Source organism: Chroicocephalus ridibundus, chromosome 1 (genome assembly GCF_963924245.1).
Source record: "Chroicocephalus ridibundus chromosome 1, bChrRid1.1, whole genome shotgun sequence".
Lineage (NCBI taxonomy): Eukaryota > Metazoa > Chordata > Aves > Charadriiformes > Laridae > Chroicocephalus > Chroicocephalus ridibundus.
The window spans coordinates 189,337,545-189,409,633 of record NC_086284.1 but is presented as its reverse complement, the minus strand read 5'-3'; the positions used below and the strand labels follow the sequence as shown (position 1 = coordinate 189,409,633).

At 40.0% G+C, this 72,089-nt stretch overlaps 2 protein-coding genes across 2 annotated transcripts; one reads left to right on the top strand and one right to left on the bottom strand.

The window, feature by feature from the left end:
- Positions 1–52,298: 52,298 nt before the first annotated feature.
- DNAJB9 (DnaJ heat shock protein family (Hsp40) member B9) lies at positions 52,299–61,990 on the bottom strand. Its single transcript, XM_063323172.1, has 3 exons — positions 61,888–61,990; positions 57,778–58,005; positions 52,299–56,024 (listed from the first exon to the last, which is right to left on the bottom strand). The coding sequence occupies exons 2-3, from the start codon at positions 57,992–57,994 to the stop codon at positions 55,594–55,596; spliced, it is 648 nt and encodes a 215-aa protein (XP_063179242.1). The 5' UTR covers positions 57,995–58,005; positions 61,888–61,990; the 3' UTR covers positions 52,299–55,593.
- A 170-nt stretch (positions 61,991–62,160) lies between these two features.
- On the top strand, positions 62,161–71,259 carry THAP5 (THAP domain containing 5). Its single transcript, XM_063323171.1, has 3 exons — positions 62,161–62,303; positions 66,126–66,315; positions 69,761–71,259. The coding sequence occupies exons 1-3, from the start codon at positions 62,221–62,223 to the stop codon at positions 70,730–70,732; spliced, it is 1,245 nt and encodes a 414-aa protein (XP_063179241.1). The 5' UTR covers positions 62,161–62,220; the 3' UTR covers positions 70,733–71,259.
- The last annotated feature ends 830 nt before the right edge of the window (positions 71,260–72,089 follow it).

The following is a 72,089-nucleotide window of genomic DNA, read 5'->3' as shown; positions in this document are numbered from 1 at the left end:
GATGTGTTAAATGTAGTCTTATCATATTTGCCTAAAAGAAACAGCTAATTGCTATCTAATTTACAGTTGCATGACAGGAAAGAGAACTCTACTATAGCCAAAACAAAGCCTCTCAAAATAAATCTGTAACATCTTTTTTAGACCAACATAATAGACATTTTTATAGACTATTTATAGACCAAAATAATTTTTTCTTTTCTTCTTTCTGTCAAGAAACAAAAATTTCACATCTGCAAAACTCTGTAGCAAGATAAATAAGATAGCTCTCTAAATTGAATTTGGTTTTAGACAGTGACAAAAATCCAGATTAAAACTTTTTTTTTTTTTTTCTAAAGAAGACAGAGCCTCTTAAAATAGAGGTTTTGTTATCTCTGGGTAAATACTAGTGATATTTCCCAAATTTTTCATATAATTTATACCCACATCTCCTGGATATGCTTGTGAATCTGTTCCTAGTTGCTATAAAGACCAACATAGACTTGAGAATGTAGCCCGTATGCACACACTAGTTCTGAAAATATTTCTAGTCCTTGTACTTTACCATAAAGCACTTCTCAGTTTTTCAGTAGTCAAAAAACCTTAAGCTTCTGAAGTTTTTCAAGAAAAAAAGTACTTTCAAATAACTGCTGGCTCAACAGTGCATTGATATTCATGAAAACACTTCTGTCATGTTTAATGTTGGGTTTGTTCTTAAAGCCAGATTATGTTAGTGGTATTGTAGCATTTTTATGAAATTTAAGCATTTTTTCTTCATGGTTTTCTGAACTGAGGTCAGAATCAGAGTTCCTTAAATACTACTAACAACTGCACTTTCTAAATATACCTTCAGTTGCTATTCTGCACGTAATTTGCAATCAGTTATTTCCATGAACATAACCTATCAGTAAATGTAACTTGAAGCATTATTTAGAATGCACGTAAAGGATTGAGAATATTACCACTATAAATCTCTGTTTACTAGAATTGCATTCATGCAGAAACAAAATAAAAACTATAGTCAATCACAAATGCATTGATTTCTATGAATGTAAGAGCATCAAGGAGCAGAGAAAAGCATGCCATCATGGCTTGATGAGCCCACACAGCAGGTTTTCTGAAACACAACATGATTTTCAACTCTACAGCTGTGTGATGACAAGAATTCAACAGTATAATGTTAACGAGGCCAATCATACTGGCATGGGAAGAGAACTTATAGATCAGTTGAAGTAATTTTGCACAGTGCTAAGTGCTTAGTCCTTTAAATTCAGACTATAGCTCTGCTGCTGAAAACTTCAACATTTAGATAAACAAGAAAAGTATGATATTTCTAAACTAGTATGCCCATTATTGCTGTTTGGGGAGAGTTGTAGGAATTATTTTTTTACATGCAAGTACATACATGCAAAATTAGAAGTAGTAATTATAAACATTGGTAGTATTGGCAATTTACCTACTAAAAGCTAGTTCTAATAGAAAATTTCCATCCAAATTACTCTTTGAATAAAAGTGCATTTTCGATTGAATTCAAATGTTCTCATTGGTTTCGTATGACCGACTGAATCCAATACTCGGTGTGAGAAATCCTGGTGATATAATTTGCATCAATTCTCATCTTGCATTAAAATGTTACATATTAAATTTCCGCTGTCTTGCTCACCTCTTTTCTGATCTGCTGTAGTGCTTCAGGGCAATAGCATTTGACTTTGCCATTATTTCATTCTCCCATAAAAGTAAAGATCTCCATCTAGATTTATACACTACTGGTGAATCTGCAGTGCAATTGCCACATCACTACCTATCACGGACAACAGAGATTTTCCTGAGAGCGCAGCCCACAGAGAAGAGCAAGATCATGAGATATTCAAAGAAAAACTCAAGGTAGCGCAATGCATCCATGTGAATTCTCCCAGAAATACGTGCCATAGATGACCACTCATGCCATGCTGGGTGCTAAGGTGTCTGTGCAACCACACATCAGAGTTCCTCTAAAGGCTAGCCTGGTGCCTCCAGAGAACACTGGCTTTCCATCTTTCATTGTCCTAACCCTCCATGGGGCTGGGGTGTCAATATTCCAGCAATGATCTGCATCAACCAATGTCCAATGTCTATGCAGACAAGGAGGAAAAAGGGATCGCTGAGCTATGTCTCACTGGAGCAAGCAGAATGTTTCTGGGAGATGACACTGGGTGGAAAAGTCTTGCTAAAAGTTCAGTACCTATTTAAATGATAATTAATTTTAATTTTTTTTATTTTTTAATTATTTTTATTTTCAATTGTATTTAATTTCATAGAATCATAAAATCGTCTAGGTTGGAAGGGACCTTTCAGATCATCGAGTCCAACCATCAACCTAACACTGCCAAAATCACCACTAAACCATGTCCCTAAGCACCACGTCTACACGTCTTTTAAAAACCTCCAGGGACAATGACTCAGCCACTTCCCCCGGCAGCCTGTTCCAATATTTGATAAACCTTTCAGTGAAGAAATTTTTCCAAACTTCCATCCTAAACCTCCCCTGGCACAACTTGAGGCTGTTTCCTCTTGTCCTATAGCTTGTTATTTTGGAGAAGAGACCGACCCCCACCTTTCTACAACCTCCCTTCAAGTAGTTGTAGAGAGCAATAAGGTCCTTTTCTCCCAACTAAACAATCCCAGCAGAATGATATATTCCCTTGCAGCTTTAAAATAATGAAGTATCTTTATCTCATTAGTTACAGTTTTTGAATTAATAAATCCTAATTTGCTATTACTAGCAAAAAAACTACTAGAAAGTAGTTAATCTGAAAGATAAGCTAAAGTAAGAATCAAGGGTATCAGAAAAGGTCAAAAAGCCGTCTGAATCTCTATTGATATTTTTAAACCACTTTGAACACTGAGAATTCTTATAAACATTAAAATGGCAATTTTTTAGTGATACTTCAGAAAAGTAAACTAGGCAGATAATAAATTAATCCCAAATTTGCCCACCTCATGACCAGTCATGAGTTCTAACAAAGGATGCCAGCAGCAGTGCATTCAGGGAATATGAGACAATTAATATCTATCTGCATGGTCATGTGGAAAACAGAGATTCTCAAACTTGGTTTGCACTGAAATATCTCAGATTTAATAGAAGAAAGTATCCATAACACAACTGACATCCGGAAGTTTCGGAACTATCAAAGGAGGATTTCTTTAGAAAGTGCTAAATTTGCATACATCTGACCCTGATTCAGGAGCAACCACCAGGTTCAGCTCTCTTTGCCACCTTCTTCTTCTTCTTCTTCAAAAAATGACAGCCATCATGTCACTGACTCCTTTCTCAACCTGCCCTTCCTCAACCCTGTGGTTTCACCATCACCTGCTGCCATGTCAGAAAAAGAACGAGGGGAATGTTCTCTGTGCCTTCAGAAGCTTTTTAGACAAATGCGTCCAATGAGGAAGGACTGAGGAAGTTTTGAGACATGTCCTTGGACAGGTAATCTCCAAAGCCATTTGGAGGCAAGAATCACTCAGCACCACTTGTCCAAGCTGGCTGTGGTTTGCTCCCTGCAGTGAGTGCATTGAGCAGCATAAAAAAGCCAAATAACTGTCAAGTGGCTTGCACAGCTTCTGGATAACAACAAGGCACTGAGGTCATGAGAGTGCTTTGAGTAAGGACTTTGGTTTGTCTCAATTGTTTACCCAAATTGTTTGCCGAATTTGCTCTGCAAACGAGAAGAGCAAAGACAATTGGTTTGTAAAGGCAAAACAAATTGAATGACAGCTATTCTCTTGCTTGCTGACTGACTGTCCTAGCAAATGGCCTTACCTAATTCTATTCATCTTTAGCTCAGGAAGGGTCCTCTTGTCCTCTTCCAGATGTGTTGACTTGTGCTGCACAGCTGGGTACTTTTTGGCCAGGCATATGGGATTCTTCAAGGGAGAGAGTGTGTCAGACTGCTCTCACCGCCCACCAAGAACACGGCAGAGAGATGCTTCTAGGTCTGATCTAGCCACGTAGCCTTGAATGCAAGGGGTCGGTTGTCTCCGCAGACATTCACATATGCTGAGCATGCATCATGCAGGCCTGCAGGGCCAGTGGGGAATACCAAAATCCACGTAGTCAGTATCTGACCCCTGGGCTCTTTGCGTAGATTTTGGGCTAGGATCAGAGAGGGCAGGGCAGTTCAGGGATATGGCAAGTGCTGGAAGGGTCTGGTAAGGTGTCACCAGCCCTGCAACCACTTCTCCATCCCAAGAGACTCAGCTGTCAGTGCTCATGGTCAGCTCTGACCACTGACTTGGCTTTTCCTCGAGGATTCTGGTGAAACAAAGGTGACAGCAAGAGCAACTAAACAGTTCACAAAGTATTTAAGGGATGCAAAACAATTTGTGTGTGTTACAGATCTAATACAACTATGCAAACTGTATGTCACAAAAACATCTCATGCTGTCAGTTTTTATTACTGAAATTACAGTTATTGCATTTGAGCAGATTAATACGGACATTTTCTCTTTTCATTCTAATTTTTATTAAGAAAAATAAGATGTCAGATGTTCTTCAAAATATTAATGCTTCACTAGATAATAGTCAAAATGAAGTTTACAAAGACTTTTCCTATTATCTTTTTAATTATATGGCTTATGATTGGTTGCATATTCCCACAGTTAAACTTCATACTATACATCAAGAAACAAAAAAAGTCAATTATAATGAAAAGCATATAAAGAAAATTACTAAAACCATTACTACTTTACATCAATAAAATCCAATTAAAAATGCTCTTGAAAGCTGCTTTTTACAGAAAATTGCATTTTAGCTAATAGTTTTTCTTTTATTTTATTCCAAGAAGTATCCAGAAAGAGTGTTTCCATGATTCAGGGAAAAGAAATTGGTATGGAAGACCATTGCACAAAGGCTAGTTAGAAAAGGTGAGGGCAGCAGGGTAGCTGAAGTCTTTTCTCTGCGCAACTGAATACCAATCAGAAGACATATAAGAAATATACAGGCACTCTTAAAGGCTGAAGTTACAACATTTTTAAGATGGAAGAAAAACCCCACTGTTTATCAGGAGTGGCATCCACTATCTACCTGAAGACTAAAATTTTCTAAAGGAAAATCTTGAAGTTGTGTAAGGTTATTGATTAAAATAGCCACAGACACCTCCTAGAGTCTCAGTGTTACTGTGTGTTGAAATTTTGCCTGCCTTATATATCAGGACTCAGTACCCTAGGTAATTAAATCACTGTGTCCACTGCTTCTCTGTACCAAAGTGTCCTAATTTGTAATATAACATACTCTTCCAGCAAGAAGCATATACTGGGTGTGAGGGAAAACAGTTCCTTTCATATTCGAGCACTTCAGAGTCTAGCAGCTAAAAATTGAAGTCTATTAGTATTGCACAGCAAAAAAATCTCTTTATAGGCAAGGCTTGTGGGGAGAAGTTATCTTTTATTAGACCAACCAATACGAAGAGGAATATAATATCAGTACAAGATACTGCCTTTCATCTCAGACCTTGACTTGTTTATGTACTTTGACAGTCACAGCTACCATAAGAATATTTTTGCTTTAGAAAAGCACTTAGCAGTCATGTCTGTGGCTGAACGCTGAAGGCTCTAAAAGGACATTGCCACACACGGTAGTGCTCGCACCCACCCGGTATATTTGGATCCACAGCACAGTAGCAAGAGCTACCATATAGGAGGGCACTAAAAATAAATAAAATTGGAAGATTAAAAACCGTTGCGCTATGTATCACTTCACCCCAACAGCTGGAGTTTCGCTGTTTGTTTTAGTTTGTCTCAAATCAAGCATACAATACTACTCTTAGCACAAATTTCTTGTTAAGGTGGCAAGTATTTCTTCTCTCCAAAAAGTTGATCAAATTGGGTGGTTTGTCCAGTTAGCCATTCAGAAATAAATATTGGAGGGTGTTTTAGGAGGAGTTCCTTATTTTAAACTTCTTTATTTTTAAACTTATTTTAAATTTCCTTATTTTTAAACCCCTTTAAAAAGAGGGTTGCAATTTTTCATATTGATCTAGGAATCTTAAGATAGCCTCGATAAAGGGACTTCTTGGTGTGAATTTCTCTCTTATTCAGAAGCCATTTGAGAAATCCATTTCCTCACACTATTTTTTCCTCATTTTAACCCATAGTTCTGAATAAGCTTTCACACTGTTTTGTAACGTTCTTCACCTGAATTGCATGATAACACACCACTGTGTTGCAAGTTGCAAGACCGCCTACCTTGGAAAACCTATTTAATACTGATATGCAAATCCTTGTACTATGTTTTCAGAGGAGCACCGTGCTGAGTCTTTATAGTGTTGTCTGTGATAAAAATGCATGCTAACATGGAGATAGAAGATTAAATTTGAGGAGTGTATACATTTTAATAATAACCTTTCTACTACTTAAAAGTCTCCATACTGGCTACTTTAAGAGGTTTTGTTTTTTTACACTAGACTAATATATAATTTGCTTTGAAGCCCATCATATTCTGTGGTATTAATGTCCTTTTTTATCATTTATTTCAATTTTAACCCATTTAAACTAATAGCATGTTTCAGACACCAACTGGACTTTTACAGAAATTAGGATTCCCAACAACTGAGATTTAGCTATTAATTTCCCAGGACAGCACAAAGCCTCCATGATTGGAATACTGTTCTTTTTAAGAGGGGAAGTGTACAAAAAACAGTTTGTCAGAGAGTTTTCAAATGGTCTGTGCCTGCTTTGACCTTTATTCCTGTGATTTGAGTGCTCCTGGGTGGCCAGAGATTTCTTGGCCATAGCCGGCAGTGGCTGTGACAAGGAACGTCCCTCCCTGGATCCCCTCTCTAACATACAGAAACACGGGAAAGCACCTTTCCAGTGTGCCAAAAGCTAAATTGGTTTGTAAAGAGTAGGAATGCGACAGCTCAGCTTCTACCAGAGGCTTCTGATCAATCCTTGCTCTGTTTTAGGCACTGGCTACATCAAAAGGTTGTTAGACCGCAAGAATATCTTAGGAGTGCCATGCATTTTAGGATCTTCTTTGTTAGTCTAGAATAAATCTTGATTAATTTGGATGTTCTCATCTAAACAGACTCCCTAGTCCACCAGCACTTCGGTAAGGACCCCTGCATCAATGCTCATCACTGAAATGGGTCCCTATAATCAGGAGTTCATTCAGTCTCCTTAGGTGCAATAGCCTTTGTCTCCTTCCAAGAAAAGGAATTTTCTCCTTCTCGCATGATCTTATTGTATAAGTCTCTTATGTGTAATATGTAATGCTCTATAAAATTGTCTGAAACTCTCATATTTCTTCTGGACTAGCTATCATTTGTCATTTTCTATTCATGACTCCGGATTGCTAAAATACCTATTTTCTCTCAAGCTTTTCAGCTGGAGGTGTATCTGCCTTGGTGCCTTTCGGAGTACTTTGTTATATTTATCTTAGAGTTTGTTCTGCTTTACTGACTTGTCATAAATCCAGCTAATCTCAAACCTTCTAAACTGTTGTGTAATTTATTTCTATTTTTTAATTTATCAATTTATGTTTGAATACCAGTCGTGAAAAGAAAAGATACTGTTAGACACTGTTCATCCATGGATCCTAGGTTGTTTTCTTTTTTGTGGGCAGTTTAGTTTTTTACAGCTGGGAAACTTTTCTAAAACAATAACTTTTATCAAAGCTTTGTCTGAATAGCATTTATCCTTTGATACATTATATTTTCTTTAATACACTTTTAAAAAATCTTTTATTCTTAAGAAAACCTAAACCACCATTTCAGTTTGTCTCTGGAAGGTCTGTATGTTTTCATTCCCAGTGTTTTAACACTAAATACGCTATCAGGTATTCAGACTAACTGAATTCTCCTATGGATAGAGGTAACATGATTTCCCTAAATATTGGATTTATAGGGTAAACCAGTCCTAGAATAAGTCATGATAAATAAGTCATGATAAATCAGCTATTGAAGTTGAATCGTATGACACAGAATCATATGACACAGACTAGTAAATATAGTCCATAACTTTCAAATACAATTTGGATAGTTCCCTGCACTTGAACCAAGAGTAATTTCTTGTTTCACACTTTCCCAAGAATTCTGAAAAGCTACACAACATTAAACAAAACAAAAAAAAGAAAGACAATTGTGAAGGTACAAGAAAAGATTAGGGTAGCTATGGCTATTAATTTTCACTGTGAATGATTCTGGGTTTGGATACAGCTGCTCTCTTCATCTGTCTTTTAAAACAAAGTAAATATGTTTAACTAATAATGCTGCTATTTGACTGGCTTGGAGAACATTATGGTGCCTGACTGTGTTATGTTCAGACATTTTTCATCACCATCCCACAAGTAGGTTTTTTGCAACAGTTCAGTGCAACATTTATCTTTCTTTACTGCTTGTAAAAAACTTTATTTTGACAGAGACACCCAAGCCTTTTAATAGTTATAGAATATTTTTTATCGGTTCACTGATTCCAATCTAGTTTACCAGCTCATAATCTTTCATTCTTTTTATTTTGGGAATATAATTCCATTCCTCTCACATAGTCCCAGCCAATATTTTCATCGACTACTAAGTACTTAGCATTAGTTGCAATAACATGTATTTATTAACACTTTCTTCACCTCTTTTTCAGACTATACACCTGTTTCCCGACTTTATTTTTTAAATTGTGAAAATCATGAGCCTTCTCATGCACACTTGACTCTGCCTATATCTCACCAGTGTAATACACCACAGAACTAAGGGCTAGCAGTATCCAGAAGAGAAAGATTTTGCTTAATAAGGAGCTTTTTATATATAGGAGCTTTCCCAATAAGGAGCAGACACATCTCCACTGTGAACCAGAAACATCACTGTTTCCTCCTATGTTTACATGGAGACTTCAGCTTTGTCTATCCCGAATTTCAAGAAAATGAATCACCACATCTTAGAATCATAGAATCTTCATGGTTGTAAAGGACCTTTGAGATTATCGAGTCCAACCATACACACATAGAAAAAACAAACATAAAAAAAAAAAACAACCCCTACAATCTCTGTCTAGAACATGCCCTGAAGTGCCAAATCTACACGTCTCTTAAGTACCTCGAGGGATGGTGACTCAACCACCTCCCTGGGCAGGCTGTTCCAGTGCCTGACCACTCTTTCAGTAAAGTAATTCTTCCTAATATCTAATCTAAACCTCCCCTGCTGCAACTTCAGACCATTTCCTCTGGTCCTGTCATTATTCACCTGGAAGAAGAGGCCAACACCCACCTCCCTCCAACCTCCTTTCAGGTAGCTGTAGAGGGCAATGAGGTCTCCCCTCAGCCTCCTCTTCTCCAAGCTAAACATGCCCAGCTCCCTCAGCCTCTCCTCATATGACCTGGTCTCCAGACCCCTCACCAGCCTGGTAGCTCTCCTCTGGACACGCTCCAGCACTTCCATGTCCCTCTTGTACAGAGGGGCCCAGAACTGCACACAGTACTCGAGGTGAGGCCTCACTGCGGCCGAGAACAGAGGCACCATCACTTCCCTGCTCCTGCTGGCCACGCTATTCCTGATACATGCCAGAATGCTATTTGCCTTCTTGGCCACCTGGGCACACTGCTGGCTCATGTTAAGCTGGCCGTCCACCAGCACCCCCAGGTCCTTTTCCGCTGGGCAGCTTTCCAGCCACTCCTCCCCAAGCCTGTAGTGTTTCTTGGGGTTGTTGTGACCAAAACGCAGGACCAGACACTTGGCCTTATTAAACCTCCTACAGTTGGCCTTGGCCCATCAATCCAGCCTGTCCAGGTCCCTCTGTAGAGCCTTCCTACCCTCAAACAGATCAACACTCCCACCTAGTTTGGTGTCATCTGCAAACTTACTGAGGGTGCACTCAATTCCCTCATCCAGATCATTGATAAAGATATTAAACAAAATTGGCCCCAAAACTGAGCCCTGAGGGACACCACTGGTGACCGGCTGCCAAGAGGATTTCACCCCATCAATCACAACTCTCTGGGCACGTCCATCCAGCCAGTTTTTTACCCAGTGAAGAATACACTTGTCTATGCCATGATTCGCCAGCTTCTCCAGGAGAATGCTGTGGGGGACGGTGTCAAAGGCATTACCAAAGTCCAGACAGACAACATCCACAGCCTTCCCTGCATCCAGAAGGCAGGTCACATGGTCCTAGAAAGAGATCAGGTTGGTTAAGCAGGACCTCCCTTTCCTAAACCCATGCTGGCTGGCCCTGATCCCTTGGCCGCCCTGCACTTGCCGTGAGAGCTCACTCCAGATGATCCTCTCCATGATCTTTCCTGGTACCGAGGTCAGGCTGACAGGCCTGTAGTTCCCCAGATCCTCCTTCCAACCCTTCTTGTAGATGGAGCACCATTTTACCCATAAGCCATTACTATTTCCTGGTGTGTGTGTCAAGACACTAAACTCAAAGGCTGACTGCAAAACCCATCCCCAAACCACCCTTGGTTTATAAATACAACCTAGATAATCTACTGCAAGAGGACAGTTACATCTAGACCATCACCTGGTCCTTTTCTCTGAATCACAGAATCATAGAATCATAGAATGATAGGGTTGGAAGGGACCTCTGGAGATCATCTAGTCCAACCCCCTGCCAGAGCAGGGTCACCTACAGCAGGTTGCACAGGAACGCGTCCAGGCAGGTTTTGAATGTCTCCAGAGATGGCGACTCCACCACCTCTCTGGGCAGCCTGTGCCAGTGCTCTGCCACCCTCAAAGTAAAGAAGTTCCTCCTCATGTTTAGGTGGAACTTCCTATGTTCAAGTTTGTGCCTGTTACCTCTTGTCCTGTCCCCGGGCACCACTGAAAAGAGCCTGGCCCCATCTTCCAGACACCCACCCTTTAAGTATTTATAAGTGTTGATAAGATCCTCCCTCAGTCGTCTTTTTTTCCAGACTGAAAAGACCCAAATCCCTCAGCCTTTCTCTTATGAAGAGAGGTCTTTTGGTCCCCTAATCATCTTCATAGCCCTTTGCTGCACCCTCTCCAGCAGTTCCCTGTCCTTCTTGAACCGGGGAGCCCAGAACTGGACACAGTACTCCAGATGAGGGCTCACCAAGGCAGAGTAGAGGGGGAGGATGACCTCCCTCGACCTGCTGGCCACACTCTTCTTGATGCACCCCAGGATGCCATTGGCCTTCTTGGCCACAAGGGCACATTACTGGCTCATGGTCATCCTGTTGTCCACCAGGACTCCCAGGTCTCTTTCAGCTGAGCTGCTCTCCAGCAGGTCAGCCCCCAACCTGTACTGGTGCGTGGGGTTATTCCTCCCCAGGTGCAGCACCCTACACTTGCCCTTATTGAATTTCATACGGTTCCTCTCTGCCCAACTCTCCAGCCTGTCCAGGTCTCTCTGTATGGCAGCACAGCCTTCCAGTGTGTCAGCCACCACCCCCCAGCTTTGTGTCATCAGCAAACTTGCTGAGGGTGCACTCTGTCCCCTCATCCAGGTCATTGATGAATATATTGAAGAGGACTGGACCCAGCACTGACCCCTGGGGAACACCACTCGTCACTGACCTCCAACTAGACTCTGTGCCCCTAATCACTACCCTCTGAGCTCTGTCTTTCAACCAGATATCTATCCACCTTACTGTCCATTCATCAAGCCCACTCTTCCTAAGCTTCCCTATGAGGATGCTATGGGAGACCGTGTCGAACGCCTTGCTGAAGTCAAGGTAGACCACATCCACTGCCCTCCCCTCATCTATCCATCCAGTCATGCCATCATAGAAGGCTATCAGATTAGTCAGACATGATTTCCCCTTGGTGAATCCATGTTGAGTACTTCTGATAGCTTTCTTTACCTCCACATGCCTTGAGATGACGCCCAGAACAAGCCGTTCCATCATCTTTCCAGGGATGGAGGTGAGGCTGACCGGCCTGTAATTCCCCGGCTCCGCTCCTCCTTCTTGCCCTTTTTGAAGACTGGAGTGACGTTGGCTTTCCTCCAGTCCTCAGGCACCTCGCCTGTTCTCCAGGACCTTTCAAAGATGATGGAGAGTGACCATCATGAATGCTCGTGTCCATCCAGAACTGTCTGTCTCTTCCACCAGCTTTCCTTCTCCTGACATTTTTTTTCACAATCCCACTTGCTCGAGTGACTGAGATAGGTGATCTGCACTGACACAGAGGGTATTAAAATACTTTTGGCGGATGTCTTCTTTATACTAGTTTTCACATGTATCTTAAATAGTAATAACATAAAATTCCTCTCCTTTTTTTCAGAAAAATATTCATCATTCCTAGTAAATCTGAAAATCTTTTCTGACTAATTTTCAAAATCTAAATCTTAAAGTAACATGAAATAGAACTTAAAAGGGAATAGTCTTGCAATGGAACAAAAACAAGGACTTCATTAAAAAGCAATGGTAAAATGTATGTCATTGTAGTTCAAAATTACTGAGTGTGATGCCCTGATTTTCTTCAGAACTAAAGAACACATCTACTTTCACAACTCATTTGCTAACACATTTCCCTCTATTGCATTTTATTAAATTTGTTATTGTATTTTTGCATAGTGGGAGTACAGTACAAAGATACCACACAACACAGAACTGCGTGAAGCAGGTGTCAGGTTCAGTTTCTTTCTTGATAAATACCTTGTTTTTCCTTTTTTGAGGGAACTGAAACACATACTTTGCTGATGTAAAATTCTGCTCGTGTAGAAATAAGGCAGCATTAAGATGTTTGTTAACAACCTGCTTCCCTTTTACAAAAGAAAACTAATGAAAAACTAATAAAAACTAAAGAAAGTATCAAGAGGGAAAGGTTGGAGTGAATCTGCTTAAATAGCAGTTTGAGGAAAACTATGGAGTGGGGATTTTGTTAGATTTTAATTCTGTTCTCCAGTTTTTGATCTCACTGACACCAGTGTTACTTCATTGACTCCACTGTTTATCGAAAGGCCTATTTAGCCCAGCATAATTGTTCAGCATGCTCTATCTATTTAAGCATGCTGTTGTCCAACAGTCATTGGAATCTAAACATTAGCTTAAACTGCTCTGTTGAACAGACACACACATGTTTAGGTGTTCTCTGGAACTGAGGCTGGGGCAGGGGGGGAGGAGAGAGATGGAGGGAAGAGGGAGAGACGGAAAGAGAGAAAACATAAGTCCATGAATAGTGACATCAGTGTAAAAGAAAAGTCCTAAGCTTTTCTTCATAGTTTTTTCCCGTGGAAAAAAACAGCGTAATTTTTGCCAGCAGAGCAGTGAAAAAAATTTCTCATTTCTGTAACACAGTGCCACATCAAATGTCTCATCGGATAGATTGTCTCTTTTAGCTCCTTTCCTTCTGTGGATGTGCTAAGAACCTACCCACAGCTTTCAAACAGAGCTGTGGCAGCTGTCTCTTGGCAAGATACAACCGTTGCACCTGGGGGAGCAGGTGGCTTCTCTTTCAATGGGGATTTCAGGATTCAAAAAAAAAAAACATTCTCTGTAGAAGTTAGCAAAGCCAAAGCCTTTTGAAATGGGAGAGAAAACCAGCCTGCTCCTCACAGAAGAACTGCTTGCCAAACAAGTTGTCTGGAAAAGAGAAGACCAAGATGGAAGCCCAAACTCCGTGTAACTCACACCAAGGACATGAATATCAACACTAGATGAGTAGCTACGCTATCTCTTGTTGGCCTAATTAATATTGCTAACAAATGGACAGTGGTACTGAGATCAAGATACTAGCTGCATCGCCACAGCCAGTTCTCTCACTCAGGATACATGAGTTTGAGAAATCAGTCTGAATCTGAGAGGAAACAGCATCCTGTTTCCCTGCATCCTGCTTTCTTGTATCACACCCTGGAATTGCGTTAGTGGCCAGAGAGGTTATGCAAGTCCTTGGTGGGACCAGAAATCCTATCCATCTGCATTCTAAATTCTGCGTGTGATGACAACTAAAAGTCGTTTTTGGCTTTTGTTGATTTCTACCTAAGACCTCACAATTAGCAATATCTACTGTACCACATACATACTGCTTGCCTGATATCTCCAGCTTGAAAATTCAACCAGTGCCTATAAATTTCATAAATGTGGATATGGCACAGGCTAAACAACATACCTGTCACTTCTTTACACAATCATGTGCAAACGTGTATCTTACTTTCCACAGAAATGTTCAAGTGTTTTCAAAAGTGACACTTTCTACAGAAGCTTCTGTTTTCCCGTGAGCTATTTAGAAACGCTATCAATTGACTTTCAAAGTTAAGCAAACTATTACTGTCAGAGTCTTGAATGTCTCTAATTTCATTCTGCTTTGTCTTCCTTCCAGAAGTCATTAATTAAGGACATTATTCTGAAGCACTAGTGTCTGAATATGCCAATGAAAATTCATTTAAATGACTCAGCTTCTGAGAACAAATTTGTTTCTTTTTAAACAAAGAAGCACTAGGCCTTCATGAATGCAGAAAAGCAAAAGGTTTAGAACAATCTGTTCAAATTGTGTGAGCTACTTCCAAGCTTTGCTTGCTGCCAGTTAGTCTGTGGCTTTCTCAATCTGCTGAAAGCTAAGCATAAGTCAAACTCTTTTGCTTTTTATCCTGAGAATTTCATAAATCACAACTTTATCGATGAGTTTTGCCACTGTAACACGCTGACTTCCTACAACTCTATTGTCTGTCATCTTCCTATGGAATACTTACATTTTCAGAAAAAAAAACAAAACAAAAAAAAAAAACAGAAACTTTTAGTGGTGGAGTCATTTCCATGTAAGTAGAAAATATGGCTAAAACAAACCATTAGACAAGCTTTGTAACAACTGCTGCAATCCATAGCAGGGACATAAGGAAAACAGATTAGTTCCACAAAGCACATCTCTTGTCTCTGTCTGCAGAGCCTAGAGAGAATGGATTGTTTCATTTCCTGAATTCATGGATCCCTAATGAAGTGTAATTGTACCTCCATGATGTTTTCATGCTAATTGAAGGAGACTACAGTGGAAACCAGCTTCTGAAAGGCATTTTTTTAAATGAGCAGTTAGCATTAGTCTTCTTTCAAGGTAGTTACAGCTATTCTTCTCACCACCATTTCGATCATCAGTCTCATCTTTTCAGAGCACACAAAGACATAGGAATAACGAGCACATAATATAAATTTTATAATATATAAATAGTAATCTATTTATATCTTCTTGCAAACAAGTCATGTTTTTAGTTGGATTACAAATTTTCATTAGCTTCCCTACATTGGCATAAAGTCATCCCTGCATTCTCATGCTACACAATCCTAGCTCGTATTTTCTACACCCTCTCTCTTTCATTTTCTTCCTGCGCCCTAATACAGTAGGGAAGGTCCTGTGTTGATCCAGACGGGAGACCACGGCGTATCGAGGACCCAGTGACCCACATAACAGTTAACCTGAGCAGGCACAGGTCTGTGCTGCGCTGCGCTGTGTGTCCAGCACGGACTTCAGGTTGTGTTGTGCTGCACAAATCCTGGGCTGCAGGGTGACCTCAGCCAGCTCGCTGTAACGGAGGAGCCCGCAGGCAGCTCCCACTTTCTGCCAGAGATTACACACCACCGGCATGGCCCTACCTTTATCTAAAAGCGCAGCAAGAAGTTCTCATTGAAGCATCCTTTATGAATAGAGTAGTTTTCTTGCAAGAAAATTATATCAAAGCACGAATAACCAAAAAGGAGAGGCTTCCCTCCAGGGATGGGATCTGCACAACATGCAGTGGGAAAATCCATCCAGGGTCTGCCTGATGCTGCACAAACAGGGGGTTCCCAGTAGCTGAAGGGACAATACACTAGCCATCTATATTCCTATTCTTATTCTGTCTAAACAGTTATTTTATTAATCTGTTTGGTATTGAGCCTTTGCCATTGAGTTCCAGTTAGAACTTGCACTGTCTCTGTCCCTCTCCCTCCACACCCCACCCCTCAAGGTGCAGAGCAGGTCCATTTACTATTTCTGCTTCTGACTTCTTTTTTCACTTCAAAATTGTTAATTACAGATGCAGAGAAAAAAGCCAGGCCTTTTCTAATTATTTTTTTCCCATATCCTCAGACAAGATAATTATTCTGGCTTTGAGGCTACATAACAGAGATATTGGAATTTAAAAGAAGCAGCTGCAAGGCAGAGGTGGTATAAGCTAGGCTGCCTTCTTCATGAAAGTGGAGGGTTAAGATCTCACACACTCATTTCACTTACTCTGGCTCAGACATCGAGTGGTATCTTCTTATACTGTGACAACTTAGTCCATTTTCATTACATCACTGTAACCTCAGACCCCCTTTATACTGCTGAGGCAACATAAATTAGTCTTAATGTGGCTGTACATGTAATTCACAGGGCTTTTGAACTCCCCTTACTTGGCCACAAAGTACAAGCAGACCCTAATGTAAACCGAAGTCTATCTTGAAACCTCTTCTAACTGCATGCTTTGTTTTCCTCTGCTGATGAAGAGTTCTCAAAGTATCATGAATAACCACAGCCCTTCCTTTACTTTCCTTCCAGCCTGGAGAAGAGAAGGCTCAGGGAGAATCTCATCAATGTATACAAACATTTGAAGGAAGTGTGTAAAGAGGACGGAGCCAGGATCTTTTCAGTGGTGCCCACTGACAGGCCCAGAGGCAATGGGCACAAACTGAAACACACAAGCTTCCCTCTAAACATCAGGAAACAGGTTTTCACTGTGAGGGTGACCAAACACTGGCATAGGTTGCCCAGGGAGATTGTGGAGTCTCCTTCCTTGGAGATATTCAGAACCCCATCTGGTCATGGTCCTAGACAACCTGCTCTAGGAGGCCCTGTTTGAGCAGATGGGTTAAAGAATGTGACCTCCAGAGGTCCCTTCCAACTTCAACTATTCTGTGACTCCACACCCCTTGCAGAAAGCCAGGCTAGTCCCCGTCCCTGTTTCACCTCCCTTTTTTGAAACTGAACTGAGGAGCCTCAATAAGCCACATTCAGCAGCTTGTGAGAAACTATGAAAGTCTGAAATCTGATGACTGCCAGGTTATCACAGTAAACCACAAACACATGTAGAAAAACTCAGTCACAAACACATTTAGAAAAACTCTACATATTCTTTTTTTATTTGTATTATAATTGCTGCTAGTTACTGCACCCAAGTTTGCGATACCATCCGTCTTGTCATGAAAAACAGCTACCTACCCCCGTCACAGTAAGCATTTTCTCATTTATCACCTCCTAGGAGATAGACAAACCTGCTGGCCGTTTTAGGGTGATAAAACATTTTTAGGCTGTAGGAGATGATTCCTCACGTCACACATTCCAACATGTGCTTATCTAAATCTCATCTATACAAACCTCCCATACACCCACCACTCTTGCTGACAGTCTTCAGAGATATCCCAGGTTAAATGACCACAAGAAAAAGTATGCTCAGATCTCCCAACTATTTGTTTAGATTCTGCCTTGGAGTCATAGCCTTTGAGTACATAAAATTACTAATTAAAAAAGCATCATCAGTCTGTCAATTTACAGAAAATACATGCATTTGAGAAACAGACAGTGTTTAAGAAACTATTTCAAAATCTTTTTTTCCTACACAACTTTCACAGATGACCAGTTATACAGAAATTCTTGAGTGTACATGGAAAAAAAAATACTTTCAGACATCATTTTGCTATTTCAACTTTTACATTGACTTTTTCAAACTAATTATATTTTAGTTCTGTGGAAAAACTATGCACACTAACCATTCTGTTCTTTACAATACTTCTTTGGAAAGCATATCTTGCCTACGCTTCCCCAATTGACTCTGTAGCAAAGTTAAACTTTAGTCCTTTTCAAGCACTTTGGAGTTTTCTTTATTTTTGTAGACAATTATGGAGGTGGCTCTGACTGAATCAAATTATGCTCTAAGGCTTTTGAAGAGAAGTTCAGTCTCTCCAGGAATTCAGAATTCTCTTCTGTAGGCTGAAAAAGTTGACAGAAAGGTTTAATCAGGTTTGATCAAAGGATCTCTCTTCCAGGATCCAGATTTCCCTAAGTACAGTAGAACATTATACTTATATTCAATTATTATACTCAATAATGAACATTAACACAGTCAGTAATGTATATGTTTCAAAGGAAAATAATTCTAGGAATTTTTTTCATCTTAGAAAATGGGTGTATAATCTACATTTCTAAATCTGCAGACATAATTCACTGCCACTACACATCATCAAATTACTCAATGTTTCTATAAACGATTACGGTTTCAGTAAAATGTCACATTTAGAATTTACAATCCAAAGACATAAAATGGAAAATAAAAAAGTAGATACCATAACCAGTCATGACAGTAAAAATTAGAACAGGCATTGAGGGGAAAATAAACACCATAGCTGTTCCTCTATGGAGGGAATTTTATGTTTCAATTTTTGTTGGCTCGGATATTTTTAGCATCCCTGGAGATGCTGTTTCACTTCATCAGCTCCTGATTCTACGGTTTAGGTCCTACCACTGAGAGGCCAGAGCCCCACTGAAGACAACAGAGCTCTTCTTGGGCACCACAGCTCAGCTCTATATTATCAGCTTGAAGAGTTAATACCTTTTTATCCACCTAGCCATAAAAAGCAATTCCATTAATCTGAAGGAAAATGCTTCTTAGGACTGTGGTGGTTGGAATTATTACTAATGATATATTAACAAGCTGAAATTTTGTTTTGAAGGCTCCAGAAATGTCTGAAAAAAATGTTGCTGAAACTTTCCAATTACATATTTAATACATCCATTAATCAGATCAGAAACGTTAACATCTTAATGTTCAGGTTTTTTCTTCAAAAAATTGATATATTTTCAATTCGAGCTTCCACTGCAGTCCTACTCTCCCCACTGAAAGATCACCACAGCTAAGTCCAAATTGCATTTGTTCTTCCTCAAGCCTGCAACGCTATCAGTTCACCTCTATACCACTGCCAATTATTAGCACTGAGATATCCATTTTCAAAAAGCACATAAATTTAGGTCCTCAGACTCCCTGCTGCAACGAGATCTCCCTGGCTCTGTGTGGGAGATGCTTCCACATTTAGGTATCTGATTTTACAAATGTCTCAGCCTGAAGAGAGAACCAAAAGCTTTATTTTGAGTCACTGGAGACAGTAAGTTTGCAACAAATGCTGAAAATTAGTTTCAAGATAAAGCTCAAAATTAGCTACCAAAACTGGTGTCTCTTCTATTAGCCTATTATTGGCAGCCTATTATTAGCCTATCTTTTACAACCGGCTTTGAAATTGGACTGTAGTATCCGTTGTTATATTGATCTCCATTGCACACAAAAATTTGTGTGCCCTAATAAGCTGCTTTTTGGCATTTAACACTCCCATCCAAAATAAGTAACTTCACGTTCTCTAAATGATTATCAAATACAACATATTCTGTAAATTGGTAGGCCTTATTTATGGTCTTGATCTTTCCCTTTCAACTGAAACAATTGATTTCCGTTTTTCACGTTCTTATTCACCTGGCTAATTCACTCTTAATTATTTAATACCATGAATGCCAACAAATTACATGTGGCGGGGAAAAAGTTCACTTTTCCCATCACATTTCGTGCTGTAGTTCAATTAAATTTGTGTGAGCAGGGCTGGAGTGAGTCATGCACAAAACATAGCTGATCAATAGGGCTCCAATAATACCAGTTCTGTGGATGAATCGTTTTAGAGCTGGGACCTTAGTATTTCCCACGTGACCATTCATTGTTTGTTTGCTTAAGTAATGTTTCAGGGATTTTTTAACATCCATTTCTTCAATTCACTTGTTGTGGGGTTTTTTTGGTTTGGTTTTTGGGTTGTTTGGTTTGGTTTTTATATTCAAGATGCTTTGCAGGTGATACAGAATAACTTTATCTACTAGGCTACACATTTTCACTAATCAGCCAAGGAACTTGAGGCTTTTGAAGCAGCCACAGGAGGTTTCTCCTGTCATTTCTTTCTCACAATGGTAAAATATATGAACTACAGGAAATTTTAAAAAAACATTCCACATTTCCTATTTTTTCCTGCCAAAAACATTGTGCATACAAAGATGCACGCAAATGAAATGTAATCTTGTAAACAAAAAAGTTCTTATTTTCATTCTTCCAAGCTGTAGGTCTAACTTTGTGAAAGACTCTGCCTCACTCAAGTTTACACTCAACCCTGCCAATGGCGGCATTTCCAGAGAGGTGTCCATGGCTGTGAACTTACTCAAAGATGCTATGAGCCCAGAGCAAATACATCACTGACACAGCGGTGAACTAGTTACTCCTGGGAACATGACAGAGCCTACGCCAGCATATCCTTACCCAATATCTGATTGAATTAGTGAACTTAGCTGTTAATCATCTGTTACACTTTGTAAGAACACTGTTCATTCTAGAATCATAGAATCATAGAATCATCTAGGTTGGAATGGACCTTTAAGATCATCAATTCCAACCATATTATCTGATTACATATATCCAAATTATCTGATCATCTATATTCAAAAGACATGTTGTCTAATTACATTGTATTTACATATTGTTGTATAAGGATATTTTTATACACTGTACAAGTATAAACTAAGTCCTATTTGCCTATAAATTGCTAGCATTTCAGATGCACATAAAATATTTATAGATGCAATGGATGCTTCATGGAAGCTTTCTGCAACTGACAAATTCTTAACTACTGAATGCAACTTATTTCCGTATTTGGTTCAATTTACATTGCAGCTGAAATTTCACTGAGTCCTTAATATTAAATGTTAAACTAGCTGGATTTTTTTAAAGATTCTTTTTTGGTACTCAATTTTGTTTGCAATTAAGTTAGCATGAAAGGCTTAATAATTTCAACCGTCTTGTCCTCCAAATCACAAAAAATTAAGATTGATTTATTTATTTATTTTAGTAGAAATGTTACATTATGAACGACTAAAAGGTTTAGGATGTATTGAGCTCCTTTTCATGCACAGAACTTGCTCCTGGAACATCAGGTAAGGCACTTTCCAGTTAATACTGGAAATTCTGTGGGACTTTAAGTTATGTGAGACTTTTTTTTGGCTGAAACACAAGAAAGAAAGTGACAGTCATTGGAACTGCAAAAAGCAGAGCGCAATGACTTCCAAAAAATTCATGTATATTGTAGACTGGCTAGAACATAAAGTCTATCTAAAGGCCAGTGGAGATGAGATGCTTAGGTCTGGGAAAGTGGAGGCAAGTCTGTACAAAGATACCCTTGTCCAAATCCAACTGAATTGCTAAGTGTATCTCTTTATCTTCTAATATTGTTTATAAAAATGTGTTACTACATCTTTATGATTGCATAAATACATACCATAAGTGTGTTTTATAAGTGCTTAAATATATAAAAATTGGATTTTGAGTGTGTATATATATACACATATATATCTAGTAAATGTGTTGTGCCTTATCAGAGCCTAGATCTCGATTCTATTAATAGGATCTCTCTATTGTTACTACTAGTTTAGCTAAATAAAGAGAACCGAGGCAGGGAGGGGGGAATCTCTCATGATATAGGTCCAGAACCTAAATGTTTATACTTCTTTCAATCTAAGAAAACATGATATATTTGAGGAAAATCAGAGAACACAATAAGTAAGACAGGAAAGCTTTGGCATCAACTCTCTGAGGCAGAAGCCAGTCATTATATACACGTATTTCTATTTTATAAGTTCCTGTATTTACTGAAGAAGGAAATTTTCAAAAGAAGCTAGACATCTAAGTCCCACTGAAGCTGGATGCTCAGCTGTCTTAGACTCTATGGGAAATTCTGCTCACAAACAAAAATATTTTAATATAATTATTCTGACTTTATATTATGAAAGTAAGAGAATACATTACATTTTCACTGACAGTAGCTAGTAATATTATTCTTCTCTTTCTATAGTTTATCAATCTCATGATTATTATTAAAAATAAAAAATAATAAAAATTCATAGATTTAAAAAGACCTGTCATGACATAGAAAACAATCGATGAAGCAGGGGAATGAGCTGTTTACAAATGCAGTTGAAAATCCAGAAAAACAAAGATTCTGTTTGATAAAAACCAATCCTTGCATTTAATTTTTAAGCAAAACAAGTGAATCAGTGTGGCTGAACTGTCAGGCTTTAATTGCTCCAAAAGTCTAATGACAAAAGGGGAGAAGTGCCAGAAATTCACATGATTTATTACCTTCCCACACTTCAGTTTCAAGCAAATGTACAATCCCAGAGGGATTCTCAACCATTTCCTGACAGCCCCTCAGCACTGAATTAATACACAAGGTAAAAGAAAATTTAATGTAGAGTATCAGAACTGATTAATGGAAGTCATGTCAGCTGTCAGTCCTCTGCAAACTAATTAGGCAAAGCACTCAAGAAAACTCGGTGTTGCATATGAAGCTTGCCAGAAACTTTAAAGGGGATCATAAAAATAAGAGTATACTATTATTTTTTAAAAAATTAATAATAAAAAAATGGAAAAATTTTCCTTCAATGTTTAATGTGTATTTGTTTGGCAAACCGATTTCTGTAAAGAAACTAGGATATTAGTCCTACAAATTCATTCTAATCTCTCTTTTTACTTCGTGGCCTTTGTTTGTTTCTTTAGCAGAATTCTAAAACACTGCTGAAGTTACCAGGCCCAAACAATTCTAGGTAAAAATAATCTCATCCACAGTACAAGAATTGGTGTCAGGATGAACTAATTAATTATACCTCATACCTGGACTACTGAAGAGTGGACTACTGAAGACTACTGCCCCCGTTAAGCATGCCCAAAAATCAAACTCTGTAGACATTGACATGCCCTTGGCCTTGAACCATGTTGGAGATGTCATGTGAGAGGACATAGTATGCCAAGGGAAAACCATGTAAATGCTTCATATAGGACAACCTAGAACACCTTATCAAACAGTCTGAGTGTCCATACACCCAGGAAAATCTACAGCTGATGTTGCTTTTTTTTTTTTTTTAATATATATCGCTGTCCTATAAAGCATCAATGAATCCTTTTCATTGTTGAAGCCTTTAGTCATTAGACAGGGCATTCATGAACTTTGTTCTACCAAAAATATTGGGACTCAGTTCAGGCCCTCCATCTATTGAACAGTTCAATCTATTGCACAAGTACCAAGTACTTCTATAGAGTGACATCACCTTTATTGCAGAACAATATCACCTTATGGTATTTTCTCTATGGAAATCACATCCATGTGGAAGTTTCAGAAGTCAGACCTCACTGCACTCCTAACTGTGAGCAGAACTGATATGTCTATTCCATCCACATCGCCTTTTTTTTTTGGCGTATTTTCTACATATAATCCTACATGGGACCTTTACGGCACTACCGGAGATCAAAAGCCAAGCCTAGTGTATCCATGCAACTTATATTGGTTTTCTTGCCATGTTTTCCCAGTGAAAAACAATTGAAGCTCATAGGCATCTAGAGTTAGTGAGACAAATGATCACAGACCAATGGCATCGCTCTGAAAATGCTTCTTGGTCTGCTTGATAATTGCTCTTCCTAGGGTTGGGTGAGCTCAGCCCTTCACTAGCTCAATCTGTAACTTTCCTAGTGTCATCCATGCCTGTAGAGCATTCCCAGCTTCATTGGTCTCTTTCCAGTCCTTGCCCATGAATCAGATCCCAGCTGAGATATATGGCGGGCATATGTGAAATGCATGTGTCCCTGCTACGCTTAGAGACAGCAAGGACCTCCACCTCGTACCAAAGTTTCAACGCAAACATGCTTGACGGCCTGGATCTTGCATGGTATGCCAAGTCCCATTTCTGCTTAAACATCCCTAGAGTCCACACTTTCACCGGAGTCCGCACACATTTGGAAAAGCCATAAACATAGAGAAAATTCCTCAGTGAATGAGTGGAAGATTTTCTTGTAGCTGGTTTTGTCACAACTTTTCTTCATCCACAGATCCCAATCTCTTGTGTGTCCTTTAACTCCCTCTTCATGAGATCACTAGACCACCTCTCAAAGCTACAGTTTGCGAGTCCAGCTCCACATTCATCAGTTTCAGGACACCTCAGGCTCCCAGTCACTGGAGATGCCACACTGGAGCAAAAGAGAGGCTCCAGTTACAAGTTTGTTGTTCTGGCATTTTCAAGGGAATTTCTCCCACAAAAGGGGATTGTCAGAGGTACCAGCTTCCACAAAGCGGACTTTGGGGACACATCCTTTCTGCCTGTAGACATTTCAGTCCACAGAGAGAGTCTGGGGATGGCAGATTAGTTGTCCACGGTATTTTGGATCCACATGTCTGAGAAAGAACCAGGGAGGCATTCTTCCAGGGACTTTGATTGTGGTCTCTATGAGTGAGAGGAGGAAAGTGCTAGATAGCAACGACTGGGGCAAATTGCCAGAATGAAGTCTGTGGCATCTGATATGCTACATTCTGAGGAAATAACAGATTCAAATTCATCTACCCACACAAAATTAAGGATCAACATCCAAGCCAGCCAGTGCCTTATGGTGCTGATATGCTCCATTCAGATACTAAAGTGCCAAGCTGACAGGGGCAGATGTTTCCCTGCATGTTTTACTTTGCCTTGCAGAGGAAAAGGGGAGGTGCTGCATGAACAGTGGAGAAATGCAGTCGTTCATACTTCACAGTGACGCAGCTTTAAACCTTCTTCCTCCCCTCTGCTTATCTTCCCACAGCAATTCCCTGGACAAGAGGAGCTTATAGATAATTGCCCCTGATTTAGGACAGTGGAGGGGAGCAGGCATGATGCAGGTAAGCTGGGCACAGCGTAATGTTTGGAAGTAGCCAAGGGGCCTCGGGAGTCTTGGCATAGCCAAGGCATCCCACGGGCCATGATACGTGCATGTAACCAGAGCGCCCTGAGGGCACCCACAGTCCTCCGAGATCAAATGACTTAACAGGTGCCAAAGACCTCTTCAAGAGCTTAGGTCTATGATAAATTTAAACTTAATTAATCCCCATAAACTTTGTTTCTAATTCCTCACATCTTTGTGGCAACTAATATCCAATTCTAGCCAAAACACACTCTAAATAAAAACTGCCTAGCACAGTCACAAACGCGTCATCTTGAAATAATTGACCCAAACAGCAGAGCGGCTATTACTTACAGTTCCATCTGCTGATGGATCATTCTTCATTAGCATTAAATATAAAAATGTCTTGGAGTTACAGGCAGGCCCTGCCCTTTCACTGTGGTTGTCATATTTTGCCAGTGCCACCTGACCTCTTTATGGTTCTCCTTGTCTGTCCTTTGGAAGAAAAAAGACAGATCAAAACAGCATGGCAACCGGGGGCTGCGGCCTGCTCCTATTTTATGATTGATTGACACTGAGTTTCCTGGAGAAGAATCAGACTCATGCTTGGAAGAGAGCCCCACACATCCTGTCTGCGAAGACAACTTGGCAGGCACAAAGAGCTCCTGTCTGCCCCCGGCATCCTGGTGACATGCCATCCTATTAAACCACGAGGACAAAACTTCAGCCCTGCAGGTCTCAGTGTGCAATCTCAGCACAGTGGCTCCCTTAAACCTCGTGAAAAGTTCGTATTCCCTTTGCAGAGGGAGACTGTTACACCATTGCAGCCCCTAGGCCATGCCCATTGCTGGCAGAGGCTGCAGGACGATGGACGTACAATTGCCATATGCCTGCGCCTTGATTCTGATTTCCGCGAGCAAACCCAAAGTACCGCCCTAAATATCCTGCCAGACTTGCTCTTGCACATCCAGGCGTGCTATATTCTTCAGCCAGCACTCAGATGCGCTCAGGGTAATTATGTCAGTGAAACTAAGCAAACACTTCACAGCAGAATGAACTCACCCAGGCAATCTATAAAGGATTAGGCAGTTGCCAGTGGATGAACATTTCTCACAGAATAATCAATCTCTCTCTAATCCTCAGGCCTGCAGCTTAGGGAAAACCCACAAAATACCTTCCAAAAATGAGCACAGGAGCTAAAATTCATAACACTACTGGATACAAAAAACACAGACTCATCAGAGTTAGCAGTTGTACCGCACACAATATGATCCCTCCCTCCAGTAATGCAATCAACAGCCTGATAACTGTCTTTCTCTCTTTCAAATATATAAATATCTTACCACCTTTCTCCTTTTACCCTTTTTTTTCCAAGATGGTCTACCCGCTACATAAACTAACTGAACTCCAAACAGGTGTTGCCAAATTGTGTTTGGTTTTGAAGTCTTCTGCTTTTCCTTCAAACCTGAAGTGAGCCCAAATATTGTCGTATTTTTCCAAATGAGAAAAGAAATTGGCCTCTTCCATACCGACTAGAAAGCAACGCAATGAGGACCTGTAGACTTGTATCATTTTAAAGCTATTTCAGGATCAAGACAGGATTCATAGACTGTTCCTTTGAAAAAAGGGAAAGAAGGGGCATTTGCTATCAAAAATATTTTCTGAAGCTGTAATGTCCAGATGCAAATGAGCTCTGCAGGGATTCAATTCCTTGCCAGGCTGGATACTTGTAATTATTTCACCTTATACTGACTTGAGAGTAGGCTGTTATCTTGAAGCAATCTGTCGAGGAATTCAGCACTGATTTTTTCTTCTCTGTTGCACCAGTGGAAAATTTTCTATCTATCTTGACCATTTTAAAGGAAAGTTGGATTTTTTTCTGAATAAATTCTTTCCAAAAAAAGGGTGAGAGTGCAGCTGCTTGCCTTGCATAATGTCATCTTCTACCAAAAGCTCTTGCAGATTTCCAGACAAATACTTTCCAAGCAAGAAGTGACAAATACTCAGCTTGTGGAGATATCTTTCCTTTTTTGCAAAGGCTTGAAATTTCTTTGGGTTAAATTCTCCGAGCAGTTCTATTTCTGGTCTTGGCCATTTTATGAGCTTAATCACTCTGTGGAGGAATACCTCACAAGTTGTACACTAGTGTAATTTTGACATATCTGCACAAGCCAGCGAAATGGCATAAATGCTTTTTACATTGTTGACCAGCAAAAAAAAAAAAAAAAACAGAGTGTGTTACAAACTGCGGATGCATTTGGCAGCACGAATCTCAGTCAATATAAAAAGCTGGAGAGTGCCTAATGAGCTGTATGAGAACAGGACCTGAGGGGATATGTTAACTAACGCAACATCAGCCATGACTCTGCAGTCGGGGCTTGACAGAAACAAGTCTGTGGCTGGTGACCAGCTGACTGCCACCCCGCTGGCTGCTGCGGAGTTGTCTTTGCCGGCGTTTCCGAGCCAGGCGTCAGCATGTCGCGTAGCAGGCAGGGAGATGCACAGCTTGCACGGCTAAGGCAAGCTTCCCTTGCTCTCTTCCCTTCCGATGCACAGGGAGTATGTGCGCACCCAGCAACCCCAGAGCCCGCTCGCCTCGATCTTCTGACACTCTCTTCAGCTTAATAGGCACTTCATTTCATCCTTGACATGATAGTAAGAGATCTCAAGCAGAGTTTTAATTTTATCTTCCGCCTGCTGGACACTTAGGACGTTTAACCCTCCCGCACCTCCCAGTGCAGCTGACTAAACCACATCACAGTAACAAGCAAAATGTTTCTTTTCAGGCAGAACATGTAAAGCACTTCTTTATGTTTTTAATTTTGCACCAAAAAACCCAGTGAGGCTGAAGGGCTTTGAAATTAAGCGAAGGCACAGAATATACGGGTAGAGTGACAGATGACGGAGGTCCGAAATCCACTCAGCTGCTTTGAATTTTGTGAAGCCTTGGCTCTGGCAAAGCCATTGAGTTGGGCAGGGCAGCCTACAAAGCAGGAAATGAAATGGAATTTGAGTTAATTTTATTTCATCATCTGCAGCAGATGTTCAGGTGTTCTGATGCAGAGATTCAAGCAGAGATGTTTAAAGGGTGTTTGTCACAGGAGCTCATCACAGAAGCCCATTTGCAATGGCAGCTAAAGGTGGTAAAATGTATCTAAAAAAGAATCAAAGGATCCAAAGGAATAGAGTAACTAAATCATTCTCCCCTGATTAGTGAGACATGACTGCCGCCCCTGCATTTTATCTCCACTTATCTCAGTCTCATTTTATCTCCTTTATCCTAGTCACTAGAAGAGAGGAGCATATTTCTTTCTGAAACTATTTGCTCACTTTAATATACAGCTACAAAAATATCCATAAAGAACAAAGACAAGGACAAGATTTTTGTTCAGATGTTACTTAACAAGTTATAGAATTATGATATTAGTGGAAATAGGAGCAATTTGACTCCAGAGATCACCCTATTCACTATATTCTAGTGCAGCCACCAAAACAGAGCAAGCATATCTATTATCCATAATGCTATAATATTTAAAATGATAGGTAAGGCATGCATAAATTAGTTCCATGGTAAATAAAAGGGGACCTTTTTTATATTTCTTTTTTTTTATCCTCTGAAGGGGTCTTCTAATAGTTTACATTGAGAAAATTTATCTCTGAAAAAAAGCTGAATATATTGACCTAAAGCAAATCAGAAATACTATCTTTTGCTTTTAGTTCCTTTTCCTACTATAAAACCATTTATAGCAAATTCTGCTATCTCATCTACCTGGAACAAGTGAACGCTGCTGGGAGTTCAGCATATTCAGGAGGAACAGAATCAGTCAGAATTGGCTACACTTACCTCAAAGGAGACTCCCGACCACAAACAGTAACTGCAAAGTTTTGCTGGTTGGTTATTTTTATTGCTACTCACTATATTACAGAAGATTGTGTCAGAAAAGACAGCTTGGGTCATTCAGCCTGTCCGCTGCATTCAAAACTTCTCCCTACATCATTCTCACTAATACCTTGTTATCCAGCCTGAGCAGCTTCCCTGGCACTGCTGCGGCCATTCCAGCTGTCGCCTGACTTGTTCCTTAGTGCACAGCTCCGATGGCACTCTCCGCAACCTCCCGGCACCGTGGCAAGGGGCAGCACATGTCCCTCACCACACCTACGAGCCCATAAGCCCCACTCTGGGGCTGAAGGTGCCATGAAAATGAGACAGATCTCTGCCACAGGGTTCTGCAGTTTGACACCACCACAGCCCGAGAGGCGATGCACAGTCCCCTGTGTCCTTCACCTTCTGCCCACGTGTATTCTCACCCGCTGAGCAGGGCAGCTGCCTTTTCCAAGTCAATCTACACATTTCTCCATCCATTAGCTTTAGATCATGGAGGAACAAACATGCTGCCCCAACTGAGAGGTTTCACGTTCAGTACATTACACACAGGTTGATACAAGAGGTTTACACCACCAAAAAGGTAGTTCCCTTTTCAGTACAACCTACAGCATTTGTTTTCCGACGTGTTGTGACTAAGAATCAATACATGGAAAGTTATTTAAATATTTTTAGAGATATTTAAACACCTAATTAGAGGTATTTTTTTCCTGATTTGCAGCCAGAAACGCCCTTCCTACCATTTAAAAACCAGCACCTCTCTTCTGCATACTAACATACATGGGGACCATTAATTCCTTTTTATTTTGTAGCTTCCTTTGCATATTTGAGGAGTGTTACCACGTCGCCAACTCTTCTCCGCTTTCTCAACTCTTCTCTCATGGGCCACATTTTCTGTTCTTATTGCTCTATCCTTGACTTATTGCATTTATCCACATCAAGTCACACCTTTGGTATTTTTCAGGCAATGTATCCAATTTGCCAGTTATTCTGAATGCTAAATACTGCCCACCATATTTCTTCCAGCTGCTTCCAGTTTACCATCTGCACATGAAATAATATTCTCTTTAATAATACCATTGATGGAAGTAGTGACTGACACTGGAAAATCTGTTTAGAACATAATTTGAAATATCTTCTTACCTTGACCAGGAACGTTTGGATGTATTTTGTGAGCACAGTTCCCCAGTCCCTTCTTTCATGTCACGGAAATTTCATCAAGACAGGTTTTGCCTAGGGTTTTTTAGAACAGGATATGACAGAGAGCCAACCAGCTTACTTAAGTCAGTTGCTTTTTTCTTTATCTGAAAAGCCTGCTATTCTTCATAAAAAGAAATTTAGTTGATGTGACATTATTTTTTTTCCCAAATCTATACTGGCTGTTATATGTCATTTAGCTATTTTCCGGGCTTTTTGATTATTTCTTCTGGAACTATTCTAGACATTAAAGTTGAGATGACTGGTCTGTAATTTTCTTTTTTTTTTTTTAATACATTTAAAGACAGGTACTATGTTTGCCCTTTCTGGAATGTCATCCTTTCTGAATAAGTTTACAGAATAATAGTTAATGGCTCTGACACTGTTTCTGTTTGTTCTTGAAGAACTCTTGAAGAAGTTTCAAGTCCATACAGTATGAAGACACTAACCTATCCAAACATTCAAAGATATTCTTCCATCAGTCTACTGTTCTGGGCTTCCTGTCACTGGTGTTAATGGTATTAACCATCTGATCAATGCACACGCACTGTGATGGCAACAACAGGCTGCATACCAAACTCTTTCCACCTTTTCAGCATAATCTGCAATTAGCTGTTTGCAGGTTTTCAATTATTTCTTGGTCTTCTCCTTCCTATTCGTGTATTAATAAAATGCGTTCTTGTTACATTTTACACCCCTGCTACTCGTGTCTCAGTTCTTGCACTCTGGGTGCTGTGCGTACAAGGTCTTCTTATCCTCAATACCAGACTGTCAGCTCAACGTTTTGTTCAGGTCCAGCAAGCACTCGTGATTTAGTGAAGTTGTTTCCTTACCCTTCCTGTGCACAGACATTGTACATACCTCTTTCTTTTCTGAGGCTGCTAACTCTTTTTCCTTGACCTTACTTAAGGAGAAAGGTTATGACCTGGGTTCTTAAAATGTCTTTATTCTTTTGTCCCTTCTCATTCCTTTCCAAAGAATAATGCCTTTCATCTTTAAATTCCCATTTAATTTTCTCCTGTTATTCATAATCAAGAAAACCTAGTTTTAATTACTTTCTTTTAAGTTCCTGTGTCAAGAAATTACTTTCAGCATATTGCAAGAGCTTTTTCCTATGGTTTGGTTATATCTACATTTATAGATATCTGGTTATATCTACAGTTTCTGGCATTCCTACAGCCTTTGATCTCATCACAAATTTCCTTGGGGGCAGACCAGAATGCCTTTTTAGCTGTTGTTTGGAGGTGCTCCTCAGGCCAGGATAGCCTCTCTGATGATATCCATCACCTGAGACCCTCGCAAGAACATGGGCAGTGTGAGAAGTTCCTGTGTCTGAAAAGAAAGATACTCCAAATTTTCTCCTAGGAGTGTGTGCAGTACCATCTCAAAGCTGCTCTCTTCAAAACACATTTGGCCTCTCACCCAGTCTGGAAGCCTCTCCTGCCAAGCAGAGCAGAAGCAACCTGCATCTCCAGTGGGCTCCTTAACCGAGAGATTTGCAACTTTTACTTCTTGGAGAAATGTTGGTTTTAGAAAAAAGCACCAACTGCTTTACCTCTTTAAAATGATTATCACAGCTAACCCTTGTAAGGACTGTTGTTTCATTCTCTCTTTTATTGTTAGCAGAGACTTTCACTGGGATTTTTTATTTATGTCTCTGTCTCCTCTTTCTCTACATAGTCTTAACTGTAAAGCAATGTGTTTTCCTCCTTTTATCAGCCCAAACTTCTTGAGCCAGCTATACCCCTGTATATCAATATTGCAGTCATGTGAGTTATTCCCTAAAGTCTCTGCTATGCCAATTAAGTAATAATTTTAATTATGTGCTGAGATTTCTGTGCCTGCTCTTCCCAGAGACGCGGTATTGAGCACGTGCACATCAATAAAGCCTTCTGTTCGGTTTTTCAATATTTTAGTGTCTCTATTTTTATTACATTTTTGCATTGCCCTTGCCTGGATACCAGAGACTACAACACCCACTTGTTAGTCTGTTCTAGCCCTCTAAACGCCCCTGAATGAGAAAACTACACTGTAAATTCATAAAAATTGCATTTTAAATTGAAGGTGGCAGTTACCATACACTTTAAAGATATGTCAGCCCAATAAGCTTTCTAGTATTTGCTACAAATAACAGAACCCAGGCTCATATAGAAATACCTGAGAATTTTGCTAACACAAAATGAATGGCTGCGTGTCTACTTTAATACAGCAGTCACTCAAAGTGTTAAATTCAGTTTCCTGAACAGAAAGCCGCAATGTTGAGAGGTGGGGGAGGGCTGATGCTCAGTTTGTTATATTTCTTAGTGCCTTCCACAGTGCTAAATCAATTTACACCAGTTCATGTTCTCTTCCTAGGTCGCTATTGCCTTCTTTGTATCCAATTTCGAGGCAGTCAGACATAAGGATTTTAAGACATAATGTGTTCTTCAGCCAGCAATCTCCTTAGTGTCCACTAGTGCCTGAATAAAAGATGATGTTGCAGGATAGGACAGTGTTGTGATTCCATTTCACTTCTTTTTGTTTAATTTTTGACAAGCAATGGTTCCTGATAAAGGTATCCTCTCCTCACATTTTCCCTTTGGATTTTAGCTGTAAGATTTTCACTTGAAATAAACCAGCATTATACCAAGGAAAATTCTATAAGTAATAGTTAAAAATGAAGCAAGGAATATTAGAGCAAACGTACAAAACACCTAGGGCCAAATTCTGCTATCAGTTCTCTTCGGTGAGGTTGGATCAGTACACCCAAAAAAAAAAAGCTTTACCACCTGAGGACATGTAACAAAAAAAGGGTTATGTCAAATTGAAAAAACTAAAGAAAAAGATGAAGGGTTTGATGTTTCCGAAATGGTATCTAAAGTGTTATTGAAGCCATGGGGGTTGTAAGGGTGCTACTAAGAGAAGCGCAAGTCAGCAGTAATGTATTACATAGGCTGCTCCGCCAATATTTACTACACGAAAATACAAATTCAAGCTACTTTTGCTTGTGTGTCCTCTCCACTGATTCCACCCATATCTCATAAGAGGTCTCCTGTGATTCAACCTAACAACTTTATCCTGCTCTTCTAACTCTGTGACTTAAGATATTGTGCAAATTATAATAACCCAGATTTTTGTACAGCAAAATAATCTTCTTAGTTGATTCTCCACAGGGATTATTTATTCAGCCTTCTTTTCCAGGTCTTGAAATAACGTAGGCAGCAACCTTTTTCCCACTTCTCTTCCAAAAAATTACATTTTCTTTTTTTAGCAAGACACACCAAGGTCAGTGCTGATCATAGAAAAATCCTTTTAAAGCATGCTTATTGTTTATTCAATTTTCAAATTCAGCATACACATAAGGTATTCAAACTGTTTTATTTAATACTGATCAGTCCCCTTTAGAAGGCTCTCTAATCTGTACAGTTATTAAGTATAATGGGATTTACTTCAGTGAAGTCTAACACTAGGAAGGAAAGTACATGTGGTAAATCCTATTACAGCTAAAGAGATAGGTTGCATTTTGTTGTTTATTTTTTAATCCTCCTTTGGCAAGAACAGCAAATTCTCAGGTATTTGGGGTTTTTTTTCCCCTGATTGTCATTTTTGCCACTTGAAAGGACAGTGAAGGTTGAACACTTCCTTTTGAAGTGGACAAGCAGGAATCTGGAATCTCATGAAGTTCAACAAAGGGAAGTGCAAAGTCCTGTACGTGGACAGGAACAACCCCAGGCAACAGTACGGGTTGGAGGCTAACCAGCTGGAAAGCAGCTTTGCAGAAAGGGACCTGGAAGTCCTGGTGGGCACAAAGTTGGACATCAACCAGCACTGTACCCTTGCAGCAAAGAAGGCCAGCAGCCTCTAAGGAGAAGCATTGCCATCAGACTGAGGGAATATCTCAAATGTTCACTGAAATGAAAAGCAACATGAAAAAAAGAAAAAAAAAAAAAAGAAAAAAGAAAAAAAACGCTAAACCCCGAGATGTTACAAGGTTCTAGTTACGCTCACCAGTGGCAATTTTTCTTTTTAATGTTGGATCATTATATCAGCCAATAGAGAGCAAAAGAACAAAAATGCTGTCATCAGAAATCAAAAATTGTTTTTTCTTGTTGTCCATTCAAAGGCAGGAAATTCAAAACCTGACTTCAATAGAAAGTGACACTTAATTAGGCAGTTTGTGGTTTTATACACCAAAGAGAATCAAATGTAATGTGAGACGTATAGCTGGAAGTGAATCAGAATGCATTTCAGTTTTTTAATGCACCAGGAGGGGTGCAAGTCTTTAGCGGTGTATGCAATTTACATTTTCCAGTTTGACAGTCATCGTCTATCAAAGAAGTCTTCTGTCTTACAAGGTAATTCTTAGTTTTAGGCAAATATACCTGAGAACCCCATTTAACAGCTCCAGATAGGTAAACACCAAACATCGAAATCTACACATATGCAACCATGTCCTCTGCAGTCTAGTTTTGGAAAAACACAGACGGGACCAGTTGTCTTACTGCAGCTGCTGCTCAGTGCAATGCTTAACAATGTATATTGCACCAACTGACAATTCTAAGACAGACAACATACTTAAAATAAAAATAAAATTCTCCATAACTTCAGAGTAAGGACAATTGTATATTTCCTGACAGCAGCATGCCTACAGCACCAATCCCTTCTACTTACAGACCATATTTTATAGATATAATGATATCAGTGAGGTTATGTCCTCCTATTCATCAGATTTCAATCTGTGTAATTTTCATTTCAGCATTTGGGGTGTGGGGGTTGGCTCACATAAGATTAAATCTGTATGATTTCAAACATTTTTGTTCCTAACAGTTGTTTTTTGACAGTGGTCAAAGGTAGCCTTTATTCATCGCGTGCATACTGTCACATACAATAGCTTGGCTGCAGCTTAATATATAATACAATATATAACATGGCCTTTATATGGAAATCTTGAAACCTTCAAAAATTTGACCTACGTAAATATTAAATGAGATAAAACATTGTTCCTAGATTATGCTCGATACCTGGTATGGTTTCTCAAACAATTTTTGGAGAAGAAATGAATGGAAAATGCAATGCATACATGAGTAATAGATGCAAATGACTTTAGAGGTATCCCATTTTGCAGAGAAATCACTAGGAGTGTTGGAGTAGGAACTGATATATGTATGCAGTAGCACAGTAACAGAAGGAAAAAAAAAAGTGAGCTTTGGTTCAACCAGCACTACAACCAGAGGCAAAATACCACTTACTCGCCTCTTGGTGCAATTTGCTTCTGCGCCACGTGTCAGCTTCTCTCAAGTCCCTGCAAGTTGAAGGGCCTCAGTCAAGTTCAACTCTTTCTTCTGCTTTTAGCGGAGGCTGTCATTGAGTTGAGTGCTTGGGAACTCGCTCCCCAGCAGGCAGAGGGCACAGTCTCTGCCTTGTAGCACAGCTCGACATAGATCTCCACTTTCCATCTGAGAGCAGGAGTGCCCATCCATCTTGACCCCAACCGGGCAATTCTGGTATACCAACATTTCCATACCACAAATATCATACACGTTGGAGAACTGTGATGAGGGAAACTCCGTGTGTGGGTTATGGAGCCCCTCCCACCAGGTGGGGATGGCTATTACTCCCTTGAGGTCTCACTTATCCTTTTCAGGACACGGGGTGCAACTCAGCGACCTCACCTGCTCCTTGAGCGAGGCTTACTCTAAAGCCAACGCTACTCTGCTGCTGTTCATGTCACCTTGTCCCACTCTTAAATTGTTGAAAAGACATACGTTAACCTTAACATAAAAGCTCTAATGTTAGTTCCATGGTAGCAGGTCCTCTACAGAAGTTAGGAAGGAAGATCTTGCTCTATTCTTAGCATGTAATAAAAAGTGAACAAAGGAAAGGAGGTAAGGCAAGGCAAAAATAAAATAGAAATAATTACTATAAAGAACAGAAGTAAACTGCACTGAACTGTGACTTCCTCTCCAGACAGGTCTTCCACCCTGCATTATTAGAGCCTACAAAGGAATGATAAAACCAAATAATCCTGTCAGCATCTTCACGTGGAAAACCATTCCAGTATGTTCTAAGGTATCAGCTTAATAGCACACACGTTCTCCACCGAGGATTATAACCTCCTGTTGCAAAGGGAATGCACTCTTTCTAATTGTTTTTTCCATGCCTAATTATTACATTCTGTGTGTCTGTGACCCATTAAAGTATAATGGCCCTGGAGAGGAAGCTGCTATATATGCACGAGACTGTGTATAGACACACACACACACACACATATATGCACACAGTTTAGAAACTCACATGTATAAACACATACTATTATTTTTACAGTATATATTATACAATGGGATCCCAGTACTGCCAATAGGAAAACTAGTGTTTTGCAAATTTTATTTATTTGCCTTTTAAATTGGAACCAGAGAGACCATGGGAATTTATTGGTAACACTTATATTGTAATCCTCAGCGAGGTACCTGTGTTTCCCAAAATTAGCACTAACACCTGCAGTTTGGAATCTTAACTCCTGCTCTGTAAAGAAAAATCACTGAATTAAAGGCTGTGTTATTGTCATTATTTAGGAATTCATTTCACAATATAATGTATGGAAAATACAGTGCCGAAGAGAGCAGGGTGAGGTGAGAAGCAGCAGCATTCCCTAAGGCACTATTCTGTTCTACTGCTGTTGTCAGTGTGGCACATCAGAAAGTTTTCCCTGCCTTTGCATTTTCTGTATGTAGCTCCCCACTGATTATCTACCTGGCTTTGGCTAATTGCAACATTAGCAGAATGGAGGGCTTTACTTTGTGTATGGCAGTTGGGGATTACTTAAAAACAGTTCTTAACCACTGACTCGTTTCTGAGTGGGCTTCACGATGAGTGGGCTCTGTCAGGAAAGGAGAAGGGTGTCACCGTCTCTGAAAAGATCATCTTATCATCCTGGGCCTCTCTGAATACCAACGTGCCTGGGCAGAGGCAGAATGACTGGTGAGCTTGGTGGTCTAATTCCTCTTCCTGCAGCAGAAGTATGAGTCTCTAGTACAGCAGGAACTTCTCCTCCTTTGCAATGATACCGCCATAATTTTGAGTGACAAGTGGAAATGCTACTACTGCTACAAATCTCTCTGGGTTATTTAATGGCGCTAATCAGAAAATAGCGTTCAATAGCCATTGCATTCTTTAAGTACTCTTCGCCGTTTACCCCAGGACTGGCTGTCATTACCTCTTGTTAGCAGAAAGCCTACACAAAGAGGGTCTTTAAGACAGCCAAGGTCATGCTCAGTCCGCTGCCCCTTTTGGCAGTCCCAGAGCTCTGTGCGTGTGCCGAGCACACCCTTCTCCTCCCACCTCTTCCTTTAGCACACTGTTAACCACCCAGCTTCACTGAACAGGAATATTTCTTAGGGGATAAGTATTATCTAAGGGCCAGATGCTTTGCAGCTGCTTTATGGATGGGTCTGTCCCCATGCATTGGACCCGCGCACAGGCTGCTGCTTCCCTCGCGTTGCCCACATCACAGCAGGAGGCAATGACAGCCAGCGAAGTGTAACAACATAAAGCAAGCAAACAGGGCATCACTAGAAATCCTACATTTCACAAGACAACCTGCCCACATTCTCAGCTTGCATAGTTTTAGAAAAAGCAGAGGAAACACCCTATGTGATTAGAATTTTATATATGAATAGAAACACGCTTAACAAAAGAAATCATTTAATAGGTTCACGAAAAATCACGGGAATTTGCTATGAGCCAGACTAAACCACTTTACAATAATCTTTATGCTTTTTAAATATATGCTATTCTCCAGATATGGTTCAAGATTTATCTCTGTTTTAATTTTAAATCCTTTATTCTAAGAGAGGCAAGTGACCACTTGGGGGTGGGGGGGAGGGATCCCGCCTGCTGCTTTGGGTTATACACCTTCAACACTGCAACTTGCTTCAGAATGTAGCTGTGTTCATAATTTGATCTCACCTTTTTTTAAGATGAACTTTTCATGCAACATACCAATAAAATGGAATGATATTTTCTCACAAAGCTTTCCAATCAGAGAAAAAGTGGGTTTAGGAAAAATACTTTGGTAGCTTCAGACTCTTCAGTATCTAAGTTGAATTCAATGACTATCAATCACAATGACTACCTCACTTTGGAGATTTTTGGTCAACTCAAAATTTGTTACATAAGTTTTGGAATGGCTCTAAAACCCTGCCAGGAGAGTAAGTAAGTTTGACAAGTGCATTAAAAATATATTCCTCGTTCAAAATGAAACAAAAAAGTATATTTACCCATGTGTAGTAAAACTGGATTCTCAGGGGTATTCATGCAGGTACCTTACCCTTTGAGCATCCAGATTGTTGTGGTTTGGGCTGGGCTGGCCACCAAAATGAATGACTGATGGTCTCCCCAAGAGACACAGATTCGCTATTGTTGTGTCACGGAGGTTCTCGAGAACCTTGTCCTACTGTTACCATGTCACAAGGGCCAGTAGGCACAGAGAGGCCTATGTTTTCATCATTCATCATGCAGAAAACGGTTGAAGTGATAAAATTGCTTAATAAATTACAGGGAGACCCATTGCAAGGCAAAGCAGGAGGGCCTTTAAGTAAGATAAAATGCCTGGATGTCATCAGTAGGATGTACCCTGCTGTTTGGGAATGCTTTGAGCAGTAAGTTATTAGATATTACTGGGTCTCCCTCTCTCCCTTTCCACTACTGAGAGGAAAACCAGGCTTAAGTAGCTAGGTCCAATAGAGGATGCAAACAGAAAAGGTAATTGGTATGACTGCTCTGGCAGGTGTCCATATGCTACAGTATTGTCTGCAAACACATGGTATTCTAGCTGTCCGTACACGTGAATGCATCCTAGGCTCTAAGAAAACCTGTGGTTAGCTCTATCTGTTAAAATTTGTCATGTTTTTTTTTTTTTCCCTAGCACTAAAATGAGAGATTTTCCTGTTTGCCATAGTAAACCTCTTAATCAGTCTGGCATACTGCCTGGTTGAGACTGTTTGGAACGTATGGGACAACCATGGATGTGGCAGATCTCTTTACGGCTGTGGCCTGAGTGATTCGTCATGTGGAGTGGTCATTTGGTGAGACTGGGAAGCTTTTCATGATTGATGGATCTGTGCCAAGCTGGAGGAAACAGGAGCTGAGAAGGAACCAGATATGATTGATTTGAAAGCCCACATTATGGGTTAGGAGATTATGATCCAAGTGACAAATTTCTCCTTCTCCTCAAGCATTTCCTAGCATTTCTACATCAGCAGAAGGAGCAGTGAACGGCAAGTTACCACTGGTTTACAGACATGGCCTCTGATCTTCCTTATGAGGAAGGAAACTTTCACAGGCCTATCTGTGGCACTTGTACCAGTGCTACAGCACAGGGGCAGATCTGCAAAGAAACCATAGCTGCATATCACAGAATCATAGAATGTGTTGGGTTGGAAGGGACCTTTAAAGGTCATCTAGTCCAACCCCCCTGCAGTAAGCAGGGACACCTTTAACTAGAACAGATTGCTCAGAGCCTCATCAAGCCTGGCCTTGAATGTCTCCAGGGATGGGGCCTCCACCACCTGTCTGGGAAACCTGTTCCAGTGTCTCATGTATGTACATGGTCTCCTGTATATGGATTGGTTAGCCCAGAGTATTACTGGGCTCTGGCTAAACAGTGGCAAAGCCAGTTGTCAGACTGAAGGTTTGTGATGCCTGGCATGAAGGGACATCCAACAGCAGAGAACTGAGAGAATATTCAGCTCTGCCTTTGGCACTGGGGGAGCAATGGTGGAGTGCACACCCAGAGAGATGTTAGGACATTGTCCCACAGTCACCTGAAAGCCCGCATAGCAAAACCAGCCTACGTGGTACCTGTGGAGATGCAAGTTGCTGGATGAAGCAGAATGGAAGCAGGCACTGATACATTGGTTGATCATAAAACAACTACAGAGGCAATATGGGAGTGGGGAAACTAAGGAAACTAAGACATGTCAAACATTCAATTCCATGCTAATTGTCATGGCTAATCACCCACAGGCTCCTATGCTATTTCATAGAATGGTTTGCGTTGGAAGGGACCTTTAAAAGCCATCTAGTCCAACCCCCGCTGCAACGAGCAGGGACATCTTCAACTAGATGAGGTTGCTCAAAGCCCCCTCCAACCTGACCTTGAATGTTTCCAGGAATGGGGCATCTGCCACCTTTCTGGGCAACCTGTGCCAGTGTTTCACCACCCTTAGCATAAAATATTTCTTCCTTTTATCTAGTCTGAATCTACCTTCTTTTAGTTTAAAACCATTACCAGGCTCTGCTAAAAAGTCTGTCCCTATCTTTCTTATAAGCCCCCTTTACATGTTGAAAGTCTGCAATAAGGTATCCCCAGAGCCTTTTGCAGGTCATCTCTCGCCATTACCAAGGCCTGAGCCTACGCTGCCGTTCGTTGCTCAGAGCCCTGGCCCGGTATTACCCCTACCAATCCTGCACATAATTTTTTCTAATGTATCTACAGCACATCTATGCTCAACACCACTATGAGCACATAATCCTGATGTTCCTGGGCTGCCTCTCCTTCCATTTCTCACGTCTAAATCTAGTGTCTTAATTCCATCCAGTAAATCTTCCTGCTCCCATACCAAGCACCTAGAGCAGAGTTTGGCTTTTGGTGTATTTCTTTCCTCAGAGGGCTTCTCCTCTGAAACAAAGTCTATTATCCCTGACCAAAGCCACAGTCCATAATTTCACACTGACTGGCCATATAATAGCGTATCCCCTCCCTGACCAGCTCCCACATCAGGGCTTTCCTCAAAAGCGGCAAAAAGTATGTTGGGCAGGAAAACTAAGCCTGGTTCCCTTTAAGCCTCTGCAAGTCAGAGTGCTACCGCAACACAGTGAGGGAAAGCTAGTTTTCAAGACTTCCTGTATTTGCCTTTTTCTGCAAACAGCAGCATACCAGATGAATAACAGATGAGGTGAGTACATATCCAATAGCTGAGCAGACGAATAAGTAAATAACAAGGCACATGCTTGCAAACATCTGTCTATCACTGCAAACAGTCCTACCTGCAGAAGGTCAGCTCCCCCTCATGCCTAAACACTGTCTGTGCCTTTCTCTGTAGTAGTTTAGGGCTCCGCTCATCAAACTGAACAGCTTTCTCAGCTCAGCACCAGACTTATCCTTGGGGATCCCGGATGGTGAAGCTAGGCAGAGAATCTCACCAGGAGCAGGACACCTAAATACCTCTAAGGATCTAGCCTTGAAGATCAACATCAAACTTGGCTGCAGGCAGAAGAATTATACTTGAAACCTTGATTTCAGAGAAAATGAAGACATTTTCGTGTAAACAATTGATCCAACAGATACCGTATTCGGGGAACAAAAATGACAGGCACACATCAGCAGCTGTGACACACTCCTATGTCCAATCTTCCTTCCCTGTGCCCTTTCCCCAAAGAGCTTCACTCCATTAACCACTGTGCAATGCCAGAGCTGTCTGAAAATACATCTCCTGAATATAACAAGCAGATACATGAAAAATCATCCTCAGCGGATATTATTTTCTTTGTTGCTGCTTTTATTTGTGAAAATACTCAGCTTTTAAACTCTGTGCAGACTCTGTGACCTGGAGGCAGAGGGGAGATGGTAATGGAGTAGGTCGACTTTTCTGTTTGTTGCTTTTAAGAAAAAGTTCTGGTGCTTATTGAACTGATGAAGTCTGGTTGCCTATGATTTTTTTTGTCTTGTGGTTGATTGCAAACTCTGATTAAAGCTTCTCCCAGGGAAGGGGCACTTATAAAAGCTCTCTCCAGAGCGGGTTCTCTAATATATGAGCTCACGCTTCAGCCTTTCCTTTATTCAGGGCACTTCAAGAGTCTCCAATCTATCTGTCTGCCTGTTTCCACAAAATTTATAAGACCATAATGATCTTGTAATTCATTTAATTCATCCAACAAATTCAAAAGTTGTTGCTGGCAACAGCGTGCGATTATCGAAGGGACTGGGCTAAAAACCATGGCAGGCCTTCCCTCCTTCCCTCTCTCTCATGCACGTAGACATACATGCATGAAAAGAAGGGAGAAAAATGTGTAAAAATGCCTTAACATATGTGAGGAGACAAATGTACCCCGCTAGGGCAGGGTGTCCCCCATCTGTACTCTCCGCCCTGAACTGCGGTGATCTCTGAAGATCTTCCTACCAACCTGCAGGCTGGTGGGAATTGCTTCTGCTGGTGCTTCCCACCCAGTGACTTCCTCCTTGCTGTCCTTGAGCAAGGGAAGCACCTCCACTGTAGGCAAGACACATGCCACAGCAGCCATTGCTTCAGCAACCTCAGCTGCCACCAGCAGCATCGAGCCCTCAAGGCCAGACCCACAAGGCTCAAGGATCCTCCTGTCAGGAAAAATATACTGTGACCTGGGAAAAGATAAAGAGGATCCTAGAAAGCTTCACTTTATCTTCCCTTGCTTCTTGCCCGTCTGTGTCATCACAGCTTTGTGTGTATGTAGAGAAAAGTGGAATTAATTTTTTTTAACTAAATCTCTTCTTTTGTCACTGTAAAAATAGGTCAAGTGCAAATCTTAAAGGATGTTCCTTCAATACATTTTCTGCCATAAATCTAGCTGGTGTTCCACTGTTTGTTGCTGCAGTGTCTACTAATACATTCAATCTCTTTATCACAAGGGATTTCATTACAGTCCCGTTAGTAATTACTCACAAGTTTTAGAGTGCTATCTCCATCCAGTGGTGAAACGTTAAAAATGCTGCTTTCCTGGAGTTTCAGCTTTTCAGACTTTTTGCAAAACATGAAATACATCATGTCCCGATTTTTAATTGTACAACTAGTAACTGGATAACAAGATTGAAAGATCATATATGAGACCTAAAAATGCCCATTCCTTCTGTAACAAAATGTGGTATTTTTTATCATAAAAATCTCAACAGCAATTGCCGTGTTTTAATTCTTATCCTCCTTCAGCTTTCAACTTCCACTTTGAAAGCTGATATTGTTCTGCCAATGTAGCTGTGTCTGGAGACAAGAAAGCAGAGTCTCACCCACCTCCCCCCCCCGTTCCTCCTCCAGTTTAATACAGCTACATCAATAACCTCATCTTGGATAATGTAAGAGAAGAGCGCGTCTGACAGTTCACATTTTTCGGCTGAACTCTACTACAGAGCGCGCAGGGTTAGACGAACTAACACGGCTTTGCCAGCAGAGACTCAGTAATTAGTTAAGCTCCTGCTTCATTACCTTTTTTATGCCATGTTGATTTTAGCTGCCACAGACAGAAAAGAACAAAACGCAGAGCTGGCTATCAATTCCCAAAGACATGCCAGGTTCATTCCTTACTGTAGTAGCTTTAAATCTTCCTGAGACAGGATGCCCCAGCTTGACTCTTACCTTGCCCTGCAGGAAGACCTTCTTGTTTTCCCTTTTCTTTGTTTTTTGGCATTGCATCAGCAAACGTTTGGTCCCAGATTCTCCTCACAGAGAAGAGAAAAAATGATGCTGTCTCAGTAGGGCAACAGCAACTTTATCAAAAAATGGTGTGAAAGGTTAATTCAGACAATAAATGGCCTGTGCCAGGCTCTCAGCAATGTTACATTGACCTGCTTTTTGGTTTGTTTTGTTTTCCCTTATTGCTTTCAAGCATGCCAGGGTCTGGCTGAAGTCCAGAAACCAGGAGCAGAAAAGCAATGCAAGCCCATCTCTAACCCACCTCCTTGGAGTACCCTCAAGGCAGCCCCGGCACAGTTCAGACTGGAGGTCTTTGTATTCTGAGGACGCTCAGATGCACCGTATGTGCTGCACGTGCATGAAGCTGCAGTGTGGGATTGGGAAGGAATCAACTTTTTTCAATGTTAACCTTTCAACATTTTAAATCCATGTACCATGTATGGTCCCTTGGCTTGCGAAGATGTCATAGCTCTGAAGTTGATAAAAAGAGTTGGCAGCAAAGCTGTGCCTGAGACATTTGAAGCGTTTGCTGCTGAATGCTCAGTTGCTATTCCCATCGGCTGCCAGGTCATAACCTTGATTCCAGAAAGTTTTGCGATTAGTCTTGCCAGAAAGTTCCAGAGTTTTTGGACCACCTCCTTGTTTTGGATTAGTTCCTAGGTTACAGCCTTAGAAAGCAACTCGATTCATTCAAATGGTCGTTCTAAACTGAACAGGATTGGCAAGCTACTAGGAGCACACAAACTTATGTATGAAAATGCTTGGAATCTAGTTTTAATCTCCATTAGGCTGGAGTGCAAATCCGGAAGTGCTGAAGATAATTCTCCTTTCATTGTTGAAGTGCTAAGGAAAGCTATTAATTTTATAGAAGGAAATCTACCTCACTCAGGAGAAGCATTGGTTTATAATAAAACTAAGAATTAAAAAATCTTCCTTTTTATTTCACACAGATTTCTTTAAAATAGACAGTCCGGTTCTTCAAAAAGACATGACCTTCTAAAAAAATTTCTTCAAGTCTTTGGGACTTTTCCATACCTCTTCCTGGCCAGTTGTACACCCACATACACCACCTCCCACCCTCAGGCTCCATTGTCAAGGAAAGCATTCAGGCTGGAATTGGTTTTGCCGGCTTTTTGAAGAAGCTGAAGGACATCTGCGTACCTTAAATGGCCAGATCAGAAAGGAGCAAAAAGTTACTGTCCTTGCCATTCAGGGGGAAAAGCAAGGTGCCAAGAAGGTAATTTAAACAGTAATTAATCCGAGAGTTACCATCAAGTACAGGTAGATCGCAGACTCCTTCTTGAACAGTTTGTATCCATCGGGGAGGTGATGACAGGCTGTAGCCACTCCTCATCAAATTTACTGCTACCCTTACCTCCATTTTTCATCTTTTTTAACAGATGTATTCTAAAACCTTGCTGCAAGGAGATACTTGTAATCACCTACCTGCATTTCCAGACAATTACGGTGTTCATAAATGTATACCCTCCTGTTGATGAGACAGGGGCTGACTATGATATTCATCTGATTTATCACTTCCCAGCATTGCTCCCTGTGACTCACAAATCTTCTGGCCCCATCAGCCTGCAATGACCCGAGAGTTCTCCACCATACTTTACATGGAAGTTGCTCTGGCCAATTTACAATGCCCTTGAGAAAAGGCCTTGAACTGCCCAAACTTTCATAAAAGTCATTCATTGTATTTAAATCCTCCACTACGTGGAATTATTCATGTACCCTTTGTCCAAGGAAAGAAAAATTAGATTGCAGAAGTCCTTTCATGGAAAGCTTCCTCTATCTATTAAACTAAAATCAAGGCAGGCATCACCTACGTCTTCACTGGACAATCTATACCTCTGAGTGAAGAGCTTCCAGACTCCCACAGTTACTGATAGTGCTATGACCAACCTTGCAGGGCTTTTCTTAAACCACACCAGGGTAGTTCTGACTAACCAGAAGAACAGACAGTCACCATGAATCACTGGATCTTTGCCTAGTTTTGTTTCTCAGTCATCTCTCTTACTCATTCTTGTAAATAGCTCCAGGCTCAAGGAAAAGTAGAGTTGAAGAGTTTATATACCTACCCCCAGCATGCAGAGAGTAGTGACCGTCACTCTTTCCAGCCAACCTCCTAATCCCTGCTAGGGAACCCTTCTAGAAGACATTGTTGATTATTTTCCTCCCCTGGTCCAGATGACGACTTTGAGGCCGAGTCATTTAAAAAGCAGGCAATAGCAACCCTGAATGAACTTCCAAAGACTCCCTCCCTTGGAGCTGGCTGCATATCTAAAGCAAAGTTTGCTGTCTGTCTTCCAGGTCTGTACTGTGGTCACTGTGCTGTTCTGAGTAAAAATATTCTGAGCCTTTCCAGTACATCATGAGCTACAGGAGGTGGTAAACACTGACTTCCCTCCTATGCCTAGAGGATGAACTGCAGCTTTTGATAAACAACTGAAACTTGATGGAGGCAGGGGAAAATCTGTTGTCAGAAAGCCTTCCTGACGTGGCGTTATTGCACTGGGAACTGGGATTTCTCCACCCCTGTTCCAGCATTCCCAGGTTAGGACATACCTGCGTCTCTGGGAAATCCGCTGCTCTCTCAAACCAAACACTAATTCTGGAAGGCAAGGAGGAGAGGGCGCCCTTTGGTCTGGCTGCCCTTCCCATATCTCACAGCTGTGCGCGGCTGCATCTGCGCTCACAGCTCTGCGTCACAGAGGTACAGGCGCAGAGCGCGGGGTGTTGCACAGGAACTAGAAGGCCTGAGAGCAGCGTGAGGTACTCTGTGCGTGTATACTTGTCTGGATATAAGTTTGTATAAGAGCAAGACAAAAAGAGGGGACAATCTCAGATGCACCTGAACAATCTCCAGGCTTTATAAACCTAACCAAACAAAAGGGAAGATCGTTTACAAAAGGGGATGTAAAACCAGGGTACCTTTTCTGAGAAGCTTTTTTATCCATGTATTTGGCTTTTCAGAGACAATGTAATACGTATGTAATTCTAAAAGATACATATGATAAAGACTTCTGAAAATATCTTACTAATGCATTAACTAACTGAGGAAGCTGCAGTTCATCTTAACTGCTGGTCTCTGCAAATAAGCTAAAGTTGCTTTAGGCAAGTAATAGTACATTGACCAAATAGCACTGAAAGAGAATTAAGAGTGACAGAAGACAGATAGAACTGTATCTGCACAGAGAACATCCCATCAGGCTGAGCAGGAATGCACCTGCAAGACTACGCTTCCTAGAATAAGACATACTAACAAACTGGAACGTGATCACAAAAAGCAACAGAATGATTAACAAGCTTAAATATACTATGGGATTTTAAGAGTCTTAAAATATTCGAATGGCTGCACTAGTTCAAACCAAAGGTCCTTCAAGTATAGTACTCTGTCTCCAACCCTTCCAATAAGTGAACACCTAGATATAGCACACAGTATGCACTTTTGGTGCTTTTGCCTTCCCTCCTCTCCCCTTCCCAAGTTCCAAGTATTTTCTGCTTAGGGAGTTCCTGAGATTGAAGAGGTTTATCTGTTTATTAAACCCCAACAGAAAACTCTTCGAAGAGTTGACCAATTTCACCTTGAATCTGTCTCACAGTTTTGTCATCACTCTATTTTTTTTGCAAGTTCTATACGTCTACTGCTTATTTTCTTTATTTTCCTGGAACAGATTGGCCCTTGTAGCCCAAAAGACAGCGAACAGTCAATAGTCAATGCCTATCCACTATCATTACCGCTGATTATTCTGTAGGCCTCTGCATATCCCCCGAAAGCCACCTCTTCTCAAGGCTGAAGAACACTAATCTGCTCAATTAATCCTCATATGGAAGCCCTTCCATCTAATTATCCTTACAGCCGTTTTCCAAATCCCTTCAATTTCTAATATATGTCTTAAAGACAATGGGATCAGAACTGACCACAGTAGTCAAGTGATAGGTAAACCATGGATTTACATGGTGGCGTAACTATGTTCTTTTTGTTGTCTACTCCTTCCTACATCTGGTTTGATCTGCTCATTGCTCCTAAGAACAGAGCTGATGTCTTCCTGGACCTGTTCCCTCCACCTACAAGGTCTTGTTAACGGTTAATGTTAATGGTCAAATCTAGACCCATTACTTTTCGTTTTACCCCAGAACATCACCTTACAGTCATCTACTTTGAATTCCATTTGCCACGTTATTGTTCAGTCATCCAGGCTTCTCAAAAGCTTCCCAAAAACACTCATAAGAAGTGAAGCATCAGAATTACTTGCCATGTAATAAATACAGGATAAATCTGACACAGCATCACTAATGTTATTAGTTTCAGTGTATTATAAAAGATACACCTGAGACTCCTGTACAGGGAAAATACCTAATTAATTTTCCACAATTTTATGTGCCTCAAATGCCAGATCTTGTTCTTTATTCTTTCAAGATTTTAATATTGGTTTATGTCCACTTCTGCTTCACGGAGCTCTGCAGAGCAGCTGAGCAAATATGACAGCTTTTGTTCCCTAGGATATTGCTATATTCACAGGAAGTTATAATATTCACTGATATTGCTAATTTACTTATACAAGAAATAAATGTGAAGAGATCACTCTTATAGCTGGTCCTTCACATTTTTAATGCAACAAAATTTTGGAGGGTTTTTTTTTTTTTAGACTTTTTTTTTTCCCCCTCTTACAACAGTTCTTTATAACAGTTCCAGCAAGATGAAACATAATCTCTACATAAAGACCAGCATGTCAATGGATTTCTGAAAAAAAATAAAAATATATATATATATAAAAAACCCCAACAAACGACAAAGCTTTCCAAGGCAGAATAATCTCCTAGTCACCATTTTGGGCACATTTTTGCTTGCTGGTTTTGGAGATTTGAAATGGAATAAAACCTTCCAGCGTGTTCAGAGGAAACAAGCCTGTATTTCCAGCATGACCAATATATTTTCTGAACCTAATTTGTGTATTTATTTGCCTTGAAAAGAACTATATGGCTTACAAAAATGCACTAAAAGATGGCTTGTTGCTTATTTCATAGGGGAGTACTGCTGTGCGATGTAGCATTTCTGTGGTCTTTAGGCTTCATGGACAGCAAGCAAACAGATTTATGATATTGCTAGAATAGACTGTGGTTCTCATGAGCTGTGACAGCTGTTATTTTATAGTACTTAAGTCAGTGTGAAGTGATAGCCAGGCACCTACTGGAAACGGTACATACAGGCATAAATAATGTGTATCCACATGATTCCTGCAGCATGTAAACGCGATAATGTAGTCATACTCCCTCTTTCAAACACACTCTGCTTGGCACATCGAGACCGCTTATTGGGCATCTGTGATGCTCCGTGACAAACTGCCCATTCTCCACGCTTGCCCATTCTTTATGGCAGGATCCACCCTTTTCCAAATGTACAGTCTTGTTGCATTTGCAGTTTTTTCCCACCCACATCCTTTTTAATGCACAGACTGATTTAATTGCTGGTAAATCCACCTGTGGAAATAACCACGTATATCTTCTCCACTAGAGATCCACCTATGAAAAAAAATACATTACTATCAACATAAAACAGGGTCAGTTCCTGATCCACCTTCATCACAACAGATGTTTCGACAGAAGCACCGCACGCACAGGACATGCTTTGTAACACAGCCAAAAAAACATTACCTGATGCAGCATCTTAATTTGACTCTGTTTCAGGCAGGACCTGACTGAGTCGAGTCAGAATAACCTCATGATAAGGGTACACCACCGTGAGCCAAGAAACCTGGCCTCTCCTCATGGCTCTATCTCAGTTTATTTATGTAACCACGGGTAACTCGGGTCAGGGCTCAAATGAATGACTGAATTATGAGTATCTAATAAGTTACTGTGGGTCCAAGCAGCGACAACTCATAACTACTTGCATTCTCATAGCCAGTGAAGGTAACGTACGTTGATCCAAATACCTCGGATCTGGGCAGACACAAGACAGCACATAGAAACAGTTAATAAAACCCAGCTGAAAAGAGGATAACTTCATGAATTCATGAAGTGCCATATGTTTCTTTTTTTAGGTGCCCGTAAATTGAAATAAATCATTGTTTTTAAGCGAGCGTAAAGTTAACTCTAAGTGCTGCAGTCACTTTCTTCCAATATCTCTTACAAAATCCTATTTATCATGTGTTAAGAGTTCTGTTTCCCTCAACACAGAAGGAATTCTGTAAGAGAAAATAGTTACCCTGATCAAGTTAGTCCACACACTCACCAAGCTGCATTTTCTTGCTTTGGTTTTGGGGGGTTTGTTTTTATTTTTAAACTTCAAGTTTATCATGCAAAGTGCTGATCAGACATAAATTCATTCTGCCAGGTCAATTTTATTTCTTTTTTTTTTTTTTTCAAAAACATTTGTAGGTTAAATTTATATCAGCAGATTTTATGTAAGATATCATCTGTCGGCACCTGTCTAGCTTTATGCAAGATTGGGTATCATTTGTCCTCCCACAGACAGAAAAAAAGCAGAAAACCAGCAGAAAACCCCCTGCTGTGTACTTGGCTAACTCAACAGGACGTGGGGAAAGACAGACAGGAGGAAATTAGGCTGCACTGAAATGGTTTGTACCATTTCACAAAATGTCATTGGGTTGCAAACTACATTCCGTGTGCACAAACTAAAATGAATTGATAGGGACTTGCAAAGCAAGTAGGAACATAATAACTATAGCCATTGCCAAAACAGAAGGACTGAAGTAGTTGAGCCCAAGCCACCAAAAGAAGAAAAAGAAAAAAAGGGGGGAAAGGGGGGTGTAAGAAGACAAGGAGAATGTGCATTTCTTGATTTTAATTTCGTTTCTACCACCAAGCCAGGAGCTCTGCATTCAGCTCCTAGCAGAAGCAAGTTGTGTATATGCTCCATCTGCACAAATAATTATTTCACTTATTTGTGCACAAGCGATAACACCTGCGTGCTGATCCCAGCAACACACCGAGCACTCTCTCTGTCCTGCCTCCCCACCTGTCTCCAAGCTTAAGATACCAAGAGGCAGCAGAACCATCAACCCAGGTCAGCTGCCCAACAGCCCAAAGACTCACACTATTTTAAAATTACTTCCATCTCACCAATTTACATGTTAAAGCAGAATGAGTAAATAAGAATCATTGCTTGGATTCATTAAGGAATTTGGATAGAGTACCTTCTTTCTCAGCTGGAGCTCTGCATGCTCAGCATTACAACCATAGCACTTCAGTGGGTTCCCCTGCTTCAGCCAGGTGGATCCTGGCAAACGCTGACCCAGGGCAGGCATTTCAGCTCTGCTTTATAATTTGAGTTCTCTAAAGTGCCTGTTGTTGCACTGTAGAAGAGAAACATACGTTACTCCTGCCCTGTGGGCATAATATACAACTTTTCATTAGATCACTACCCAAAATCCTGCATTTCAAGGCTAAAAATCTTGCAAGTACCAGGTGTTAAACGGATTAAAGTCAAGTGGGACCCCTCAGACAAGGCTCACTTCATCTTTCCTATTTAGCATGTTCATTTCCGTCCCAGTGGGAGACGAAGAACAGATGATGGCAATATCAAATAGTAACTACCTCAAACGTATTTTCTATCTTTCTCATGTCTAGATAAAATTCTAGTATCAAGTGATGCCTAACAAGAGGGTTTGATGTGAAACCAGGCCAGCCAGGCTCAGCCACCAGAGCCAAATGATACTCTGAACAGCATTTTATTCTGAAATGAGCCCCATACACAGCACAGTCAAGGCACTCTACACAAGGCATTGGTTTCAAGGCAACAGATACTCCTGATGGGAGTTTTCAATTTACAAGTAGTTAAAGAGAAACCCACACCCCTCAGCATAAAAATATAACACAGATCTTCCATTGTCTCCAACACATTTAGTCCTCAAAATCTGGTTTTGCACTGTTAAGACAGCAGATTTCCTTAGGTTCCAAGGAAGCCGGTTCTAATAAGAAATGGCTGGTATGTCGATGAGACATACCAAATCCCAAAACTTTTATACCTTCCACCATATAAGGCTTAGACCCAGAAAACAAGAACTTACAAGCACAGTCTTGCAGTCAGCTTTCAAATCAGCACACCAGCGTCCTAACCCTGGTTTCAGAATCTGCACTTTTCAGCAGAATCCGGGCCAATTAGCGTTGGTCCTGCTGCTCTCCTGCACCTCAGCAGGGTGGTCAGAGCACAGGCAGAGGCTTTCTGCTTCTCAGAAAAAGGCCCTTTTGCACAGGCTTTTTTGTCTGTTTGGTTTACAGGCATAGTGCCTAAACTCCAAACAATTCCCAGCATCTCTAAGTGTTATGGTTTGAAGAACCCACAAGAATGTCTTGTCATTTAGACGATTATTCTATCACCTGATGAACCCTTCCCACCTGGGAAGGGGAAATCAGAAAAAACAAGGAAACCCAAGGGCTGAAATATAAACAGATTTAATAGAATAATACTAAATAAGTAATATTAATAATACTAAAGAACCAATATTGATCCTGAGACCAATATAAAATATACAAGGATTATACTCAGCCAATTCCATCAGCATGAAGCTGTGCACTTCCAGCAATGGACAACAAGTGTCGGACACTGCGAGTGCTGCGGCTTCAGGAAGAAGGGAAGGGCTCAGGGGTCTGGCACCAGGGCAAGAAGTTCTCGGGATCGCAGCCATCATAGAAGAGGAGAAACTCCTCAGCAAACTTTCTAATTTATATTGAGTGTGACATTCATGGTATGAAATAATCCTGTTGGCCTACATGGGTCAAGTGCCTGGGTCTCGTACCTCCTCATCCCTGCACCTGGCGAGCTTGAAAAGACCAAGATCTTGAAACCCACAAACCACAGCTGGCTATAAAGTAAGTATTTTCACAAATTCAGACACCAGAGTCTTCTAAATATGCAGTTTTCTCAAGGAATAGAAAAGACCTTACTGAAAAGTAAAACTACTGAAAGAGAAATTAATCCTGCATAGCTCAAACCAGGACACCAAGAAAAACAGACCAGGTAAAATTAAGCCAATTTCTTCCAACCCCACTGCCTTCTCCCTGCCAACCCCAGCATACCATTCAGGGAAAACGTGGTCAAAATGTTCCATAAAGCACAGTGCCACACGACCCACCTGAACCTGGCTTCCATCTATATCTTAAAGAAGAGGGGAAAAAAAAAGAAAAAAGACTTCACACACAAACAATTTTTACATATTTAATGTAATGGCACCCTAATTATGTTTACAGTACTTTCATCTCCACTAGATACTGTGTTTCAAAAGTATAATGGGAAAAATCAAACATAAAAAACACAATATTTTTTTGTAAAGTTTTAGAAACTCAACCATTTGCAATTACGTATGCATAAAAGCCTTTCAGAAATTGTTAAGAATTGGTTTTTTTCACCCTCACACAACAACAACAAAAAAGTTTTGCTGGGTCTTTTCACAAGTTAAGGAGATCAAAGATGGCACTTAAATTTCTGAAGTCAGGGGTGTCATAAGGTCATACCAGGACTTCCGTTGGAGAACCTGCCATGAAGCAAACACTATAAATAGGAAAAGAATGTGCAAGAGCCCTGAATAAGTGAGTCACGCAACATGTTTTGCAAGCATATGCTCCGACAGCCACGGCACTGAAAACTGCTGGCTGAGGAAAGCCTGCCTGAATTTCTTCGGGTAAGGTCTATTCAAAGCATACCCATCACAGAAAGTCATATGGATAGCAACACACTAGACTCTGCAACGCTAGTGATAATCCAAGGTAAAATCCAAAAGGAGAGCTCAACAACCAAAACATGTAGAAAGGTCACTTTGAGAAGCCATCGGAATAACAGCAAGTATTTGTTGGTTTTCCTATGGCAAGTAATTAAGAGAACTAATATGGAAGGAGATACAAACAGACTAGGCAGAAGTCTTTTTAAGGTACTATCAGCTAGAAAACTAGTAACCCTATCATTTTATTATTAGTTTCATAGTTTGACTTTAAAGAGTTAAAGAAAACAAGTACGCTTCATTCATACCAAGTTTGGAGTATCCTTAAAGAGGGAAATCTAGCCTAGAAGGAGCCAAGGACCCTTGATTTTCACTAAAAGTTTAGCCCAAAAGTTGGTGTACTCATACAGTCACTTAAAACAGACTTAAAATTTTGGGGGTGGCTGCAATTCCTACCATTTACAGTGCTCATTTTAACCCTTAATCCTCTAATTCGGGATTAGGGAAAGGACTCAAATTCATAACTGGAGAAAACTACCTTTGGTGAAGTCAATAGTTTGGTTCCAGTACGATCTTTAAATATTCCTTCTCCCACGCTTAGGAACTGCTCATTCTGATGTTTACAAATTATTTTTTTTTTTATTTTATATTAAGAAAATTCTCACTAGAGTAAGAAAGGCATTAACATTTTATCTCTGCATCCTACTTCCAGAGTTGCCTCTCACCACTAAATTCCAGCAGTCATCATCCCTAAAGGATATTCACTAATACTCTCTTATATTTAATACTAAAGGCCACATCCCGCCAAAGTCTTCTCAGTGTGAACAATTCTTGTCAAATGCATACAGAAATGTCCTCTAAAAAGCTTGATATTTGTAAAAGAAAGTAATTCAGAACTTTAAGTTAGTATTTGTTCACTTGGATGCCCATATGACATGAATCAGGCAGATAATTTGATTCATGCATAGGACTGATGGAGTATGTTAAAGAAAAAATTGCAGAAATCTATATTAATTACAATTTTTGATTGAATCATATATTAATTATACAGAAGAAATGAAAAATCTCTACTTACACAGAAAAAGGGTGGAAATAACACAAACACACTCACTCCAGCACTTTTCCTAGTATAAGAATATTGCACATTCCGAAAACGTTGCACAAATTACTGGCTTTATATAAAGACCATATATGAGGTATTAGTCTATTAATAAATAAACAAGAACATGGAAAAGAACAAGCACTTAATATAATGCAACAATCCATTCCAAGTATCTAGTGAATGAAAATTGAACAAGCAATAATACATACCCTTTTGAGGGGAAGATTAAAGTTACTTAGCAAATAGGCAGCTTTCAATATCCATCTGAGAAGCAAAGGGTTAAATCTCTTTTGATAAAGATTTTTAAAAACTCAACACCTATTTAGAATATTGTTGTTTAAAATACTCATTTTGCTGATGTAATCAATCTGAAAGGTAAATTCTTATTTCACAATTCCAAAGGGATAGCAATACGTGGGTGACAGCAATCTTATTAAGGGGAACCAATTTAATATACTAAACCTGTACTACTAGTTAAGAAATAAAACAGAACTTTTGGATTGACATCAGTAAAAATATTTACAGGTTTTTTGTTGGTTTTCCCCTCACCTCTTTTTTTTTTCAGTTTTAAATAACTTAGACTGGTTATGGATGTCCATGGTTTTGAAAACCAATACCCATTCGTACTGTCTTTATTATGAAATTCCTGCACAAGATATTAGATGAATACAACAATTTTAATTGTCAGTTGTACTCTGTTTATGCTAAGAATTTACATTTCAAATCACAATGCTGAAAGACTCCTGGTAACAAATCTGTCAAGTCTAAACACAATCTACTGATTTTTTTATTTAGAACCTTCCAGGAACACTAGGAATCTGGCAGCAAGCTTACCTTGTTTAAGTTCACAAGAGCACAGGAGAGTATTTAAGTTCAATAAACTGAGCTACAGAAACTACATTGCACACATGATAATATAATAAGCACAAAACAAGAGTGTTTTCAGTATGCTCTTCTAAACTTTGTTAAAGAGATATTTGTACTTTGGAAGGAAGAAAAAAAAGTTTGTGTGCACACAAGCTTACATACATGAATAGCCCTTAAGTAAGTCAAGGGTTATTCAAATCCTAAAATCTCTTCAGGCCAATGAAAGGCTATTTGGAAAAAAAAAAAAAGTAATTCCTATATCACTCTCCTAGGTAAAGCACAATCTTAACATATTCCCTCTTGTTATTTTCCAATTTTAAAAAGCGGGTTTTTTAATACATTTGTAATGCTGGAAAGAGTAACAGAGACTCAGGTAAGTCATATTTCTGCTGCTACTTTGTATATATTATCAAATTTGCACAGTAAGTCCGTATCAGGTAAAAATTGCAAGTATCTCCCCTGCTGCAATCCACACGCACCAGTAACTCAAACAGTCCTGAATTGGCATATATGAAAAAAATTGTACTATATCTCTGAAATTAAAAATATGTATCTTATGTTGAAGTTCAAATACATGAATACGTGAAGTTTCAAATACATGAGATGACTTCTCTCCCATTCTAAGTAGTTACTAAGACATTTACTTCCCAACTGTGTATTGTTTCTATTTTGAAGATTAGTTTCATCTACAATTTCTTTATAGTAGTTAAGTGTTTTTTAGAACAGTTCAAAGAATTTTTTCCTTGTTAGCACAAAACCAAGAGAGGTTATGAAGATGTTGAAAGAAGAAGAGAGATGAAAAGAAAGGAGACATTATTGTCCAGAACAGTCTGTATACGTGGTAACCATATTTCCTCGTCTCTGAGTGACAGTCCTACAGTGCTTGCTGGATCCATGAAACCTGGTATCAGTTCGCACTGCATGTCGGTGTGCGTTTTCAAAGTCACTGAACGAAAACATTTTCTCCATATTTTCAAACACATCATCAAACAGTCCACCTCCAAAGGAGAACTCTTGGAAAGAACGTCTTTGCCGATTGTGAGCTTCCCGATGACTTCGGAAGTGATTTTCAAAGTGCTTTTTTGACCGTGAGTTTTGACTAAAGAGGTCAAAGTCTTTGAACAGATCATCAAAGTTGAAATTAAATGACTGATGAAACGGACTTTCATTGTTTCCTTGTCCTCCGTGACGCCCAAACTGATCATATTCTCTTCGTTTATTTTCATCTGATAATGTTTCATAAGCTATTTCCATTTAAAACAAACAAAAAAAGTTTAAAAAGTTTATTTACATTCCCATTTAAAAAAGAAAAAAGAAAACCATTCCCAAATATAAAGAACAGCAGCTTTATCGCACTCCCTCAACAGGACAAAGTTCAAGCAAGACTTTCATTTGAGACACAAGCCCAATCAAGCTCAACTTGACTTTAACTTTATTCAACACAAAATAAGCTGTTTCAAGATAAATAACTATTTATTTATAATAATAAATATAGCTATACTATGAGGACAGATTATATCCTTGAAATTTTTAATTCCCATAATACAACATAGTTTAACTACCAATAAAGGCTGGTGCTTATATTTGAAAGAAAATAGCAATGACACACGGTGATCAGAAAGACTGAAGGAGAGAGGATGAGTTAGGAGCTCTATCTAACAAAACGAACTAACTGCCTGCTGCATTCCTGTCACAGAAGCACAGTGCAAAGTCTGCAAAACTACTTGCCAGCCAGCCAGCAAGCCCTAGCTACACTGCAGTTACAACTAACCAACAAGATAAACATCAAGGAGATAAAACAGAGGAAATGAGTTTCCTCTATGTCCAAATTCTCAATTTTTTCCAAAAGTTCAACAATAAACATACATTTTGTGTTTGGATGTACCTAAAATGGAATTAGGTTTCCACCTGATCTTTGGTCCAGACCTACAGCTACTGCTGTTCCAAGGTAGAAACTCTGACAGATAATATACCTATTCTGATAACATGAAGTATTTCAAACATTTCTATTTTCTTATCTGTCAGAGGCTTGCAACTATTCTATATACTTCAACACTTACTTAAGAGTTACAAGCTCCTCCTGTAATAGGTGCCAACAACTGCAGGATGTAAAAAGACTGCCAGAAATATCTTATTATCTTAGTTAGGAGAACTACACAAATAGATGGATGTTATAACACAGTCTATGGAAGGCAGAAATGGAAACACCTTATTTTTCACCAAATCTTTTTCTATTCTGGATTATTTGCTTCCAATATTATATTTTATCACACAACACTTACAAATGGTGTATTCCTAGAACAACAGGATAGTTCATGTTGGAAGGAACCTCAGAAGGTCTCTATTCTAACCTCCTGCTCAAAGTAGGGTCAGTTACAATTTACAAGCCCTAAAAAGTTACAAGCCCCTAAATTACTCAGGACTTTATCCCCTCATTCCTTAAAAATTTCCAAGGTTGGAGACTCCACAACCTCTCTAAGAAACCCGTTCCAACATTGGCCTATCCTCAAGGTGAAAAAGTTTTTCCTTATAGCCACTCTGAATCTCTTACACCTGTTGTCTCTTTTAATCCCACCACAAACCACTGAAGCACCTTGCTGCATTTTTTTTGCTAAATCTCCCCATAGTTACTGGAAGGTCGCTGTTAGGTCCCCCTGAAGCCCTAGTAATCCTGAGCTGGATGTTATTAGACAGATCAAAAGATAAGAATTAACCTCCTAGGAAGCTGTCCTACTGCCAAGTATTTTTTGTGACAAGAAGCATAAGCCAAAAAGCCTAATAAGCAGGAATGCATAAACTGTGTAAAAGGCCTGCCTACGTGCAATGAAACAGAAACAAGTAAGATATTGATATTGAACATTTGACAGCACAGAAGAAGAAAAAAAAAAGTATTTTTACCTCTTACTCAGTAAAAACAGAGCATACTTAAATTACCAAATCTGCTCACAGATATAAGCCACATGTCAAATTATTAAGACTAAGGTTAGCATATATTACCTTCGGCAATTTCTCTAAACTTCGCTTCTGCTCCAGGACTCTTATTTTTGTCTGGGTGGTATTTCATAGCGAGCTTGTGAAATGCCTTCTTGATCTGGCGGTCAGATGCATTTTTTGGCACTCCTAAGATATCATAATAGCTCTCTGTAGCCAGTATTAATTCAGTTATCATTAAAATGCAGAGAGCAAATGTGAAGACAGATTGCGTAGTGGCCATTTCTCTGGTTCCTAGAAAGAAAGCGAAATATACTTGAAGAACAAGTTATTTCACATTCCACAATAACTTAAAAGTACAACTGTAAGCTCGAAGAGGAAGACCTACATGTTTCAGGAGTCACTCAGTGACAGACATGTAAGCACGTTGTTTCACACGTGTCAAATCCCATTCCCCTAGTTTCAGATTCACAGAATATGAAAGTGAAACTACTGCAAATTCACATTTCACATGCATCACAAGCACGCTTCAGTGTTCATCTTTGTTTTACACTACCCTTAACTGTACATTCTCCCACAGAACTGTTGAAGTAAATACACAATACGTTTCACTGTATCAAACAGTTCATGCTGGCATACCTGAACTAGCTTTAAATTAATTCTTGAGTTCTAGGACCATAAACATAGCAGCTCTACATTAAGCACAGGTTGCAAAAACCCACTCAACACTGGAAGACCAATTCACTGATTAGCTTGTGCAACAATAAGAGCCTGAAAACACAACTGAACTAAACATTGACTGCGAGGAGCAGGAAGACAAGACTGTTGGACGTTCATGCTCAGCTTCAGAAGGTCACTTAACTGACCCAAGGAGAACATGATAGAGTAAAACACTCATTTAAACTACAGAGTTCAGTCAAGTAGGGCATATTTTCATTTACTGTACAATGGGCTGGGCTTAGCTTATTTCCGTATTAGATTGTACTATAAATAAAAATACCTAACATATCTTTGATATCAAAGAATTCATTTGATAAATGTCACTGCATATAAAGGTTTACATATTAAACTCTCCATGTCTGAACTGAACTCAAAAAAAAAAAGGCTTCTTCACTAGACAAGCAGCTTCAACAATAATTAAAAGTTGTAACTTTTTTTCAGCAACTTATTTGTCAAAAGGTTACATTTTAAAACAAACCAATGTTAGAACTCAGGGGAAAAAGCTGTGGCACAAGTCATGAGAAAAATCAGTTCCACATAGGCACATGATCTTTCGTGATTTTTATGAAGGACAGCGTGAGCTCCTCCTATCAGAAGGAGAGATCAAATGATTTTCAAGGTCTGTGAATATTGTATTTAAAACACAGAGTATAGAAACGTGAATGTTCAGAGACAGAATGCTGGCTGTCACCCAACCAGCAGGATAAATGACAAGGCCTTGAACATGCCAGAAGTAACACGTCCCACTCACCAGATTACACTGATTTGAGTGCAAGTACAACTCAGAGATATGAATGGTATTGCTTTCCTGAAAGTTGAATAAACTATCCTTACAGTCTGGTTATTATTAAAGTTAGAATATTTTTAGATGCTATGTGGCCCAAATATTTGTCACAGAGAGTTCAAAACCTTTGACTATCAGGTACGTAAGACGATTAAGCCTTTAATAGAAAGTCCATATGCTCTCAAGAAACTTAACACCCAAGCACCAAAAATGGGAAAAAAAAATATAATTTCTAATAGGTAAATCAGGGGGCTAAAATGAATCTTGCGAGGCAAGAGCAAAAAGCTTGTAAGATTAACATGCCCATGCCCTCTTAAGTATTAATTTGGCGAGCAGCCTGCATGATATCAAGTGTTGAGGAGCAGCAGTTGAAACAAACGGTATTTTGATCAGTGGTAATTAGATATCAAACAGACAGGTCTTTCCAGTATTCTTCGTGCATGATACCAGACATATTTTTAGTACAAACCTTTGCACATATTTTCTCTCACCTGTTCACTAACCTGAAACTTTGCCACTTGGACACTAAGAACTACACATATGTACATCCTTCCACACTTTTGGGACTTTCTTCCTGTTTGTGCTTTATAGATTCAGATCCATGTCTTCATCTCACATGTGAGACTGTTTTTATTTTACTTCATTTCCACACACCTGCATCACGCTTACATAATCACCTGCTGCATTCTCGTAAGGCTAACTTCCCTGCTTCTATTATTAAACATTGAAAAGAGCAGTTTATGTTCTTCATTAAGAGCCAAACACTCTTTTATAACTCCCAAGTTCATCAGAGCCTGATCAAGTCACTCCCCTAAAGTCTTCTGCTCAGCCTAACTTCAACTTCTATTACTCTTGATAATGAATTACACCTAAGTTCTCCTTTTTCTACAGTTTTACATTAGGGTTTCTGGAGTGCAGTTCTATGCTATACTTTCCCTAGTTTCATCTGAATTTCTGAAGCATATAAAAAGCAACAGTACTTAAGTTTCACTGTTTTTTAAAATAATGTAGACAACTTAATGCTGCCCTTGAACAACTCAATGAAACTCAAACATAATAAAACATAAATGAAAATCAAATACAAATGAAACTCCAATATAAGCAACATTTTAAACTTGACACAGTAAGTCTTATATTTAGACACTATTATCCATTATTGAATTTACTTTTCAGAACATACCTCTTTTATATGCTGTCAGCATCTTAATGTTGCTACTGTTAAGTAAGATGTTAAATGCCTGACCTCTCCTTTGCCATCCCTAACTATTTTTACAATTACTTTCAAAACGAAGTTTCTTTTAAACACTATTCTGCTTATGTCTCCTTCTTCCTCTGTTTCCCAACTGAAAAGGGACAGACAAGTTTCACTTTCCAGGCTATGCACAGAAGTTACTTCCAGACTTTGGAAGCTGTGTATACTTCTTGACATTAGGTTCATGCTATAAAACAGTCCCTCCTTACAGTTATAAAGAACTACATTTAATTTGGGTACATCTAGCAATAAAGTTAGAGATTTTATTAATACAGATTAATTATTTAACTTTGCAGGATAAGTAGTTACAGATCCCAACTACTATTAAGCTTGGTATAGGAAGTATACTGTCTAGTATTTATCAAGAGTATTATAGAGGTGATAACAATCAGTTCTTTATCAGTTCATCAACATTTATCAATAGCTGCAAGATGGTAATGTTTAAGGTTGACGCAGCTGGAATAAAATCTGTCACATAGAATACGAGGAGCTACTTTCCATCTTGCAATGCAAATGCCGTATTCCATCCCTCTTTAGGGGTAAATAGCATAGATCTTCGGTAAATTCACAAAGCCTCACATACTCAGAAAATCCACAGCACCACTACTGCTCTGATTACATGAATTGCAATGCACTATCCAGTGGAATTCTGATGTCATATAATTATTTTTGCAAACGATTCATTAGTAGTGAGCAAACTAACAAAGTTTTCCATTGGTTCTCATATCACGACTAACCCGATGAGTAAGCAAGTCTCCCACAGCCAGCTACAGGAGAGTCTGTCAAACTCCGGAGCTTGTACTTTTCTTGGCCTCTCCTATACTGATCAGAAAGCAAATCTAGAAGGCTCCTGAAATTAGCTCGGGAGAACTGGGAAACGAGAGAGAGCCTCCCCTGGCATCATCCTCCCTAGCCAGGCCCCTAATGAACCTCGCTAGAGCCGTACCACAAAGCGAGGCCGAAACAGAGCTCGGCAGATAATACCAGCGACACTAAGGGACGCTGTCCCACCTCCAAGACGGTCAGGCTTGGGAAAGATCACTGCAAACGGGCCTAGCGAGAAATGAGAGCTCAGAGGGACCCAAAGAGCAAATAAACCCACCAGAACGAGTCCCAGTGTTGTCCCAAAGCTCTAAGGTACACCACCAGTGTCCCCCCTTTCCCACACCGTCCCCAGACCCTCTCCTCCAGCCGCCCCAGCGCCCTCTAACCCCTCCGCGACCGCCTTCCCTCCAGCTACCTCCGCAGCCCTCCACCTTCCCCAAGCCCTTCCACATCGGCCCAGGCCTCTCCCCGCCGCCCCTCTCCCCGCCGCCCCTCTCCCCGCCGCCCCTCTCCCCGCCGCCCCTCTCCCCGCCGCCCCTCTCCCCGCCGCCCCTCTCCCCGCAGTGGAAGGCCCAGTCCCCGCCGCGCCCCTCACCTCAGCCCTCGCTCACGGCCGCCGCCAGCACAGAGGCCGCTACCCCTCAGCGCCCCACGCGCCGCTCCCGCCCAACGGCCGTCGGCGCTCGCGCAGACCGACCCCCCCGCGCCCCGACGCCGGTTCCTACACGAAGCGCTGCCCCATTGGTCGCTCGGCCTCACGTGACGCTAGGCGGGGCTTCCGCCCCGAGGGGCGGGGCGGGGCGGGGCGACGGGAGGAGGCGGTGGCCGTTGCCCTCGTGACTCCCGCCCCCCCCCCGCCCCCGCCCCCGCCGCCGCCGCCGGGCAGGTGGTTCCGGGCCGCGGACGGGCTGGGCTGCTCCGTTCCGCCATGCCGCGGTACTGCGCCGCCTCCTGCTGCAAGAACCGAGGGGGCCAAAGCGCCAGGGACCAGCGCAAGTTGAGCTTCTACCCGTGAGTGGCCGGGGAAGGGTCTGGGTGAGGGCGGGCTCCGGGGATGGCGAGCGCCAAGGGGTCAACGCCGCGGGAGGCGAGGCCTCAGGAGCCGGGCGCGGAGGGGGAGTAAATGGCCGAGAAACTAACTTTAGGGGTCGGCAGCCTCCTTGCTTGGCGGGGGAGAGGTGCAGCAGCGTCGAAGGGCCCTTGGGTAGGCGCAGAGGATTCGTGAAGTGAAAACCAAAAAAGTAAAATTTTGCCTAAAAAATAAAATTTGCGCGTATAATCATGGGGCTGGTTAGCTGCTAGGAGCACTGGTTACCCCGTTTTTTTAATCAAGCGAGGCGTGTTTCAGGAGGGCAGGCGTCAGCGGAGGCATTGGCTTAATGGTGAAGGAGCTGAGCGTCCTCCCATCTGACAGCTTGCAGGCTGAGCGCGGGGCCTAACCGAGTAGGAAGGTAAACATGGATACCGATTCTTTAAATATTCCCACTAGAATTATTATCTCGCCTGCGGTGCGAATGGGAGCATTGCTGGTTTGTTTGGAGGCAGCTGAGCTAGCTGGAAGCTAACTAGCGCGCTTGCCAAAAACCAGTTTGCGGTGGCTGCGTAGGACTCTCCGGCCACCTGAGTGATTCGTCACCATCCCAGGCCCGCAGTAACCTCTGTACTGTTGTGGTTACGTGGTCGTTGATTCCCAGAATGGTGAGATAAAAACCGTGTTTCTCAACCCTGAGAGGAGCACAGTGCAGGTAACTAAATATTAATGTATTTCCAGTGAATAAAAGTGTGATAAGCATTTGTCAACAGAAGGAATTTTGTAGCATTTAAGAAAAACTTGTAGAATACATTTCACAACTAGCCTCAAAATCTGTTTTGCTTAAATTTATACCTCCACCTAAGTTGTCAGTTTCAGTTGCTGAGTAGTCATTGTTATTCCAAGATCAGGAAGGCTATGTAGGAAGACCCACAGGAAGACTGCCTTGAAAAGGGATTTTAGTTTAGATTGAAGGAAAACTCTTTCCCGGCGTGTCTCTTAATATGTGATTCATCATAAAACAACCATGGAAATGAGGGAAAATAAATTATTTATATTGCTTTAGAGAATGTGAGTGCCACATGGCTGATCAAAACAAGTTTGAGTGCTGATACATATTTATATTCAAATGTATGGCATCAATATAAAGATGATTGCAAAAACACAGCTGTTTCATCTAGCCACTGAATTGGGCTGCATTACAAGTATCATGGCCCTGTAGAAGGGGTGTTGAGATTTGATTTATGTAGATCTCTTGCCCTACGTTAGCAACTACTACTGATATGAATTGCAAGTTTTATTCCCTTGCCTCTTACCACCCCAGAGAAGTCCTCTGTTTCTCAGTGGTTTGGTTCTGAGACCCATTCTGGATTTGGTTCTGGACTTTTTAATTGTGACTGAATCTCAGTTGGCCTAACTGCCTGCCTTTGTGTTATTTCTTCACCTCTTTTACTTGTGCAGCAGCGGCAGTTCCTGAATAAATTCTGTTTGCTTCCTCTTTCCATTGTCATTTTTTTTGTGTCTCATTTACACCAGAGGACAGATTCTGTTGACAAGTAAAGGGGTAGTGAAGTAGGAGCAGGTTTTGGCAAAGTTGCCCTTTAGCTAAAATAATGAATTTTGCTATCGGACATTGTCTCTCACTACAGATTGTTTTGTTTCCCATCTGAAGCTGGCTGACTGTGGGGAAGGCAGCAAGTGCTATGTTGCAAGGGTAACAGCAATAGAAGCAAATGTTCTCTATCCCTTCTTGGAGAGGATGTGGTTGGTGCCGTGACCTTCAATTGAAGGGAGCCATCCTATTAGTGAGAGCCTTCTTTGGACCTATGTAGTAACAGCCCAGGCTAAGCTCTGTTACTCATGGGGCATGCCATATAATATATGTAATGCTGCTATTGGGTGTACACAATCTAAGTAGGCAGGATTTGAAAAGGCTGAACCTCTAACCCATCCTTAAGAGGTTATTGTGTTCTTGCTGGCATTATTCTTTGCATCCCTGCAAACACTCAGAGCCAGATGCATCAAAAGCTTGCTCTGTTTCCTTGGTAACTTCAAAATTCAAATGGCAACAAATTCAAAAGCTGGGGAATGGGTGAAGACATGCACATTTATGCTGTGAATCTCAGGTATTTTTCTCTCAAAATTAACTTAGGTTGTAGTTTTGGAACACGGAGAGTCATTGCCATGTGTGGCTTTTGGAGGAAAACAGCAGCTTCAGGGATTTGAGGGTGGGATCTAGGGTTTGCCAAGAATTAGCCAGACTGACTGGTGCCATTGCGTTCAGGTGACACTGGGCACTCCAGGCTCTCTCCCCAGCTTCTGTTGTGTGGTAATACCTCACTGCAGAACCAATTTTTTGGTGCATTGAAGTTCCATAAATATATGGTAATAAGCATAACTAAAAGAACTGATTGTTAATTAAAAGGAAACAAGAGCTAAGAGAAGAGAAATTGAGTTATGAATGCTCCATTTCTATTTAGGGAGTAAACCAAAATGGCTCTTGTAAAGAGGCTGTAGGCACTTGTTCACATCTGGATGTTTCTGTTGTGCATCATACTGCCCACAGCTAATGATTTTTACATCCTACAGTTACAATCAAGTCAGGTTTAATGACCACATGAATCTGTCTCTTACAGTTTCATATCCACAAAAACATAATTTTTTTAAAAAAAATTATTACTCATGTTTCTAAGGAATATTGCTTTCTTAACAGTAGTTATTTACCAGTGCTCAGAATTCAAGTTATGGTTTATGTATATCATATGGGGTGTATGCTAGAGTTGAAAGAAACTTGATATGCACCAGAGAAATCTGTAAGCATATTACAAACACCCTGAGGTCGGTCTGGTAAGAGATAAGAGCTAAGAGTGGTCTGAATGTTCATGTTGCCATCACCATACCCACTTGACTGTATATGCATCAGAATTAGCCTTTGATTTCCCTTTAATTTGTGTATCGCGATTCATTTAAGTAAATTTTATATCTTCGCCCACTTCCTTTTAATTTAGTTCTCTTTCCCATGTAATTTCTCTGACTGTGTGCATGTATTTTCAAAAACGATTTAATTTTTTTTATGAATTTTCCTTTTCAAGTAGGTTAGGTGGTTGAAAAGTTAGTTATGGCTTACATAATATTGTGTGGGTTCTCAACACTGTAAGAAAGTTTAATTGCTGAAACACAAAATACAGAAATGCTTTGCATTTGTGTGTATTTACTTTTTGAACAAAATTTAAATCCTGCACTGGAAATATTCACATTTCCAAATTATCAGATAAGCTGAAGTATGACATATATTAAGAGGTACTCTGTTAAACAAAAAATAGTAACAAAAGTTTATGTTACTAGTTGTGTCTATTAAGACAAAAAAGCCCCACAAATACTGTTTCTAAAATGAAGGCCGGGCCATATTTATTTAAAACTATGTCAGAGTATTTCATCTGACTTCATCAGAACTACTTTCTGAGCAAGTGTTGCAGGATCAAGCCTTTTAAAACGTCTTGGCCATGGGTTCTGAAACCCTTTGCTAGCAGAAATCAACAGAAATTCTGCTGCTGAACTCTGGAGCAAATAATCCAACTAGAAGGAATTTGCTTAATTATTAACATGTAAGTGACATCCTGATTAGCATTTCATATTTAAAATTTTTTAAAAAGGATTATTTTAATCTTTTTGTAAGGAAAGACTACCTTGTAAGAAGCAATGAGATATTTGTTATTTCAAAAGAATAAAGAAAGAAAGAAAGAGAAAAAATAACAGTTTTTATGTTTGTGGTTTTGTTTGTTTTTTCAACCGCTTTAAAAAAGATTTCCACTTCATGATAAAGAGCGACTTGAGAAATGGTTGCGGAATATGAAACGAGATGCATGGACTCCAAGTAAGCACCAGCTTCTATGCAGTGATCATTTTACTCCTGATTCCCTTGATGTGCGATGGGGTATACGATACTTGAAACATAATGCTGTACCAACAATTTTCTCTTCCCCAGATGATGAGGTAATGTATTCCTATCTTTTTTTATTGTAGTACAAAGCTAACCAACTATTTAAGTAATACAGATGTTCTAATTATCTGTACTGTAGTCATATTTTATTTTAGAAATAGAATTCCCATCCATCAAAATATTTTATCAACAGGACTGACACAAAACGAGTATGTGATTCCATAGTGTAAAGGAAGAAAAACTTCCCATACTTTGACTGGAGGTCCAGTATTTTTTTTAACTGGAAATTACAGAAGCATTTCTCATAGGAAATGTCCCATAGGAAAATAAATTTCCTATGAAAATATTATGATTGTAAATATTTTCTCCTGTTCAATTACTCTTAATGAATATTTTAATGTTATTTAAGGCCTTTTATTAACTGTACATAAATACCGGCTTTGGAATGTAGTAATTTCAAACTACACATTTCTCTTTCCTGTCCCTAACCCCTCTAACACCTAAGAGTTCAGGGGTGTAGGCTGCCAAAGATATGCTATGAAGACTATTCCATCTTGTCTTTCACAGAGTTTTACTGTTGGTTACATAAAAATACCGTGCTACACAGGCACCTAATCTTGATCAAAGCTATGCTAATTATCTTCTGACACATAACTATCTTCCTGTGGATCATCATGTTGGAGGTCAGAGAAGTGGAAAGACAAATTCCTAAATTGCTAAAGGCTAAATTGCTGAAACTGAAATGTGTGGCTAATCAATTTTACAAAATAAGTTATTTTTAGTCATAAAGTTCTCTGTCTTCTTTGATGGCTGCAAGTATTGCCCAGACTGCTTTTGACTCTGTAGAGTGAAAAGCAATCTTGGTGAATCTCTCAAATGTAAAAACAGAAAATCCCACAATTTATGGTGGTAGTAACTTAACAATAAATATCTTTCCTTCCACCGCCCCCGCCCTGCTTCAGTTTATCACTCGCTTCCCTGTGCTGTCATTGTAACAGGGAGCCCTAGCTTTGGAACTGGACTTTGCTGCCCTGTGGTTCTGCGCAGTTGCAGATAAACTGTGTGATTTTTCCCCCAAAGAAAAGTTGGCTTTTACCCCCCTCTTCATTCTCTCTTGTTTTGCATGTGACCATAGAGCAGTCATAGTACACGTACAAAGGTGGACGGTAGAGTTATGAAGTTAACAAACTTTTTATGCAGTGGTGTTGCCAAGGACATACCAGTGGCTTCTCTAAGTCATTTTTGTATCAGCAATATACATGGGAAATACCAGATAAATTTATTCAGTTTGGGAAAAGAAGATTCTATGCTTCCTTTCAACATATCCATCGCTTCCCTGCTATCAAAAGAAGAGACGCCAGTTCTTGATATCTGTGATACTGTGAACTTGCTTTCCTGTGGTCTCACTTCTCTTTTTGGCATTATTTTCTTTAATCTCACTCTTCTGACTGTGCTTTTCTAAACATTTACACATATCTCAGTGACCACCTCCGCAAATCAACAATATCCGTTGACTTAGTCACTGGTTCTGTAGTTGCCCCATGCGTGTGCCAACACAGGCAGGACGCATGAACAACCACAAAACCACAGATTAAAGGCAAAGAACAAATTTAATCTCGATGCCTTCTGGACCAGGGAATCTCTGAAGCAGCACCTGGGCAGAGGCACACAAGTAGGGGGTGCAGGCACCATGGAGCAAGAGAGTCCCTGATAGCAAGAGAGTCCTTGTTAGCGAGCAAGAGAGAGAGAGTGTCCAAACCTGCTCGTTTTGCCTGTATTTCAGGGATTCAAGCAGGCATAGTTTTCACTGTGCTTTAACCTTCTCTGGCAGCAGGGCAGAAATCTCAGGCCTGAGAGGGTGCCTCTGAGTCCATCACAAGCCTCTGTTATCTAAGTGCAGGTGTTCTCCTTGTCGAGCGCATAAGACTAAGCAACTATTAGTGTGATGTATGTGTTCTCCAACACCCCGTTTCGAGTCACTTGAGCACGTTTACAGTCCTTTTCACTGATCTTTCATTACGTTCCCACACACCAAAACTGAAATTTCTACACAGACTGAATATTCACAAAGAGATGGGAAAGAGCCCTCCTTATTCTGGGGAAGAATCCCTTGTTGTTGTGTTTCCAGGTTAATGTAGAGGAACAAGAAGCTAAAGTCCCAAGCTGCCTTTCAACACTTGCCTCTAAACTTTTGGTTTGGAAAACTGAGAGTGGCAAAGAGAGGGAAGAGTTGCAATATTTGTGTATTGTTCACCACCACCAGAGAAAGGGAAATACTTAGTTTTCTCAAAATCCCCAAGACTGATGTGATGGTAAATATCATCTTTGAAAAGGTAAAGGTAACCAAATGGATTCTATTTTTGTGTGCGTTTTTCAGTCCTTTCAAGACTGAAGGTTCATATAAAATTAAATTACAAAGTTTAATGTATTTAGGATACTTCGGACTACATACATACTTTCATGAACATAGTTTGAAATTTTTGCCTGGACAATATTTACTTAGAAAAGTTGAAGTTGCTTCTTGTTCAGTGTGATTGTTCTGTGCATTTTTGGTTTTGTTTTTTAGTCCACAGGCCTAACATGAGTACAAGTTCCGCAGCTTAGTCTCTTCATAATCAAGCCTACTAGAAAAAAAAATGACAGTCACTGTTAGTGTATTTTCATTTCACTGACTGACATAATAAAAATCTTGTTTGAATACTGTTCTTAAGTCTAATCATGTGGTGCTGTAGTTCATGTGGAGGAGGGGAAAAGAAGGTGGCTAAAAAAGGATAAGCTTCAAATTGTCCCTCTTTCAGTAATAACTTCTGTTTAAAGCCTGTTAAAATTTTATCCTGTTAAGATTTCTATCCATGCAAAAAAAAGTTCTCCATTTTTATGAATGGTGAAGTTTAGCTCTCATAATTGAATTGCTCATTTAAAAATCCACTTAGGTATTTGTGCATGAATACGTTTCACTGTTCTGCGTTCATAAACTATTTTGTTGTTGTTATTAAATTCTCTTCGGGGTGCACCACATGACTAAAAATTTGACATAACTGGCTAAAACAACTTTGTTGCATCTTTAAGGCAAAAATCTTGTACTGTGTATGTTTAATGCAGAGGTATTTAATATAGCACTTCAGGTGGTAATAGGAGATGCTAGCCAGTCTTTGTCAAACAGATTTGTCTAGCCACTTCTCTTCCAGTGTTTTTAAAATTACAATGACTCGTGTAAATCAGTAAAGTTCCTTAGAGTTTGAAAAAGGAAAAAAAAAAAAAAAGTATTATTGCCTTTAGAGCTTTAAAATAGTATTTTAACATTTAGGACCTGAAGCAAAGTTGTGGAAGACACATGAAGATCTCTGGTGTATTTTTTAAATGGTGTTTGTCTAAATTAATAGTTACGCTGTACCAAGTTATAAAATAAGATTCGCACAATTTTTTTTCTGTTCAGGTGATTTCCTAGTTACAAGGTAGTTGGTTTTATGATTTTGGTTTGTTTTTTTTTTTCTCCAGGAAAAAGACTCTTCTCAGAAGACCCCAAAAGAAAAAAAGAGAGATGACCTGGAAGAAACAAATACAAATGTAGAGTCAAAGGCGGCATCTGCATTACTTGAACCTAGTACGCCAAAGAAAAATCCTGTAATTCCAGAAAATGTAGATGAAAAAGCAGTAGTTTGCTCAACTGCATTGAGTAAACCTTTACAAATTCAAAAACTACAACTTCAAAATGGAGAAGACTTTCAGGCAGACTGTGTCATTCTTGATCATTCATCTAAGCAGCATATACATCAACCTAATCCTCTTGTAATGCCACCAGCAGTCCAGAGCATGGAAGGTACCAGTGTTTCTACTGCTGTAGAGAATCCAGTGGGTTGTACAGCTACAGTCTTGCAGTTTACAGACCCTGAATACTTGAATTCGTCTCTGAAACTGAACAATGCTTTAGGTTCAATTACTGACTATGCAATTGAAAATCCTAATTCTCATGTTGTAGGCTGTTCTGTTGAAGTACAGCCAACAAGTGAAAATGCAGTTTTACTGAGTACAGTCACACAAACTATTGAACAATTCAGTGGAGGTGAAGAATCTGTCATTGCTATTATTGTGCCAGCAGAGAGTCCAGAAGAGCCTGAAATAGAAAATAGTTCTTTTCTGCCGATTAAGCACGAGTTTCTTGACACAGAGGACATAGAAACAGAAACAGATAAATCTGTGTATATGAATGCATATGGTGGAAATGAAGTATTACAAACTGAGCATTCATACTGCAAACAAGACATAGACAGAGATCACCTTTGGCAAAAAATTTCAAAGCTCTACTCTAAGATAACTCTACTTGAAATGCAGGAGATAAAAACTTTGGGGAGACTCAGGTCCTTGGAAGCACTTATTGGACAACTGAAGCAAGAAAACCTGCTTTCTGAAGAAAAGCTGAAGATTGTAGAAAACTGCTTTACAACACTTGAAGTGACTATGATCCAATAAAGGCTTCTGATGATTGTTCTAAAATATCTTTTTAGCCTCTTTGGCTGTCCTTTTGGACAAATTAACTTTTGTTTCAGTCATGGTATTTTAAACATCTAACGCAAATTGTGTGAATAGCAAATATTTTTTAAAATCAACCACTACCAAAGCTAGGTGGTAGAATATTACCTATAAAACATGACTTGCAAGTAAGCTTTAAAAAAAAAAACAAACTATTAAAGTTTTGTTAAAAACAATATGAATTGAATCTATAAAGATAAGTTAAACCTTTCTATCTGCAGGCTTCTCTGAAACATGCAACTTCTGCATTTGGGGCAGCAGTAAAATGGACAGAATAACCATGAAGGATGGACAATTGTAAAACTTGTTTTAAAAAAAGAAGTGTCGTAATTCTCTTTCAGATGAGTAAGGAGGTATGTAATACACATTGTCCACTGAGGCCGCAATTACTCTTTAATTTTCCGTTCATCTAACATTTGTTCTGATAAATTTTTGTACACTTTGACCTTATTAAAATTGTTTCTGCATTAAAAGGTTTGTCTTTGCATTTAGTTCTAGAAACAAAAATTCTTTAAGAATATTGTTACGGGTCCATCTCTTTTTTTTTTTTTTTTTTTTTTAATAGTAATGTTTTTGCTGGTTAGTAAAAGGGAAAGCTCTAACTATTCAATGAGTGCTGTCTGCTCAGCATTGATCCTCTTACAATCTATAGCTGGGTAATTTATATACCCTTAATAATGCACTGAAGAAAACCGTGCTTTGGAGGGCAAATTGCTAGTGAAAGTAGCAGAATCTGGCTCACTATTTTTCTAGATCTCATTCTTCCAGAAACAGAATTACAAGATTGAAATCTGCTCACCTATATTGATTTTTATTAACTGTTTCTAGTGTGCAGGGTACCACTACAGCAGGAAGATACTGACAGTTCATTTTGAAGGCAATTAATTTGCTTAAATACTTTCTGCTTATTATGTCTGCATGCCACCCCTTAGATCTAGAGTTCACTGTACCATCTAGTACAGTGAACTAGTAGTAGATCATCGAGTCCCAACTGTACATTGCAGTTAGACTGGATGGTCATTGTAGGTCCCTTCCAACTGAACTATTCTATTCTATTCTATTCTATTCTATTCTATTCTATTCTATTCTATTCTATTCTATTCTATTTTACAATTATTAGATTACTTGAGAGACTTGGATGTATTTTCCTTTACTCAAAAGTGTGTCCCCACCCGCAGTTCAGTCTAGGACTGAAGCAAATGGGTTCCTTTGTAGTCTCTTACCTGTATCCCCTGTCAAACACATTCTAAACTGTTATGGTAATCTTTTCGTAAGTAATTGAGGATCAAGCAACACT

Coding starts and splice junctions, on each gene's coding strand:
- THAP5 (XM_063323171.1), top strand. CDS start 62,221: ATGCCGCGGTACTGCGCCGCCTCCTGCTGCAAGAACCGAGGGGGCCAA. Junction 62,304..66,125: donor CGCAAGTTGAGCTTCTACCC/GTGAGTGGCCGG, acceptor GCTTTAAAAAAG/ATTTCCACTTCATGATAAAG. Junction 66,316..69,760: donor TCTCTTCCCCAGATGATGAG/GTAATGTATTCC, acceptor TTTTTTCTCCAG/GAAAAAGACTCTTCTCAGAA.
- DNAJB9 (XM_063323172.1), bottom strand. CDS start 57,994: ATGGCCACTACGCAATCTGTCTTCACATTTGCTCTCTGCATTTTAATG. Junction 56,025..57,777: donor GTTTAGAGAAATTGCCGAAG/GTAATATATGCT, acceptor AAATGGAAATAG/CTTATGAAACATTATCAGAT.